Source organism: Tachypleus tridentatus, chromosome 3, assembly GCF_004210375.1.
Source record: "Tachypleus tridentatus isolate NWPU-2018 chromosome 3, ASM421037v1, whole genome shotgun sequence".
NCBI lineage: Eukaryota > Metazoa > Arthropoda > Merostomata > Xiphosura > Limulidae > Tachypleus > Tachypleus tridentatus.
Genome location: NC_134827.1, coordinates 14,797,029 through 14,867,829, shown reverse-complemented (window position 1 = coordinate 14,867,829; position 70,801 = coordinate 14,797,029). Strand labels below are relative to the sequence as shown.

Genomic DNA, 70,801 nt, shown 5'->3' with positions numbered 1-70,801 from the left:
AAAAGGGTTAAGTCACAAAACTGAAAAACAATGTCTCTTGGCTTATCAGACTAAGGTGTGACTTTACCAAGTTTCAAGTCAATCTGCCAAGAAATGAAGGAATGACGGTCGACTGAAAAGTGTTTGGATAATAACCCATTATGTAGCTTTGCGCTAAAACAAAATGAAAAACACTCACACAGTAGTGGGACATGACTGATACCCTCTGTTTTTTATTATCACAGTAACCGTAATAATTAAAGAAACTGCATAGAATTTGGAATAAAAATTTATTGTTTCTATGTTTAAAAAATTAATAAAATATTATTTAATATTTGTATCTTTCTTTAGGCTGTAGAGTTTCGTAAGTTTTGTTTTGTAACAAGCAAACAAAAACAAATAATAAAGTATTTTTCATTGAAATTGTTTAGTTGATCAAAAAGTTACACTTTGTGTAACCAAATAATTGTAATCTCGTGCTTAAGATATCTTTTCAAGAGATTCACTTCTGAATAACTGCTGCAGTCATGGCCACTAGGTCCGAACATTCTTGTTTTGGTTGCATCACAACATCATAGAGTACCTACAGAAGAGGAGGTCTTGGCTGAGAGTTAACATATATTCTTGATGTAATAGACACAGCCACTGGATGGGCCACTGCTGGCAGTTTTTTCTTCTGATCCAATGTCAAGTTCAATATGACTGGCTTAAAAGGTGATTTAATCAGCAGTCCTTTTGTGAATATATAGAGAATAATGTTGTAATGATCAGCAGATGGCATGCGTGATAGCTTTCCCATGTCTCCTTAGACTGTCTGTGTAAGTGACCAAGTTTTCATAGAAACTACGTTGCCAATCCTATGGAACATCGCACAAAGTCGAACCTTTTGTGTAATTTATTATTAGTGACAACTATGTCTAATCATCAAGTTGTCATTTCTCCAAGTGCTCTATGACTTCGAGTTCGGAAATATTCAAGCTTAGCGATAGACATTGTGTCACCTATCACTGAGGACATCACCTGCAGGTTAACCTACTTAATTTGACTACCATTGCAGAATGTTAATGCAAGCAAGTACCCGCTGACATCATCTGTACCACTGGGTAGTTTAGACCACTGTCAGTGATTTATGAAAACCTCTTTCTCTTCTTCAAGTTTGCAGATATGTCTATTCTGACAAGCTGAACAGCGAAACGTTATTATACATATGGGATGTGCCATTGTTGTATTTTGTATTAACTTTAACTACTTGATGCAATTCACAATACTGTATCTATGCCTTTCCAGCTTGGGAGAGTCTTAGTTGTCCCATGAACTTACAGAACTTCAGTGGGATATTGACTGCTCAACGTGGAAGGTCTTCAGTTCTTTCTGGCATACACTTTTCTCCCTATAACTTCACAATGCCTGGGATAATCAACCAATTCCTCAGATGCCAAAAGCCACTACATTTCTTCAAGATATCCAAATTAAGCATTACCTACTTGACTTTTCTGTGCAGCAGCGATGGCTTCTTCTAACCTTCTTTCATCCTCTCTGTATCAAGAACAGATCAAGAATATGAAATAGTTTCCACCATGAGTGATTATAGCCTTTGGTCTAAAAGAAAGCTTCCAGTCCTTGCTACATTGTTATATCGAAACTCCACTTCACTATCAGCTTCATCTTCACAACTATCTTTTCTATAGGGTCTTATAATGACTCCTGTATAAGATCCATTTTTCTTTCTACATAGCCCGACATGGCCAGGCATTTATGGTGCTCTATTCATAATTTGAGGGTTGTGGGTTCGAATCCCTGTAACACCAAAGTGCTTGTCCTTTCAGCCGTGGTGGCTTTATAATGTTATGGTCAATCCTAGTATTTGTTGGTAAAAGAGTAATTGCCGATGGGTGGTGATGAAAGAATAGCCCAAGAGTTGGCAATGGCTGATGATGACTAGCTACCTTTCCACTAGTTTTACATTACTAAATTAGGGACGGCTAGCGCAGATTGACCTCATGTAACCTTGCTCGAAATAAAAAACAAACAAACAAATAAACATTTCCAAATACTGATTTTTGAAATTACCTCTGGATGGCGTACGTTTGTCAAGTAAATGCTAGCCAAATGTTATGTTTTGTTGATATCCAATATGAAAGTTCAGTATGATATTCTATTCACAAGACACAAATATATTTGCATATTACTTTTAAATTCTGCATAAAGACACTGTCTTATATTTTGTTTATAGAGTTTTAACACATGAAATAATTGAAGGTTGTAGGTATTGTTACAGTTAAAACCTATGAACTGAAAATAGAAATTAGTGAACAGAAGTAATAAAATCGTATTTAGATTATACTCTATGAAAAGATATTTCATTGTTATCAAGTTTAAGCCTAAACGTCCATGTACGATTTCAAAAAAATTTCAATGTCCTTGAGGAGCGAAACAATGGCTGTGTTTGGGTGGTATTTTAATTGGATAGTCCATATCTGCTAGTTTTTACTTGTTTTAATAAACTATTACGGTTGAGTGTAAAAATGTATTTCTTGTAAAATGACCAATGGATTTACGAGAAAGATCTAAAACAACAATCACGACGAGAAACTCACTTGAAATAAAAATGTATCTCAGAACGGCTAGTATGGATATTAACACTTTTATTGATAAGGATAGAACAACGTTTCGACCTTCCTAGGTCATTTTCAGGTTGAGAAAGAGAGAGTTTGCAAGTAACCGTTGCGGGACACATGTCTTAGGGAATACTCGTAAAGTATAATTGGGTGCAGGATTGTAGGGGCGTTGCAGGTAGATATTAGGTTGTTAATTGGTATAGGTATAAAGGTGTTCCTTTATAATGGTTTAATTTTGGTTTTAGTTGCTGTATAAGTAGGGCTTCTTTGATTTTGCGTTTGTTTACATTTGTTTCCCTACTTAATATCTGGACGTTTTCTATGGTTATGTTTTGTTTATTTGAGTTGCAGTGTTTAAAAATGTGTGAATGTTTTTTTTTTGTGTTCTTTGAATCTAGCTTCCATTTTTCTGCTTGTTTCTCCAATGTAGAAATCGTGGTAGTTGTTGCATTGTATTTTGTAAATTATGTTGGTGTTGTGTTTGTCAGTGTAGTTTTTACATAGTATGGATTTTAGTTTTGTTCATGGTTTTTGAATACATTTGATGTTTACAAGAATGTTGTGTTTTGTTATAAGTTTTTTTTCCAAATGTTGGTTATTGTTTCACTGATGTCGGGAACATATGGTATGCAGCAGTATAAAGTTTTGTAGTTTGTTGTATCTTGGGATCTATTGTCGTTTGTTTGTTCTTAGTTTAGGTGTGTGTGTGTATATACGGAAGGTCGAAACGCTGTTCTCTACTTATCAATAAAAAGCGCTAATACCCATAACAACCATTCCGAGATACAAAACGACAATCATTTACCACTGCTTGCATTATTAGCAATGGGACAGCCGTTAAAAAAGCGAATAAAGTTTGTTGTTTCTTTCTATTTAAATATTGACAGGTTTCTTAGTAACATTAATAAATCATTAAACTTCTAATAACAACATAGGTATATACTGATTTATTATAAAAAAATAGAGAATACCCCTGCATTTGGAGATATACATTCCGAGACTTATTTTCTCAGGTGTTGTCTCGTACAACGTCATATGGTACTTTGAATTGTCAGAAGCATTTCGATAACAGTGTTTTAAAAGATCAATACTTTACCTTCTTTCACGACAGCCAACAACAAGAAAAGTTACAGAGAACTGCAGGAAAAGGCCTCGTGCGAATTATGCTTTTCCAAGTGGAGTTTGGGAATGACATAACTGATGGATCGACTTCAAAAATACTACAGCCATTCTGAACTGTTAATCTGAGGAAGAGATGGAAACACCGAGTACGGCACGTCTGAAGATATGGATGAATATTATCTGTAATATTATTATAATAAAGTACTTTGAAGTGCTTTGTAAAATTTCTGACTAAATAAGCTGGACGAAGTTCTAATAAGCATAATTATTTGACAATATCATGGTTATGTATTTTATCACGTGATCAAAAATTTCAGTTTATATTTACAAATGTGACTTCTTTGTTAAAGCTACTAAGAAAACTTACGTTAACTGTTTACATAATATAAATATAGCAAAGAGATGAAAATCGCGCTTCTTTGTAAATGTTTTTTTAATGTTATTCCTCTTGTTTACTTTGTTGTGAGTTTCAAATCATATTTATAAAAAAAACTCTTTCTTTTGTCTACCACAAGTTTTTTTTGTTTTTTTTTTAATTTCGCGCAAAGCTGCACAAGGGCTATCGGCGCGAGCCGTCCCTAATTTAGTAGTGTAAGACTAGAGGGAAGGTAGCTAGTCATCACCACCCACCGCCAACTCTTGGGCTACTCTTTTACCAACGAATAGTGGGATTGACCGTAACATTATGAAGCCCCACGGCTGAAAGGGCGAGCATGTTTGATGTATCTGGGATTCAAACTTGCGACCCTCGAACTACGAGTTGAGTGTCTTAACCACCTGGGCATGCCGGGTTTAAAACTCTGGGTACATCAAGTTTGTGTTTCTAACGGAAAATGTTGCCCACTTGAGCCAACCAAAATATATTTCACTATATAACACTGCATTTTTGAGAAGCGTAAACAATAAGGACAAGTGCGTCATTTCCATTCATGTGTTTCTTGACACTTAATTCATTTATCTTATATATAATAAATTTGTGTGACGCCCACAGATGTGTGCAATACTATTCATATGCATATCTAACATATCTGTTTAGATATGTGTATTGCTATGTACAGATATTTCAACATTAAACATTGTCACGCATACCAATTGCTGAAGGCAGACTGCCTCGAGAGGTGTATAGGTTATTCACGTTAGATATATTTAAAAAGCTGAAGAACCGTAAAGTCCTGCCCTCTATGGGCCGTAAAGCTCAACATATGTTTTTCGACATCACGAAATAATTAATAACGGCGGAATTCTGTCAAACTACGTCTTTTTGCGAAAAATTTCTTGAATATGGATAAACATCAACATTGTCCCTAAAGTAAATATCAATCCACACTTGGGCTAATCTAGTCTAAATACAACACGTCACAGTAAAATGTATTTACTGTCCAAGACAAACACCAACGTTTCTTCTGTGCTTGTTATTAAGCACAAAGCAAAATAATAGGCTATCTGAGTTTAGTCCATTGCAAAAACTTATAAAAGTTTTTATTGTTACAAGCTCACGGACCTGGGTATGAGCCACCAATTCCAGGAGTCAAATTTATATAGCATGAAAGCATACCATACATTTTCTACTTCCCCAAAAGGAAGAAATTCTTAAAATGTTTCGTTTATTGTAGATCTCCAGTTTTTGCACAACGTGTGGCCCAGAAAATTTTTGACTTTATCCTAGTTACCTTCGTTCTTTTGTTGTTTTTTACAAATAATATCTGCTCTATAACTGTAAGACTGCAGATGGTTAAAGAATGTATACAACATCAGGTTCCTTTACTGTATCTTCTCTGTATTTAATAAGGTTGATCAGAAATGTGAGCAGTGTTAGTTGCTATAGTCAAATCCAGTATTTCTCGTCAGGTAAAAAACATTAGATTTAATAAAAAGTACTACACAAGAACTGACGAGAAAACATTTTAAGGAAGAAGACCACTTTGTCAATTCACAAAATCCATTAAAGGTAATTTTCCAGTGGCCAGAAAGTAAGTATCTACATTATTTATTTAATTTTTTGATGGCAAATAAAGATTGTTTACATTTCGTGTTACACATCTTATTCAGACTACTTCTTTGCTTAAATTTGGTAAGATTAGTTACATTTGGGGTTGCTTCATAGTTTATCCTGCTATTAGTCCTTTTAAAAGATGTTTCTACCTTATACACTTTCCAAAAAATAGTTTAACCTGAGAATACAACAGAGAAGATAGTAAGAAAACGTTTTAGTTCTATGATTACAGAATATCATTGTGGAGTATATATGAATTACTTAAAATCATTAGTTAACCTTTATCAGTACATCTGAGGTCCGTATGGACGCCGGCGACAAATATTTTTAAATACATTTGATACAGAATAGAATCAAATGTATATGCGATTGAAGGAAAAGTTGTTCACATGATGATGGATCGGTCACTTAAACCATGACAGGTCAAAAGAGATATTTATTTCTACCCAAATCACTATTTAGACCTTATGTGGAAATTGTGTACAGTTTTTACATGTATATTTTTCTATACAAGTAGGTTTTTCGTCACCACTGCGTACAGTTTTTGTTTCCTTATCTCAAAAAAGAATATTGACTTAATAAAAAAGATTCAGGTCAGAACCACTAGGATGATTCTTGGGATGGACAGTTATTTTATCTGTATTGGTGAAAGTATCTTAATTTACTTTCTCTATAGCAAAAAGGGTAATACTTAATTTTCTTAAAACATTTAAGGGTATCCAGAGGATTGATAGGATGAAGGCTTTTAACATTTTTGTCCTATATTCTAAAGATAATGATACAAGATAACACAGTTTAAGATTTGTAAAACACTGGTTAGTATCCAGTAAAGACAGTTTTATGTTACTGATGGTGATTGGTATAAGAGTTGCTTTAGCAATAGTGGAGGCCAACAACTTAAAAGAGTTTAAAAATGGAACTAATAACTGCTTGAAAGATAAAATTTTTGTGTTTTGTTAAGAATGGGTAAGTAAAGAGACAGTCTTGTTGGACTATGTGGTTCAGTTTTATTGTATGTTATGTTATTAATCTAAATTGGCACTTATCCTTTTCACAGCAGCTCCATTCACTGGGTGGACAGAGAGCTAGAATGCTGAAAAGAATTAATTTAAACAATGTGTTTAATCACACAAACCTTAAATGATGTTTTACAATTCTTTTCTTTTGCAGATTATTTGGTTTGTTTTGAATTTTGCACAAAGCTACATGAAGACTATTTGGAAAGACATCACCACTAAACGCCAACTCTTAGGGTACTCTTTTTACCAATGAATAGTGGAGCTGACAGTCACATTATAATGCTTCCTTGGTTGAAGTGGCGAGCATGTTTGATGTGACAGGGATACGAACCTGCAACCCTTGGATTATGAGTTGAGTGCCTGATCTACCTGGCCATGCCTAGCCTTGCAAATTAATGGATCTATATATGTGATTATATAAATATTATTTCAAATTAATTACTTTTAGGTTTACTTTAGAGAAACAGATTATAAATGTGGACTGTTCTAAATGAAATAAGAATTTTTTCAAAACAAAGTATTATTATGCACCTCATTTAAGTATGTATATTAATTTATAAAATTGTTCAGGGCATAGGCTTAAAATTGTGTGAGTGATTTATTAAAATGTCAAGGTTTGACTGTTTGTTTAAAAGTTAACAATGAAGTAAGAATTTTATTGTCACTTTGTGCAAAGCATAATATTAGAGGAAAGTTAACTAGTTATCACCACCCACTGCCAACTCTTGGGATACTTTTTTACTAATAAATAGTGGAATTAAATGCTTTTTATAACATCCTCATGGCTGAAAGGGCAGACATGTTTAGCATAGCAGGGGATTTTAACCCACAACCCTCAGATTGCAAGCCGATTGACTTAACCACCTAATCATTCTGGACCCACTTTAGAGTATAGTAGGGGTGAACAGTAATGGTGCAGTACCATTTTTTAGTGTAAAAATGTTCAAAGTACTACTTTGCTAAATCTCATAATCCACTTGGATAAGTTAACAGTAATGAAATGGTATTGTATATATATAACTTTTGTTGTTGGTAAATAGCTGATATCTAAAAGTGTGTGTTATAACGAATGTGTTTTGTTGTACATAAAAATAAAAATAATTTAGAAATAACTTTATTAAATTGTACCTTAACTTGACTTATCATCAGGGAAATTTGTACAATTTAACAATATTTTAATGTGCAGAGTGTTCTGTAATTTCAGAATAAATATTACTGTTTCATTTAAAATATATATGTATATTTATTTAACAGGTGCATTCATTGCTTTCATTTTTAAAAATTACTGTTAGCATTATGGGTGTTTCAGTTACTATAAAAATGCCCCTTTTTCCCTTCATTCACAAAAAGACATGCACAGTTTAATATACAAATGCATTCATGTTGTGTCATTATGTGACCACAAAAAATCTATAAGAGCAATGTTTGAGGTTCACATGCAGTTTTTGAAACTAGAATTTACACTGTGATTTTGGCTACTCTGTTGGATATAATTATGCACTGTTGGAGAATGCTTCTAGAAAGGGCAGAAAGGCCAGTCTAAAGCCAAGCATTTTGACAGTTTTTTTTTTCTTTGACTTACAAAACATATAAAAATGAACTTACATGATCATATTTTAAATAGGTTAAAGACATGAAAGTCCAGTGGATATAGATAATTAAATAAAAAGCATGTGATTGCGTTGATTTCAGTTTTGTCAGCTATCTTTTTCATGAAAACAATACTGACTTTGAAAGGCATTTGAAAACTCGTAAAATTTTCATTTGTGATTCCTCATGAACTTTAATCCTTCTAGTTCACATTAATAGTATTAAGATATGAAAATTATTTTACAATGGGCTTTTGTGTCCTTTTAATAACTACTGTTTTCACTTTGCAGTGAAGAATGTTGCTCTGAATGAACTTGTATTGTGGCTTCAAAGGTTATCGTTGTTCCAACTGCATTTTAAACAACTTTTTCTCTTTCAAGAATTTCTTTTTTTAAATAATGTTTCATGTGTCTTATGGTATTTCATTATTTAATCATCTTCCTACAGAAATATATTTCTATTAAATGGCTGTGAAATTTTTGTTCAATGGTAAATACATCCTCGGTTGATATTACATAGTCAAATGGTTTGCAGTCTTCCAGGAACCAGATATACAGGTGTTAAACATATCGCCAGTAACACACCAGAATACTTCTATGGTTTCACTCCATTTTATTAGCACATTACAATTTTTGCAAAGTATAACTGTATAATCTACATTATTCCTTACCTAATTCTTAGTGTTATACCAACTTTCTTATTGATGGGTTGGTGTACCCATTAAGTTGCCTTGTAACATATACCTCTTGCCAAAATTCTCTACAACAAATTCTTTCTTAACTAATTCTCATATTTAAATAAAACTTTTTTTTAAATGATTTTTTTTCAAGCATATACAACTTATCTCAAGATGAGCAGTTTCTCTTCTTCTGTTGTATAAGTATTACATTATATTTGCATAGGTTTTGAAATAGTTTTATGATTTACACATAATGTTGTAAAATAAGCTTTTATGCCATGAGTTATTAGTAATATTTTGTGCAGGGCATGCAAGTTTCTATGTTTTTTTGTGTTGTTTTTTTATAGAAACTGACCAATATATTTTGGTGCATCTGTAAAGACTAAAACTTATAAATTGCTCCTAAAATTCAACTAAATACAACACTAGATTAATAAAAAGTTTTCAGAAGAGTATATTTTTTGGTTTTACAGAATAAATTAACTAGTTGTATAATTCCTAGAAGTTTTGTTTTTTCCCTGAAATAAAATTCCAGGATATAACTGAGAACTTTAATTTTTCCAGTAATAATTCGAAACTTCTTTTTAAAATTAAGAGTCATGATGGGATGTGACAATTTTGTTACCAACAGAGACCTAAAGATTAGCACAGGCTAAGACACTAAACAAGTTAGAACATCACTTGCTGTTTCCCATTGAAAATTGAGAAATTACCCAAAAAAATATTGTTCATTTTCTTTTCTGGCCCGAGATCTTTCTAGATTGATAAAGTTAGTAAGCAAAATTTAACTTTCTTTTACATGAAAAAACTTGTGCACAATGAGTATATTTAGCAAAAACAATAATGATACCTTACACTGAAACTTGAAAATAATTGTGTAAAATAGTTATATTTAGCACAGACTTATCTCTATTTCATTACTTTTTACCATATTTTAAGAAATCTCACTATAAAACTATAACATGAAGCCTTTGAAGGTTTAAAACATGTACAGGGTGGCCGTAAGCCCCTACCCATCATATGTTATTATGCTATATTCAATTACGCATCTATTATAAATTTGTTTCTATTTTTTCAGAGAAATATGGCCGATGTAAGCCCATTTACACTTGAAGAACGTGGCGTCGCATAATATTATGCAACAAGAATGAGGGACAGCACACAGATACACTGGATACATAAGATATATGGATGGGTAGGGACTTATGGGCCACCCTGTATCTGTGTGCTGTCCCTCATTTTGTTGCATAATATTATGCGACGCCATGTTCTTCAAGTGTAAATGGGCTTACATCGGCCATATTTCTCTGAAAAAAAAGAAACAAATTTATAATAGATGCGTAATTGAATATAGCATAATAACATATGGATGGGTAGGGACTTACGGGCCACCCTGTACTTTTCTCCTTGCATCACGACGTGTATTATGCCAAAGAATCCAAATTTTACACAAAGTTGATATGAGTTTAATAATTTACTGGTTTTAGCGAAACCATTACATCATAGCTCTCTTAAAACGTTTGTCACTCGAAATTGTTCATAAACATGTGCCAAATCCAGTAATTCGTTTTAGAAAATGAGGCTTACTGGTTTTGTTTTTAACACGAAAACAAAAAGTTCTTTGAAAATTAAAGGAAAACCTTTTCCAAAAAGGAATCAGTATTTGTCATATTGTATATAGTCGTTAGTAATCGAAAATTTGTAACCCTACATATATTATTCAAACAATGAAATATCTGACCGAACCCTCCATAGATCATAATAAAGCATACGAATATTATAACGCAAATTCTTTATGAAGGACAATAATCCAGAGTTTTGGCGACAAAACGTCTTGTTACATAACTTTAATTTCACTTATAATACCAACCTCTGATACAAATAAAACCCGGCGGGTTAAGGTGTTCGACTCGTCATCTGAGGGTCGCGAGTTCGAATCCCCGCTCTTTAAGCCGTGTGAGCGTTATAATGTACGTTGAATCCCCCTATTAGGCATTAAAATAGTAGCGCAACATGTGCAGCGGGTTGCGATAACTCGCAGATTTTCCTAAATTTCGAAAAATTAACTCTTCGTAAGCTTTTCACAACCTTCTCATTAAAAAAACAAACAAACAAATACATAAGTCGTTCTATTTTTCAACATTACTTTTTTATTTCTCTTTTGAATTCAGCTATCGTTCCAAATTAAAGTTGGAACTACAAAAATTCTAATTTTTTGTATACAACAACTTGTAATCGAGTTGTTAATAATCTTTTTCTTATAAGATATTATTTTTGATCAAAACAGCTGGTGTGTTCAAAACAAATAACGATTTATTTATAACTGGTAAAAGAATCGGAGATTTTTCTCAAGAATGCTCTAACCTACATATATGGATAAGAATATGTTTTATTTATATTAAGTTTATCTTGAAGGAATTTATAAACATGGACGTTTATTCTCTACATAAATACTTAGTTGATCGTTTGGAAGAGTCTACTATTATTCTGGGTAGGTAAACTTGTACACGGTGAACACGAAAACTCATTCAATTTAAGCTATTATTTCTGATTTAAGGTTTTGATATTAATTACAATTTTAACGTTTAAAATAATATTATTAACGAAAATAAAATATTCACAGATTTATCATATGTAATTCTACTGTTTCGTGTTTGTAAAAGGACGGTATCGTAAAATTTTATGCTGTTTTTAATCTCATAAACCAAGCGTTGAAATTATTATCATCAAGTTTAGTAAATAAATTAAGTAAAAAACATAGGCCTAATACCCAAATATAAATTCGTATTTGAGTTCCTGATATGTCCTCATTAAAGATTACAATTCCATGTTATAATCACTATATAAAGTCCTCGAATTAGCCGTCTTCAACATAAAAAAAAAAAAAAAAAAACACACAACGTGTGAAGCATTACAGCACTTTTTTGCTGCCTACGTTTTGTCCAGCGGAGGTAGTGGAATCTCGGTTTTCTGTATATTAGGCAGTAAATACATAAGAAAAACTAGATAATGGGATATATATGCTTTTTTTAAATTAGGCATTGAAACCCCATTTAGGGGTGCTCTGTTTTATCGCTGAACCAACAGACGAAAGATTAATGAGAAGTAGCTAAACAAGTTTATAATTTTGTACTTATGTGGCATGGATGTTAATATACAACTTCGTGTTTAGGATAGGTCATCAATAACAATGTCCTTCGTTGACAAAATAGAATATAAAGTGACGATCACAGCCTTTGTAAAATGTAAGAGGAAAAATCAGACACTTCGCTTTACATATCAGCAAATATTGTATTACAGTTTGCATCATGTGTGCTATCTGTTTCTAGACTTGAAACCCAGACATTTGGTTAATTTCATATTTTCTCTATAAGTAATAATCTCTGGCTGTAAAGTTGACTTATCAATAAACCTTACAATATATAAAGATACTAATTTAACCCTCAGCCTGTAAACTGTTGTTTCATTTATAGTTTGTCGTGTGTACGTTACCTTGGATGTAAGAAACTGTTTGAGAACTATCACATTTTGTTTATTAGTCAGTTACAGTACGTGTATATAAAATTTCAGAGCAGTTCCGAAGTTCGCAGCCAGATTTCTTTGATCAGAAAAAGTCAAACTATACATGCGAAATACTGTAGCAATCCTTTCATGTGTGCTCGGTTTTCTGATATTATCCTGAACATGTTCTGTTTCAGTATTTTTTTTATTTAGGTATAGTTTTCTTTCACTTTACTTTTCCACCAATACTCTATTCCAGTGGAATAGTTCTTTCCCAAGTATTCAACCAGCTTATATCCATCATCGCTTTTTTCCGTTAACAAGCTGTATTCTTCATTCTAACTTTACACCGTATCTTGTATTTTTATTTTCGCCAGTGGTAAGTTATTGCTTTTATCTTTCTCCAAAACGTTTAGGATTTCCAGTTATTGCAATGATCAAGTGAAATTAGCAGTAGTATATTAAATTCACAAACAGTAGCTTAAATGGCATAACATAAATAAACTTGGGGATACCGGTGTTCTATTTTATTGGGATATAACATCTTGCTTTCTGAAATATCTGGAAAAACATGCAGTATTCTGAGTATTATCTTAACATTTTTGTTGCCGTCAGTTGTTCAAGTTTAAAGGAAAGCTTGATAAACATCTGGATGATAATGGCCGATTTTGAAGTCTCACGTTGCCTTTACTTTCGACTCGTCATCTGAGGGTCGCGGGTTCAAATCCCAGTCATACCAAACATGCTCGCCTTTTCAGCTGTGGGGGTGTTATAATGTGACGGTGAATCCCATTATTCGTTGGTGAAAGAGAAGCCCAAGAGTTGGCGGTGGGTGATGATGTCTAGTTGCCTTCCCTCTAGTCTTACACTGCTAAATTATGGACGGCTAGCGCAGATAGCCCTCGTATAGCTTTGCGCGAAATTCAAAACAAAGCTTTTACTTTCTTATTGTAAATTTTCAGCAGTTATATCCAATGGACTGTGACCAAATCCAATGATAAGCAGTGTGAAAATACATGTTATGTATTTATTGGTAATTCTAATATATATAAGGAAGTAAGTGTGTTCGTATCTATTTCAAGACAAATAATGAAACATGCACATATACTCTTACTCGTGAATTAGGATATTATAACAAAAACATTAATACCATGGCAGACTATTGCAAGCAATGTATCTCAGAACGACTAGTATGGGTATTAACACTTTTATTGATAGGGAGAGAACAACGTTTCAACCTTCCAAGGTCATCTTCAGCTTAAGAAAGAGATAGTTTGAATGCCACCGTTGACGAACACACGTCTGAGGAACGATAGTATAAACGTATACGGGATTGTAGGGGGCGTTGCAGGTGGATGTTAGATTATTAATTAGTATGGGTATAAAGGTGTCCAGTTTTCATGATTGATATATTACATGTGACTAAAGTAGCATTTCATAATTTTTTAATTAAATATGAATTACGGTGGCCTGCAAAATACTTAAATCTAAAGTTTTTATAAATATAATATTCTGACCTCAATTCATAGGTTACATCTCTTTACATTGTCCATTTCACTTGAGAAAAGAAGGGCAGCTTTCACTTCAACAAATGTTACAAAGGACTGAAGGGGAAAAAATTCATAAATTTTTAAAGAGTGAAAAGGAGCTAGTCAGCCCATGAAGGAAGATCCATCTGCTCATCCAAGTACTCATGCTTATATCGAATCTTTTTCCTGAACTTAGTTAACTAGGTTTTCTGCCTCCACCACCTTCAAAGGCAGTTCATTCAAAAAATCAGTCAGCACGTTTGAAAAATAATACTGTATAAACTCCAGATGACTCATATGCTGCCAAAAGTCACATTTATTATCCCTTGTCCTATTATTTTGGAAGCTAAACAGAAAAACGTTTGACGGATCTATACTGTCAATACTCTTAAACACTTTAACCAAATCTCCTCTTACCCTTCTCCTGTCCAGAAAAACCAAGTTTAGAGATTTTAGTTTCTCCTCAAAGGACAATACCACCATCCCAGTAGCTCTTTGAACCTTCTCCAACAGTTCAATGTCCTTCTTGAGGAAGGGAATCCAATGTATATTTCTATACATGCTATTTAAAATGCTATTGCTTGCTACAATACACTGTTTAAATACTTAAGTGAATTTTTTAGCACAGCACCAAAATTTTGTAACTGTGATTCTATTAGATCTAACCCCATTTATTACTACTCTCTGATTTGTACTCTTCAACCAACTTTCTATCAATTTGATAATATTTCCCACATTCACAGATTTAATTTTTAAACAAGTCTTTTGTGATGCATCTTATCAAATGCTTTTTGAAATCAGGGCAAACCAAATCCACTGTATCTCCTTCATCAATCAACACCCTCAAAGAATGTCAGAAGATTTATTAAACAAGACTTACCATTGGTGAAACCATGCTAGCTCTTAAATACTATATCAAACTGCTTTAAGTGACTGGAATGCATCTTAAATCATACTCCCCCAAACCTTTTCAACCGCTGATGCAAGACTAACTTGCTTATAATTGTCTGGACAATGCTTACCCCCTCCTTTAAATATTGGACTAACATTAGCCTGAAATTTGAAATCAAGGTAATATTCTTCTTCAATTCTATATTTAATAAAATTCCAAACCAAAAAGTGCAATGGTCACTTGTACTTGAATGATCAGCAACCACAACTCTATCATATTCACATCATTTGCTAATTTTAAATCTAATGTAATTTTCTCTCTTATATGTTCCATCACCAATTGGTGGATAATAGTATCATGAATAATTTCCAAAAACCTATCCTCTTCACTGTCAGACTCAAAATTTTCCCAATCAACACCTCTTAAATTAAAATCTCCAACAATGATATCTTTTTCTGCTACTGTATTATCTCTCTATACAGTTTCTCATTAACTTCCACATTTTAGTCTGATGGTCTATAATAAAACCCAGTTACAAGAATTTTTTCCTTTACATCAAAGACTAACCCAAACCAACTCAACCTCGGTGCTACTTTCTTTAATATGCCCTAATTCAAGAGAATACAATTCACTCCTCACATATAAAGGTCTTTCTCGCCATTTTTTCAATATTTTTTCTCTAGTAAATAATCTGTAGCCTGGTAATTCATTAAAAAAAATAAAATTAATTCATCCAATTTGTTTAAATCCAAACAAGTTTCAGTGACACCCATAATATCAAAATCCTCAGTTTCCACAACTGCTTTAAACTCATCAATTTCATTTTTAATAATAATATTACAAGATTTTTATAAGATTTAATCACTGTCAGCACTTCAAGTAATTTACATTTGTACTTTTCCACCTCTACAACTTTACCCCCCTAAAAAAAAAGTTATAGAAGTTTTAAGTTCAAACTATTTAATAATTATTAATTAATTATAATTAATAAAATGACAGCTGTTAGACTTTCTGACCCATTTTTGGTTGTGCAATAGGCAGTGAACACAAACCTGAGAATTTGGTTGGTTTTAGGTGTTTATTAATACATAAAAATGTGTCTATCTGCACCTCTGATGACTGGAGAGTTGCTAATGTTATTTCAGGTTTTAAAGAGGCTGAGAGGATATGATAAACTAGTCAGTCTTACTTCTGTAGTGGGAATAATTCAAAAGCATGCAACATGAGAGAGTTTGCATGATTTACCTGGTGAAAATGTATGTTATAAAAAAAAATTATTTTCCAAAGGAAACACTGTACAACGTCACTGTTGGCCTTTGGCAGAGTTCAAAATGAAACCAACTTCACTGGGTGTTGTTGGAACAAAATGTGGGTTTTGGCATAGTTTGTTCTGAATTTCACAAAGCTACACAAGGGCTATCTGCACTAGCCGTCCCTAATTTTGCAGCGTAAGACTAGAGTGAAGGCAACTAGACATCATCACCCACCATCAACTCTTGGGCTACTCTTTTATCAATGAATAGTGGGATTGACCATTAAATTATAATGCCCCTAAGGCTGAAAGGGCGAGCATGTTTGGTGTGACAGGGATTTGAACTTGCAACTTTGTTTGCTGCTAAGTTCAAAGCTACACAATGGGCTAACTGTGCTCTGCCAAAATTGAGCACTGAAACTCAACTTTTAGCATTATAAGACCTAAAAACTCATTAGTGAGTTATCTGGAAAGAGGAGGGCAAGTCAGTGATAAGTAGAAATACAATTTTATAATTTCAGCATTATCAAAGGTGTGGTTTGCAGGCATATCACGATTTCGACTTGATTTTATTAATATGGATTAAAAAGTTTTCCTTTAATCTGTTTCTATGTACTACTGAACAAAAAGTGCTCTGGAAAACTTTTGAATTAATTATTTTTGTTCAACTTAACTTTATTTCATTGTTGTTTTTTAAAAGGTGACATCTAATTTACTCAAAGGTATGTTGCTGTAACTTTATGGAAGAAAAGTCATCAACAGCAGTCCTTCACTGGCTAAGTAGATATCTATATTTTTATATTATAAGAGAACAACTACACATTTTCCATATAAATAAAGAGTGTACTTGTACAGTCTATTTGTGTCTTAGCTTGAAACTTGATCATTTGGTTAAAATGTGTTTATGACAGAATTGTATATTTTTAGAATCACATCACTCATTGTTTGTATTTATGTTATTAAATTACTGTTCTGTGTTACATGATATTTCTATAGCCTTAAAATCAAAGTTTATTCATGTTAAAGTCATTAAATACAGTGGAATTTCAAGATACTAAAAACACATTAAGTCACACTTCTGGGCCCACTATACTGATTTTTGAAATGTGGTGGCAAGACACTATATATCATTTTAAAATTATGCATCAGTGTATTGGACACATATATACTGATGAAACAAATACTAAGCCAAAATAATAAGTTATTCTTGAGCGTTTCTGGCCAGAAAAACTACATGAAAATATACTACTTTCAGTCTTAAAATAAAGTTGTATGTTTGAGTCTTTTTTTGTTGTTGTTGTCAGTTTTCTCTGCTCCTGTATCAAGTCTGAAATGAGTATTTCTATGCAGTGCACACTGAATAATTATTACTGCTTCTTCTTTCTTATTGGAGATTTATCACAATCAGAACTATCATCTTTTTGAACTGGACGATGACGACGTGACTGAGATACAGTTGCTACTGAAGAAAACTGTTGAGCTCTTAGACGTGCTCGACGAGCTCCTATGTTTTCTTCTTCTTCATCATTAATGTCACCTTCTTCAAAGGTTGAATCCTGAAAAAAACAACAAAAGAACAAGTTTACTGTTATGTTCTTTCCTAACAAATTTTCTTCTCATTGTTTTAAGCCTTTTCAGACTGGAGAGTGTTACTGCTATCTCTTGATATTTTTCCTTCTTTGAACATTTTTTTAATTATTTAAAAACATATACTTAAATCTATAGTGCATTAGACCAAATTTTCATACCTGAAAACCTTATCATATGTCATAACAAAGACTCTCGACTATATAAAGCAATGTAACATATCCTTACCTGGTTGGAATACTTATACTTCTCTTGAAACTGTTTTATTTTTCTGTAAAAATAAACCCAAAAAACAATACAAAATTAAATGTTAATTTTAGATATAGATATTATAAAACATGTGTGCATATGTGTGTATTTTAGAATAAAATCAATGACGGAAAATAGTCCATTAAGTCTACAAATAATTACTGAGGTTTTGTTCCAAACCAACCCATTATCGATCTACTGGAAAAATTCACCAGCAAGATATCACACGCTGCATTTCTTTCATACACTAGATATAATCCAAAAGAAAAAAAAAACCTATTCAAAGTGTTCTCACTTCTGTTACCTGTTTGGACAGAATATATGTTCTTTCAATCACAGTATCTTTCCTCTTTTGAAATAAAGCATGAATCTAAGTCCAAAGTCTAAAACAATCATGAGTAGAACTTACTTTCATAAATCACCTAATTTGTAGAGAGATTAACCTTCCATTGTTAGTATTATTATTGTTTATCTTACAAAAAAAAATCAATAATTTGAAAACAAGTTCACTATTTATTTTTTTTCCAAAATAATGGTCAAATGGAACTAAATTACACATATTAAAAAGTTGAAGGGTTACAAAAAGTATTACAGATAAAATTCAAAGCTTCGAAGATAAAGTACTTGTTATGTTCTTTCCTAGTGTTACAGACAAAATTTGCATAATTATGCTAGCTTTTTATCTACTTGTCCATAATTATACTTAGATGTCTTTTTTTCAAAGATTTACAGTTATAAAACACCTTCCAAAAAAGCAAGTTACATACACACCCACACTTTACAGTTTTAATTACAAGTGTAAAAAAATGTTAAAAGATTATAACAATGCTGGAGATGCCAAATCAAAGTATGTCTTTAAGTTACATTTTTTAACATGTGAAAAATTTATTGAAAGCTGTATGAGTGCAGACTGAACACAATTTTTACTCTCAAGAAAGTTAACTTTGAAACTGAGACCACAAGCAAAACTCCCAACTTAAAACAATGCAATCAAGTTTCCTGATAACAACAACAAACATAAATGATGGATGAAGCAACATAAAAAATATAAACAACTAAATCAATAAATGTAAAAGTGATAACCAATATATTTAAAATTGTTTAAGGAAGAAAGAAAGACTACAGGAAAAATCTCTCGTACACAAAACCTATGAATCAAATAATGTTTTAATAACAATAGTTTTTGTATTACTTATACCCTTCTTAACTTCAATTCTGTAACTTTTACGATATTAGTTTCAGTTTCTAATAGAATGTGACTAATTTTATGGAATCATCTCATAATCAGTAGTGAAATATAGCACTCCATTTCAGTTTCATCACTGTTACTTTAAACATTAGTTTCTGACTTCATGAAAACTGTTAAACATCAACAGATGTGCTCCTTATTTTAAAGTTGTTCAGGTGGTAAGCCTAGTTATTAACCTATATGTGATAATCAATGGGTCATTTTGTATCTCTGGTACATTGTAGTGAAATAGAAAAAATGCAATACAGTAATTGTAGATTATTTAAGTAGAATTTGTTTGTGTTGGATACTCGCACAAAGATACAATTATACTAGAGGAAAGTAACTAGTCAACAGCTTCTACTGCCAACTCACAAGCTAGTCTAACTGAGATGTAGGATCTGCCATCACTCCCATATTGCGCCCACAACCAAATGAAGTATAATTCTTTAACAACAGTGCATGAGATATGGACATTTTTATTTAAAATTTCAGAATACTAATCATTATGCCACATCCAAACCAAGTTCAATAGTAATAAGAGAAAATACATATGTAGTTTCTATTTAAAGAAAAACTACTCAAGTTACTCACTCATTTATTTCTTCATAAATATCACCAGACACAATGTTTAATGTCTGGACACTTTCAATGCTTTGTGCTTCCTTCATCTTTGTATAGTGTTCATGAATGGCCTGAAGTTGCTGACAATGATGGAAATAAAGACGTTGAGTTATAAAAATAAACCAGTGAAAAATTTAATAAGATATCTTAACATTGAGTTAAAACATTTAAAAACCTGAAGTTCATTTTTCTTTTTATTTTATCACATTTATCTATGTTCAGTATACTTTTAAATGATGCCAGCTGATACTCCATAACTGTGTAGCTAAAGACAACAGCAGCAGCAACAATTGGGGATTTATGTTTTCTAACAATACACTAATTTAAAACATCAAACATTATCCTAGAGATGTATAAAAAAAGAAAAGAAAGAATTTAACTATGAATTCTACTTAACTACTGGGAAAATAATGATTAAAATTTAAACAATATCGTCACCTCAAGAATATGTTATTTTATCAAGTGAAATTTAATTCAAAACATAATTTTCTTACTAATGTTTTACATATATAGTAATAAAACAGTCTGTGTGTGTGTCAGTACCATAGCTCCCAGAGGAAATAACCTAAAGACCTGAAATGTGCACACAATTACTAAAGGAACTCTGAGTGTGCATCTAAGTATAATTTTTACCTGAAAAACATTTGGCCTATTATTTTGACCTATAGTCCTTAACCATAAAAAGAGAGAAGTATATGGTGGTATCTGTTACTTGGTACAACAAACTGTAAGAGAATAGGTATTTAATAATAATAATTTTGTAAGAACTTGTTTAAAAAAACATATTTTGTCATACAAGTTATTATCTGTGCAGCACAAAAACAAATTTGACCTTACTTCAAAAAATTGAAAGAGATATGAATGATGTAAAACTTTCTTCAATCATTTTTTAAAAAATTATTTCTGAACAAGAAGAGTAGCCATGATTTTAATCAGAAAGTAATAGGAAAAAGAAACAGCACCTACTAAGTAAGAACATCAAAAACTGTAAGCAGTATTTTCCATTATGCTTAAATAGCCCTTAATAAACATTGTTTAAGACTCATAAGTAACTTAATATCTAGAATAATGCATGGACTTTTCTCTATGTTGAAATACTTTTATTTATGAGTTTTTGGCCCTTTCACTGGAGCATTCATCAAATAACAATGTACCAAGAGATAAAAATTTGTTAATTGTGGAATTCTGTTTTAAGATAGTTATTTAGGCAACAGTCATTACACTAACTGACATCTGATACTAAAGTTATGAAATACATAGAATTACAATGAATATAAATCAATTGTATCAATATAATAAACATAAGAAAAATATATGTTTTATGTTCTATTGAGCAAGTTATTTTTCCACTTTTACTGAGAACTCTGAATACTCCTTTCCTTTGTATCTACCTCTTCAATAATTTCACTGTATAGGTCTAAACCCAACTGACTGAAGTGCTGTAATTTGCATCTCTGATCACACAGTATTAAATTAGCACATAAAAGAAACACTCCAATAAAGTGCTATCAACCTTTCTATAATTTTTAATGAAGAATGGAAAAGTTTATAATTGAAAGTAGTAAAAACAATTTTTTTTGGCTTTTGTCAAATTAAATAAAACAATAAAAAAGGTTGCTTTTGTAGGCTGTTTATATTTTTCAAGAAAAATAATGCACCAATACCATATTCATGGATTATGAATAATAATAGAAATAATTCACCTCTACAGCAATACTTATAAAAAATACAGAATTTTATTATCACTGCTTAAGGTATTTAGAAAAGCTCTCAAAAAGCCAGGTGATGTAATAATGTAATGCCTTCTCAACTTCATTAATCACTTTTAAATTTAAATGAAGGGGTTACAATATATCCAACCCAAATCTGAAGTAAAAATTTCACATCAAACCTTTTGGGTAGAGCCATTTTGTGTTGACCTTGTGAAGAATGTTTTTCTATTTTTCTTATAGTATTATTTCACAGCAAGCATTGCCAAAAACAATTATTAAAACTTTTGAAATTTAACTACTATAATAAACCTTTACAGAAAATGACAAAAAGTAAATAAAAAATTTAACTTTCAGTTATTACAAAATCATTTACTTTTACAAACTTTATACATCATCTATGTCTAATTACAAAACTTGGAATTTTTGTAGGCATTTTAACTGATTCAAACAAAGGGTTTAGAAATTATTATTTGTTTACAATCTGATCTGAATAAACTGATCATAGCTGATTCTCTCTCAGAACCAAGATTTTAATGAAAACAAATCTTTCTAATTTGGGGGGTTAGAGCTTAAATAAAATATTGAAAAATACATTCTAATTACTATAAAAAAATAGAATTTATGACATATCAAATAATAATAATATTAATTAGCATTGCATCAGAAAAGTCAAAATATTTTGCATAACATAAAATCCCATCTTGGTAAAAAATGGTGATTAAAATAGCTTACAGAAATCACTTTAAAACACTATGTGTAGATGTATAACAAACTCAATGCTCAAATTTTTGACACAGTATTTTGAAGGGAAAAAACATACTTCCAAATGTCCACAATTTTTTAATTCATGTAGAGGCATCATAACATCATCCAAACGACTTGTCTCCTGCACTTCTGAAATTCCGTTTAGTCTTAGGGAAGACTTAGGGCCCATCTAAAATGAGAGAAAAAACACAAACATTATTTTCCATTACACACAAAACATCATACAAGGGTTAACCAAGAAAATACTGTAGGCAAAACTGTCTTTACTGAGTTATAATATAGCAAGAATTTATTATTTTGTCTTAAGTCTTGCATAAAATTTCCAAGTGAACCTTATCAATATTTAGGGTCAGTTACAATTCTTATTGCTTGTTTCTCAAATGTAAGAACATCACAGAATACTAAGTATATTCAAAGTGAGAACTATAATATACAAAATGTTCAGTTAAATAGAGTATGAAACTCAGATTAGCACATTTATTTCTGCTAATTTCTTTGTTTGTATTGTCAAGTTAAAACAAGGATAAAATACTTTTTCATATTTTTATGGATTTATACAAAAATTTGGTTGTTACAAAAAAAAATTCACTGCATAAAACTCAATATTTATAGAAAAATAGTGCAAACTTTTAAAATCAAATACTCAGCTGTCTGTATTTTAAAAAAAATTATAACTTACACTGCACAGATAAAGAGTATAGAAATAATTACAAATCACACAAGAAACTTGCACAACTGATGGCTGCCACTAATTTTGTATATGTGTTTTGTGGACTAATTATGCAAAATGCAAATTAAAAAAACAACAACATCAATCTTTATTACATACCAAAGGTATTTTACAAAGAAAATATATCAGTGACATATCCCAGTTGCATAATTACATGCTTACCTCAATCCCACCATCAAATTCTGTGGGATAGACTACAGCTGTGGCATGAAGGCAATATATTAATGGAGTATGGACCAGTATAAAGTGAGTTCATATCTAATCTAGTGACCAGATACTGGCTGCAGGAGGAGAGTGTTATATTATGTACTACTGGCCCACATGTAATACATGCACTTCTCAACTACACTGAACAGACTAGTTGCAGGAGGACAGCAGTTTTGTTGAATGTACTCATCACAACTCTGCTCAAATATATATGTAAAAACGGCTCGTTTGGGTTGAGAAAATATTTTACATAGAGGAGCGAACAACGTTTCGACCTTCTTCGGTCATCATCAGGTTCACAAAAAAAGAAAGAGGAAGCTGACAACCCCTTTCAAACATGTGGTCAGCTTCTGGTCAGTTACCTCTTTCTTTCTTTGTGAACCTGACAATGACCAAAGAAGGTCGAAACGTTGTTCGCTCCTCTACGTAAAATATTTTCTCAACCCAAACGAGCCGTTTTTACATATATATTTCTCTACAAGTGGGTTTTCTCGGCATCACTGATTACAATTCTGCTCAACAGGCAGAGGATATAAATGAAGGGTGCAACAGGTATGAGAGACGTATATGATTTGTGACCTGCAACACATTAATAGAGTCATCATCATATTGGGACTTCTTTTTTTAAATCACCTCTGTTTGAGTTCAAGTGCTGATAAGTCTCCATGATCTACTACTCTAGCAGCTAAGAACTGTTAAATGGCCAGGGTCTCCCTAGCTAAACCTGATAAACATGGGAGGTAGAATTATTGTACAGTAGGCCTGGAGAAAGTGCCTGGATCATCTTCAGTCCTAAAGTCTAGAAAGATATTTTACTGGAAACAGTAAAATGGGTAACAGAGAAAGGAAAGGCAAAAAAAAAAAACTAAACTGGAAAGATAACAAGAACAGAAGGCATATAACATCATTCAAGTTACCAGGGAGAAAGAAATTCCACTGAAGACAATTAGGCAAAAATATTGAAGTAACACTAAAAATGGATACACAAGCAAAAGGAAAGCATAAAGTAAAGAGCACAACCACACTCACTGGGTCTCCAAAGCAAGGTGACAAAGGATAGAGAGAGAAAACAGAAGTGGAACAGGTCAAACAAAGAAGGGAATGAATTTAACATCTACAGAGGACTATCCAAAGCATAAAAAAATGCCTCCAATAAAAATGTGAAGTTGGGAGAGGGTTTACAAAATATCAGAGCAAAAACGAATAAAATATGAAAATTGGGAATCAGCAAGTAAAGTAGAAGGTAGGGGACATACTCCTCAAGTTGACCAGATAGATATCAATGAAAGGAAATATGAGAAAAGGAAAGAAAGTGTACAAAAGAAGTGAGAAACATGATGGGATGAGATATTTGGGTATAAGAAAGGAAACTATAAATTCTAAAGACAAGATAAACTCAAGAAATGTGCACCAAGGAGTGATAAATTGAAAGTTAATAAAGATCATTTAAATGATATGAAGTTTGGTGGAAGTTGCCTCAAGGATAGTTTCATGCAAATCTCTGGCAGACTTATGAGAAAATATAATGAAAGCTACTTGCAAAAGTGGGGAATTTATTGCTGTAATTTGTACTATAGGAGCAGCAATGGCCTCCATCAAAAGCAATAAACTGCAAAGAGAGTCCATTAGCTGTTGGATCAGGTAAGAGATACATTTGTGCTTATAAAATTTGAGACATTTTGTTTTACTGAAGGTTTATCAGACTAAGTTGAAAAGTTTCTCATTCTTACATTTTAGTTACATCGGTTAAAAAAATACATAACAATTAATGTATACGTTAAATAAATGTATGCATAAAAATAACAATTTATATTACATATTTCATAAACAAGTTTGCATTCAAATAAAAACTGAAAACCTTCCATGAGTCTCACCAATTTAGGTGTCAAAAAAAAACAAAAAACAACCAGAAATGTGCATTTTAGAACACACAATATGTATCATTCATTAGATAAAATATCACAAAAGTATGATAATTATTCCAGCTTTCTACATAAGCAACAAACTGATTAAATAATTCCTTATGAACTCAATGTAACAAAATGCTATTGCAATCAACCAAACAATTCCAATGAATAACAATGGTGTAAAAACTCAAGGAGTATTCCTAAGCCCTAAGTAGAGGAGAATCTGCTTTTTATAAACACCTCTGTCAGCAAGGTAAAAAAGCTAACTAGCAAACAGTCTGGAAAGTTGTAAAGGGTAGGGGTTTCTTTGATGGATTTGACAAACTTACTGACTTCTCAGCAGATCAAAGTTAAAAGGTTCAAATGTTAAATTCTGTCTTGTAATTATAAATAGCTGGCATTTCTAATTCATAATAGACAATAGAAACCTATTATTGAAATTATAAGTTTTGAATGAACATTGTAAAATGTTGTGACATGCACAAAAGGACCAGGCCTGAATATGAAGGGTTACCTGAAGAAAACCTCATGCCCAAGAATTCTATTCACCTTGTTTGATTATTTGAGAATCATATGCAACAAATTTCAGTGTGCAATGACTTTATTAACAAATGTCAGGTTCTCAGTTACTACTCAATAAAAAGTGCACCAATTGAATATATCATACGATCATATGAGAAAATAACAGTACCTGAAAGACGTTATGGACAAAATCTCAGAGTTACTTACATTGAAATATTTTAATATAACTAAGCAAACTGATGACAAGAAAGAGCACTAACCTAGCATATAGAAAATTAACTTACAGCTTATATTACAAGTCACTTTCTTATACTATTTCATATACTAAGCTAACAGTGTATTCAATAAGAATAAAATATACCATGGTTGGAGTGGCTACAAAGTGAAAAGCATTCATAAGCTGCAGACGATGAACGATAAAACAGATATCCAAGTGATGTTCACGAGTTGCAATACTGAAGATGTCTCGTAACTGTTTCCATTGCTCCAATGTGATTCTAATCTATAAGATCAATAAAATTCAATATTTCTCAAGAAGACCAACAACCTTATGATTTGAAAATTCTAATAATTATTTCTACTAATTTATTTCCATTAGAATTTTTAGTTTTAATAAATAAAATATTACAATCTAGCTTTTAGTAGAAGTATGAAGTAACATAAACAATTTGTCATCACCAAATGTGACATCGAAGAATAATGAATTGATGAAACAGACTGAGATGAAGAACCCTAGATGAAGATGTTAGATGGCAGATTCAAGTTTTTCTATGCTAGCCTTAAAATGCACAATAGTTAAACACATACGATAAAATGCAGATTGTATAACTATATCCAAACTATCTGGAACTTGTCGTAAAGAGAATGGACTACGACAAAAAGTATTACATTAATACACATAGCTTGCCATTAAATTTACCTTAACAGGTGGATTTAATGATTGTTTTACATAAAAACCATATAACAAGTAAAGGCCAGTCACTTGTTCCTGGAAGCTGTAGTTTATTGTCCATAAATTCATAGCAATCGTGAAGCACTCACGTGTGAACTGAAAAAAAAAAAGGTACATATATAGTTTTACCAGACACTAAGTAGTGCCTTATTTAAAGAGCGAAACCACAGTAAATCAGAAACATACTAATCTTTAGACATTCTAGAAGTTACGAATGCCAAAATGTTCAAAGAATAAACACGTTATTATGTCTTCAAATGGTGTTCTTCTTAACTGAACATAAATTATTGATGAAATAAAAAGATCATTCCTAGTTTTGTATTCAATGAACTGGAAAAATATTAAAATGAAAGAAAACAACTAAACACGATCATTTGGTTATTCCTTGTTATGCTAAGAATATCTAGAAATCTACTTTAAATTTTTGTTTTGTATGCAAGATGAAAATATAAACAAAATATTTAAAAAACATTATGTAGTCAGTGTTCTTTTTCAGGTTATATCATACTGCAGCTGAAATTATTCTCTGCATGTTTTTGAACATAAATTTCAGAAAATATTGTAAAACAGACCCAGCTGCCAAAAAAGTAAAATAAAGTGAAATTTATTTTATAAGAAATCTACAGACTAATATTAAGCATATATGTTAAGATGTTTGCGATAATGTTAAAATCATAGCATACAAGTCAAGATCATTGACTTCATATATATCATTTGTTTATGAAGTAATTATATATACCTTTTATTTATAACCAAATATTTATAAAATATTTTTAGTTTTATCAATAATTCAGTGCTAACAAATATACCATCTTTGAAAAGTAACTTTCCACAATGAGAGTTATCTACAAACATTAAAAAGTTTCATTTGTGCTGAACTAAATTTACCACTGACCAACAAATGGACAATTGAATTTACTTACATTTAATATCTACTTTTATATATATATATGCTGCAAAAAAGTTACAATCACACACACTCAATATTACTTACCATTAACAGTTCCCTTTCATTATCTTTCAACCTTAAAAAAATTAGAAAGTTAAATTAAAATAAAGTAAATGATAAACAAATATTAACCAATCTTTTTTTAATTTTCTGGATTATTGTTTTTGCAGTATATTCCTTTTTCTAATGTGTATGATTATTTTTATTTGTTTTTTCTACATTTATATAATACAGTTATAATTTTACAATTAAAATATTTTTTGTTCTTTGTTTTATTTTTCATTTTTTAACTTTGTACTAAAATGTGATGAGCAATTTATTTTATTATGTTAGCACATATTTTCTATGATCTAACAACTTGGTTTTGAATTTTTAAAAATCAAGCTGTCAATTTCTTCCAAGGTTTTCTATACTTAGTTCATTATTTTTCAAATATATCATTGATAATTTACCTTTATTTGACAACTGTTAATCAATAAATGCTCCACTCAGTTGTTAACCCATAGTCACTTATCTTTTTATATATTTTTTTTTACATTGTTAAAATGTATTATTAATACCTAAAAGATTTCTAAAAGTAAAAATATTTTTTCTCAACTGTAACAATGGTGTTATTATTTACTACAAAAACATTTTGTTAAATTTTGTCTCATTTAAGTGTTGCATTTATAACTACTGTGCAATGAATTCTTAATTCAACCCTATGGGATCAGCTTAGCCAATTTGACTGACATGGTTACTACCATATTAATACAAAATTATACATAATCTTACAAGAATATTGAAGAAAATTTCATTTCTTTCCAAATTTTTGCAAATTCCTCATATCGAATGCTTTTTTTCTCCACAAACTTTTTCATTAATGCATCAACATCTGTTTGAACACCAGCTGCAAAGTTTTTCCCCTGACTTGGCATTATGACAACTGCAAGATATCAAAGAAAGGTAGAAAATTAAAAACAGTTTGCAAAACAGAATTCAAATATTTTTTTTTGGAAAGAGATGGACCATTTTTATTTGTTTATTTTATTAATAAACATAAAATCTAAAATTTCAATTATATTTCTTGAACTTTATCTAAGAAATTAAAAAAACTGGTAAATTTCATACTAAAATTTATAATAGAAAATTAGGTGGGTAAAAAATCTAATTAAAGAATCACATTGATCATTCAGCAATATTACAGTAACATTTTGTTGATAAAACAACAAGTGAGACTAGTGTCCTGTACCTCTAGTTTATTCATGTTTTGTCTCCAGGACAATGTTAACTGTAATGTAGCTGATAATGTTCTTGTGCAGAAATAAGCATTTTTTTTTGTGATAATAATCAATTGTTCTCATTAAGCAAAAGCACAACATTTTAACTACCATTCACCAAGTTCATCATGGTGATGAAAGTTAAGAAAAATATGTTTGAAACTATGTCAGCATGATTATTTTGAGCATGTGCTGTTAAAGTGCATAAGTTGATCTGACTATTTGCACAAACAACACTAGTATATATGCCAAAGGCACCAAACATTTACGACAGTTTGCAAACAGTAATGTGGAGTTAACTTTTGAAGACATACAAGAACAACTACACCATTTAATTCATGAGTCAGTAGACACAATCTTTGTCATAATAACACTTAATATTATTTCAGTAACGTACTAAATAACCTGCTTGTAATAAGCTTTCTAATGTACGTTATCTGTTTATGATAAATTATAAAGTGGTAAACATTTAACAACATAATATCCATCTTAGAATCTACACAACTCTTTTACATAAGCAGTACTTGAAGTCATTATGTTTACATATAAGACTGTTTAACTAATAGTCACATTGATGACAGTATTTGGTTAATATTCAGTTATCAGTTATGTTTAACCAATCACAAAACATACTTTTATTACCAATTCCCATGATATCGCTACGTAATACAACTGTAAAAAGTTAATAACTGAATTAATAACAAAAACATTAAAATGGTCTTTTACATTGTAAATTATGTATTAACAAATCACTCAAAAGTTTTAAGTTTTAAACATTCTTTTTTCTGTTGTACTCTCTGTAATGTATTAACAAAAACATTGTATGGATTTCAAAATGACAATCTTAAACACCAAAACCCCATCTCCTCCCTCATCCTTGTCCTCTTTAACAAAAATATGTCATGAAATTGCAACCTATTTCAATATACTATAACCCTCTCAAACCTGAAAAAATTCCAGCAAGTTTCTCCAAATCCTGTAAACTCAACATTTTTAAGTATGATTAGTTATATAATTCTGAAGCCCAATACTGAAGAAATTTTTAATTTATAAATAAACTTTCTTATATCTTGAATGTAATAACAGTAGACTTGTATTATGTCTAATATTCTCTTAAATGTTTTTACTTTAGATAAAATATTAATCTTAAATTCTGATGCATAGGTTTATTTTTTCTGCATATTTGAGAATTTTATGGTGCAATTTCAAATTGCTAGACGCACAAAAATGGGAAGTTGTGCTATATAGAGAAAGCATTGGCAATTGCACAAAGAAATCACAGACATTTAATATTTAACTTTTACGTTTAACCCTTTTAAGTTCTCTTAATTGTTAACAATCTACTAAAGTATTTATTTAGATAATAGAACCAAATTTCTACATAGTGCTCCGAGTTAATAGTTAGGTTTAAGTATACAAAGTAATTCATATAAAATGAGATAATTACCTGGTTTAACTTTCAGCTTTAAAGTTTAACTTATTAATATATCATCTTCAGTGTTTGAACTTGTGAATATTTCATTCAGTCTTTTCTCAAAAAATTAAACATACATAAAATCACAAATAAATTATCAACTTGTTGATCTAGATATGGTTTGTTCTTTCTGAAATTGTATATGTCATATACATTTAAAACGCACAACCTCAAAAAGAATAATATTGAAGATTAACTTAACTTACAACTAAAAAAAAAACATTATACATATAATAAAATAATACCGACTGCACCTCCATACTAATTTTACTGGTTATCGCCACCTGCAACTAAATTAAATGTGAAAGAACACACGCTAATAAAACATTTCGAGACAAGATTATAGTTTTTAGTTTGGCGTTATTTTTTAACAACCGGTTCACAAGAAAATTCACCAATAATAGTCTGACTTTAAAAATGTAGTTTACTGAGCTTTAAAAAAATTTCTCGTTTAAGAATAAAGATATTTAACAGCGTTGTGTATGGAAAAGGTTTTGGTGTTCTGGTTGATTTAAGTCTCCTTTGGGGTATCATGTTCTGTTTTGGACTCCTTAACATTGAATTGCTGAAAACAGTTCAAATGAGGTCTACTAAAATGATATCTCACGTAGAAAATTTGTCACACGAAGGAAGATTGAAATCTCTGAAATTATTTTCTTTTGAAAAAGAACAAGAGTTGGAGTGGATCTTTTTGAAGTGTTTAAGACTGAAAATAGATTTTAGAGTGTTGATTTATTATCGTTTTCTGTATTTAATGGTGAGAGTGGCAGGACTAGAAGACAAAAATATGAATTTTGGCAAAGTAGAAATCATCTTCAGCTGAGAGTTAATGTTTCTAATAGAATAGTTGATCTTTTGAATGAAGTGCTTTATAATTAAGACGTGGTTGATGCAGTAGATTTCAGGGTTTATAAGGGAAAGTGTGATAATTATTTAAATAATAAAAACTCGCTTCAAGCGTTTAAATTTTTATATAGTTTAATGGATGGGAAGCCTTAAATGGACTAATAGGTTCCATATTGTTCTAAATTTTATATCATGTTATGTTAAAATAATAATTTTTTTCTCAGTGTAAATCAGTTGTGCACTTGCCAAGTCATCAAACTGTTAACTTTGCTTATATAAGCACACACATATACATACCGTTTTGATAATCGGTTTTTTGTATCTATATGGACATGCATGTTGGTTATAAGGATATAAGAAACTTAAGAAATGGAGAGGTGGGCTGTGAAAGTCAATACAAAAAGTATGGAAAGCCCAGAACCTAGCTGTCTCATCAAGTAAAAAAAAAAAGTATAGTTGGGTCCTGTAATTGATATTTCGAACTTCGAAGAAGCAAGCGAGTTTGCATTTGGCGGGCTGGCTGTTGAAACTATGATGCGAAAGATATAGATTTTTGCAAAGGGAAAATCAAGCACTTTATTTTATTATGATATGGCTGAAAAGTCTCACACAGGACTAGCTCCGGGTAATCAAAAACAAGAATTATATAATCGTTAAAGGTATGAATTTAGAATTTTTTGGTAATGATGAGATCTGGTGCAGTGCACTCTTTGTATCTTTTCTTCCTTTAGTGGCAGTACTGCTGAGTTTGCAAATTTACAAATCAGCATATACTAATGATTTAGAGGCAAACCATCCACAACACTATAATTTTCTTCGATTTCTAAGATCAGTAAAGCGCTACGTATCCATACCATATGTTAAGCAGAAGAAACAACGAAAAACGTTTAATCAATTGTCAATATAGCACTGCACAACAACTTTTCTTTTTTTAAATTTTGCTTAAAGCTACTCGAAGAATGTTTGCGCTAGCTGTCTCTAATTTTAAGAAGATACTCTGTAGGTGCACAATATGTTTAACTTGACTGTTTTATAGAGATGTTTGTTTGTTTTGAATTTCGCACAAAGCTACTCGAGGGCTATATGTGCTAGTCGTCCCTAATTTAGCAGTGTAAGACTAGAGAGAAGGCAGCTAGTCATCACCACCCACCGCCAACTCTTGGACTACTCTTTTACCAACGAATAGTGGAATTGACCGTCACATTATAACGCCTCCACGACTGAAAAGGCGAGCATGTTTGGTGCGACGGGGTTGCGAACCCGCGACCCTCAGATTACGAGTCGTACGCCTTAACTCACCTGGCCATGCCGGGCCTTATAGAGATGTCGGGAAATTTTGACATGTCAGAGGCAGGCATGTAGTTGGAAGCACACATTGATAAGCCATTTCTAACAGATCAGCAAATTCAATCAAATGCATTATTGCTTCTTAACGTACATAATACGATGGGTAAACTTCCAACTGGGCCCACAGTAACTATAAAATTTCCATACATTTAAGAACTAAACACATAATTATGAACGTTTTGAACTCAAAATAACATATAATATCTTGTTAACCATCTAACACCTTTTGGTCATGGAGATCGTCTGCAAAAAGTGATGAGAATTTTGACACAGGGCTTATGTTTGTAGCCTAGGGCGACATTACTTCAATCATATGGTACATAAAAAAATTACTAACTTCATTCTTTATAGTAGTCTACAATCTACACAAATATTATAGGCTAAATAATACAGCACCATAAATCATTTTCCGAAAGTTGATGAAACCATGAGGATATATGTATGTTTTCTTACGAATCGGCTGTTGATTATTTACTTTGGCTCAGATAACAATGCTAGGTGATAGAAAAATATTCAGTTATTTGATATAATAGAAATAATAGCCGTGATTTTCAAGTATTCGCTCATTTTTCACTAAATTCGCTTATGAATTTTTCTGTCTCAACAATAAGTCGTGCGAATTTAGCAAATTATAATCAGAAATGTGGAGGAATGAACAGTTTGTATTGCTTATTCCTTCAAATTTCTGACTATAATTTGAAAGAACAAAATATACACATAAAAATGAAATAATTTACTTCTGGTGTTAAACGACAAGAGTTAGAAAGGGCTTACTTCTTTTTGTGTTTTGATCTCTTGTTATGGAGAGTTTTTTAAACATGTATTCTTTTTTGAGGTAGGATGTTATACCGCTTTTTTTATTTATACCTAAAATTAAATGTTATGATGTAATAGCGTTATAGGATAAGAAAAACAAGTAACCGTTTAGGGCAGAAGAGCTGCAAAATGGAAGTAACGTCATTGTAAGTTTGTAATATAAGATCTTAAAATTCTGCTTTATAACTTACGTAAGTTTTTTTTAGAATTACCAGCAATATGGAGCTTGACCACAGCATTAAAGATGTTCATCAAGTTGTTGCTACTTGTTATATTTTACAGTGGTACAGCTGAGATGAAATGTTTGGTTTCCCCTCCTATAAAGCAAGTGCGCAGAATAAAAATATTTCAAGACATATAGCTAGAAACTTCTAAAAACAAATCTGAAAGAAAGGTAAAAATCCTGAGCAAACAAACTCACATGGCTCGGTCAGGTGTGACTAAGCGGTTAGAGTGCTTGGGTTGTGAATCTGATGGTTTTTGTTTTGCGTCCCATCTTTAAAAATGTACTTTATGCTTTTGGTTCGTGTGTTGCGCTATATAAGCAACAGTCAAATCCCATTACTTGGTCAGAAAGAAGAAAATCCTGTCGATCCATCTTAAATGACTCTCATGTTTCAATATCTAGCTGCATATGAAGTTCGTATCTGGGATATGCTAAGAATTAGCATTTCCTACAAACAGCAGATTTCAATACTCGTGGTAAGCACAGCACAGACAGCCCTTTGTGTAGTATTGTGCTTACCAACAAACGAGTACACAAACAAAACTGATTTACGAAACGAACTACCTTCGCCAAAATTGCAATATAAGTATATAACTTTTGCAAGTCATTATATTTAGGTATTTAGCAAAGTTGAAAGTGTACAATAAACATTTATATATTGTATTTGATTGGAATGCTTTCATAATTTGAGAAAGTTCATTTTTAATTTATGTTTTTAAGAACACGCTCTTAAGCGTAATCTGAGCTGGTGCTGGTTGTTGCTTATTTTTGTAAGTATATTATTTTATTTGTATTGTTGTAAGTGAATGTTTTTTTTTTTGTATAGTTGCTAATGAATGTTGCTTTTTTTGCATAAAACTGGTGTTTAAGTTACATTTTTGGGTCACTTAATGTATATTTTAATATATTGTGAAAATTCCTTAAATATATTTTCTTATACTAATAAAATATATTATGTTATTTTTTATTTTGATAAACTACCATAATACGGAAAGTTAAATTTTGAAATATAGTATTATAAGTTTTAAAAACTGTTGCATAAATCTTCTGATTTTTATTTTCGCCCTCTATTGTTTCTCTAAAATTAGAACAGCGGGAAATTTAATAACAACAGGAGTAACCCTGGTATGTTTGAGTGAGATTTTTTTAAAGTAAATTCTCGTGTAATTAAAAGAATGCAGTTTTATTGTTAATTGAGATTAATGCGTTCAGTTACTTTAGGTACACATTAATTTGATTTAGGTCATTGGTTAGAAGTGTAATTAACCTAATCACTATTTTTAAATTGAAACTAACTCGCCAATACAAGTAATACTCCTCCCATCTCAACAATTTTAGAATAAATTTGTTCATAGCAGCAGAAAATAATGTTTTTAAAATTCTGCTTCATAACTTGTGTAATTTTCTTTTAGGGAATTACAAGCAATATGGAGCTTGACCATGGCATTAAAGATGTTCATCAAGTTGTTGCTACATTTTTGAAGACTTTGGAGTGTGTAATTTGGTGAGTTGAGAATGTTAAGTTGTTAATTCTTGAACAACTATTCATAACTTAAACGTTGCTTTATTGGTTTTCTCACATGTAGACATTAAGGTATCTTGAGTTTTTTACCAATTTTGAAACATACACAAAAAGGTAGAGGTTAGAGGGGGCTCAACCTCAGGGCCATTTGATAATTTTATTTTATGTAAAATTACACGGGATGTAGGGCCTACAAAAATGATTAGCTCTTGAGGCTACACAACCTTAAATCTGCCACAGTGTACCATAGTTGAAAAAGTAGTTAAAAGAAAATGAAGTTGTTAAAGAAAGAAAACTTTGTAAACTTGATATAAAGCTGTAAAACAGAAATGAAGTGCTATTGTCATCAATTTGCTTTTGAGTAGATTGATAATAAAACATTAAAACTAAGTTAAGTTTAAAAAGCCAAACAAATTTAAAGAGATGCATGTTTTTCTTATAGCAAACCCATATCATGCTATCTGCTATGTTCAGCAAGGGTAATCGAACCCCTGATTTTAGAGTTGTAAGTGTGAAGACTTAACTCTGTCCCAATGGGGAACTTGAAAAGACATATCTAAAAATCTAAAATAAATGAAATAAAAATTAAGAAAAAATATTAATAGAATTATTGAAAGACAGTAAAGAAATTAATTTTGTATTATTTTTAATGTTTTAATTGTTACTATATTTACTCTAGCTTTTCCTAACATGGTTTCTATCAGGATATATTATTTCTGTTTTATTTTGTTTTGTAAAATCGTAGTTCTTGCAGATAAACATTATATTTACTCAATAAAAATCTAATATCTTTCATTTGATTTTAATTTATGAACAAATTATTTTACTTGTATGAATGATTCCATTGTTTAAATGATATGTAAGGTTTTATTATGGTAAATGCAATATTTTTTCTTCATTGTTTTATTAATATACTAGTACTTGATATTTTGGAAAGCAAGCTTTCTAAAATAAATTAAAACCAGTTATAACATTTTCTATAGGGACAAGCATGTTTAGAAACAAAATGTTGTGTTATCAGAATGTATATATAATTTTATTCCAGCACAAGTTTTCAGAGGCTGGAATTATTTGATATTGTGCAATTATTTTTTAAGGTGTCATTTCTTTATCACTGTAATTCTCAAATTTTGTTTCATAATATTGTGTGAAGGTCTTTATGTTTTTTATCAATGTTAGACTTTTTATGTACAATGATTGGGCAAAATGTGATTTTATAATAAACATGAAACATGAATCTATATTTTTCTTTTATAACATGTTACAGTTTAGATCTGTTGCAAGACCCAGTGTCAACCAACTGTCACCATCAGTTCTGCAGGTAACAAGTACTTGTTTCTAGTTGTTATCTATGCCTTTTCCTAAAGAGATTGCTTTATTAAATGAAAGTATTGAGTATGGAATATGGATATAAATCTTGAAAATTTTGTAGAGAAAACAATGGAATTTTAATGGAAAATGTGTGTGCAAGTCAGGAAACTGTTTATTATTACTTAAAATCTTGGGTATACTTCCTCATGGATTGTATGGTGTTTCACATTTTTCCAATTGCTTTTGAAATATATAATTACTTTGAGCTCCAGTGCATAAATATTGTCTGATATCCCTAATTCTGAGTGATGGAGTGATGATGCCAATGAACAGTCCAATTCCAGTCTTTTCTGAAAGCTTTTTATTGTAAAACCTATTTTTTTATATGCATGTGTTTTTTTTCCAAAACTATTTTAAGTTGTGTGTATAATTCTTCAGGTGATTTAGTATATCTGTTTAAAATTGCATTTTTTTATTTCAGCTTGGTCTTCTTTCTTATGCATGAAGTTCTTTATATTGTATACAAAAGTTGAGACTATGTTAGGAAGTAGGCTTTTTACATTTTTAGGATAATTTTAAAAAAAAAATTGACTTCGACATATTCACCAACCAATAGGTTCAAATCTTTGCTACTTTGGTCTAGAGAATTTTTGCTTACAGATGGTGTATTCTTCAGAAATGAATGTTTTATTGCCATTATCCTTCAGGTTTTTAAGGTTTTGAAGTTATTACAAGTACTTTGTTGTCACACTATTTCAAATTCCACTTAAGGTTACACAGTTTTCTTTATAGTTCTTTTAAGATAACCTTTGGTTTTATGAGAAGTTTAAATGTCTCCAGTTTTAGATTTGGCTATTTTGACGACAATTTCTTCAGGTATTTCTAAAGGCTTGTAGAAGTTAGAATTTGTTAAACTAAATGGGGGGGACAAAAATATTGAGACAAATGCACTTGTTCTACAATTATTTTCAGTTATTTTGTAAAATTCTGGTATACTGAAACATTCTAATGTAGGTTGTCATTTTTTTATTTCCTAACATACACACATATATTAAAATTCTGCTGTAAAAACATTGTTAGCCTCATATAAAGCATCTTGTGCTGGTTTAAGTCAAAATTTTAAAACAGATTATCAGAGTCAGTTTAAATAACATGAAGTGTCAAATAACTCATTTGAAATTTCTTACATTTAGATCTGATTCATCACTTATGTTTCTTAAGAGGTCAGACAAGATAACATGGTTGATATTCTTGAATTGTGGAACCACTAGTTTGACATTAGAGTATAGGCTATTTCAAATTCTTGATTCAGGCTTGTTTTTCTAATAGTTGTAAACTTCTGTTATATTTGTTTGAAGTGGGAAACTGTGTTTATCTAAGGTCATTGAAGGTGTTTTATAGATGATTTTAAAGATGTAGGAAAGCTTTATTAAAGTGAAGGGCTGGAAATTTTGGGAAGATGGTGGCCTAGATAGTTCTAAGTGCTTTTCTTGTTTAAACAGTTATTTAAATTTAGAAATTCAGTGCTGAGGATATGATTAAACATTATGGTAATCTGTCTATGTGTTATTACTTTGTAACAATTATTTTAGTCATTTCACTAGGAACTTCAAATTATAATGTGTAGGAAAAATTTTCATGTCTGTGACAAAGATCACTGTCCATCCAGCTTACTATTTTTGTAGTATTGTTTTACCAAAATAAAATGCTTTACCCAAATTATTGCTCAATTAACATAATTTTTTAATATTTTTTTTTAGAAAGTGTATCTTAAAAGTCCTTCAGACCAAATTTCAAGCTCCTTGTCCTTTGTGTAAAGCTCCTATGACAAAAAGGTAAGTTTGAGGAAAGTCAGTTTATTTTAAAATTGTTCATTCATATATATTGTGAATTTTCAAATATTTTTAAGGTCATTGTGTGGTATAAACGTATTCAGCAAATTTTATTGTAAAGTCCAGTTCTTTTTTTTAAACTTTTCACTCAATTTTGAAAAAGTCACCTAACATCTCTCCTCTTCAGATGATTTATGGATCAGGATAGTTTTAACATAATGTTTCTTTGCCCCTTGGCCTTAATATGATGCATATTTTAATCTTAAATGAGTTAAGTCTTATTTTTCAAAAGTGCATCTGATTTACTGCTTTAATGCTGAACTTAAAGTAACAAAAAGTTATTTAACTTTAGAAACATTATTATTATTATTATGTGGCATTTCACTTTAGAGCTTACTAATTTCTTTTATTACAAGTATATTGACAACTGACAGCACGGTGATTGGGGCTTTTTGAATTGAAATAACTAACATTCTAGATATATTTAAGGTGTTTAGCATATAATACGTGTATTACATGGCAATATCTTGTAAGTATATTGTGGTGATGTATCTTACTATAACATCATTTATAGGGAATTTACCTGATATAAGCTTTTGTAGAGAAAAAACTATCCAGGAACTCAGAGAAATACAATTTTTCTTTTTTAATCCCTCTTTAGTTTTTCATAGGAAACTTGTAATAACAGAGGTAATATTATAGCTTATAATAATCATTACCTTTACAGAAGCCTAAGAGAAAAAACTCAGTTAGGAGAAGTAATAGGAGCTGTAAAAGAATTAGCCTCAGCTGTGAAAAATGATACGGGCATAGAAGGTGAGATGAACTTGTGTAAAGAATGGTTACAAAATATTGGACCAAGGTTTAATGATTGTCAGGTCTATACCAAGTTTTAATGATTGTCAGGTCTGTGTTATTTGAAACAAAAGACCATGTAGTAGGTTCTTTTACATTTGTATCAAAAATATATTAACAACTAGAGACTTTTTATGCTATGTACATATAATACAAAAGTAATTAGTTAATTTGATGCAAGAAAAATACTTAAAATATACTTCAAGACAAGTATTGCAGCATTTGATCCTAAATGTTTTTTATTCTGATCCAAATTGAGCAGCTGTATACATTGAAGCATGAAACTTACACTTGAAAATTCTATACTCTCAATGAACGTTCAGGATTCCATATGAAATGTGCATTCCATCTGTATTTTATACTTTTTTTTAATATGTATACACACATTAGCTGACACATCTATTAACCCTTTCATACAGGGTATCTTTCACTGCAAACGACAGTTGTAGTCTAAAATTCAAAATTTTAAAATATTTTATAACAATTAATATAGTGTAAAATCAAGCTGGTAATCCATATTTTAATTGTATGTAAGTTTTAAGTTCTTGTTTTTACAAGACAATAATAAAAAAACAACAAAATTTCCCATAGTGTAACACATTTAACACATTTTCTCCACACATCTTTCTAACTTATTTCGTTCACCACTCCTCCAAAAATGGAAAAAAAAATTAAACAAATTATTTTGTATAAAACCATCACTGCTCAGGCAAACCACAATTTTTAAAGTTTTCAATTTTGTCTGGTTACAGAGCTATAAAATAGAAACTCAGGCCCTTCCTACCACACCCACCTGTCACTCTCTCTTTCAGGATTTGTTAATAGTTTTCTCTTATGTTTAGTTATGTATTACCTATAACCAATAGAAGCTCAAGTTTTCACCTATTGAATTTATGTATTCTGAATAGATAATCATAAATTTCATATGGAGTGCAACCTTTGTTCCCATGGGAAAGTTAACGACTATTTTGAATGAATATGTAATGCTCTTGTTGCATTGTTAGAAAGCCATGAGATCTTTGGGAGTTAGGGGAAATTGTTTACTTTACAAATGTTATTTGTTTGTTATTTGGTGAATTATTTAATTAACTAAGAGTAATTTTGTGCATTGCTAACATTAATATAAAAAAGTAGAGTTAATTGTGATTGAGAATTGACAGCATGGAGAAAGAAGGTTTGGTAAGTATTTCATTTCTTGTTTTTCGTGTTTATTCTTTATTCTTATAATACAGGTATTTGCAATGTAAAATAGGAATCTTTTTAGGTTAGTTAAGATTAGATTAGGTAAAATAGATAATATAATACAAATGTTGTATGAGGCATGGACACAAGTTACTTAGGATAAATGAATATAGTTTCGTGTTACAATTTGATGTCACTCTAGAAAAAAAGAGTAATTTAGATTTATTTCAATATTTTTTTTATTTTATGGTGTTTACAAGGTTGGTCAAATTTACTGATGCCATATAGAGATATCTCAGAGAAAATAGCAGGTAAAATATAAGGTTTTAGTGAAAAGGTTTGAAATGTATTTAAGAGGTTTTAAGGATAACTAAAAGGGAATTTGAGATGAGGAAAAGTATTTTTAATTTTAACATGAAAATTACTTTGCACGTGAACTATTCGAAACAAATACTCAATATTTTGTTGTATAAAACTTCAGTTTTTTTAAACATAGTTCATAATAAAATATGTGAAAACCTTGTGTTAACTGGAAAACTACTAAATTTTGTGAAGATAAACATGCTGTATTGAAAGTAGTGATATTAAATCTATTAAGACTTTAACAGATTTGTTCCCAACGCATATTTGTGGAAGTTTGCTTTGGCATAACTCAAATTTTTGCCGGATTTAAGGTTATTAACTATAATACAGATTTTGTTAGTTTCATAAAATGAATGACATGGGTCTCTATGAAAGTCCATTTACTTCCAGAAACATGTCACTTGTATTGTTATTCTTTTAACAAGAGCTATATTTTATTTTTGTTATAAATAATCCAGTTGAAAAATTAAAAATACAAAAATTATTTTCAACAAGGATTTACAATTCAAATGTTTTTGTTGCAATATATATATATCACTTTTCCATTATGTAATACATGTGTATGCAACTAAGTGTTTTACTGCCCAAACACTATTTTAAGACTATAACAAAAGCTTAAGAATAAGCCTCACAAGCCACGTTTTACAATTTAAAGTTCCTGTTGATTCATGCTTAGGTTTCAGTTTCTTAACAAGGATGATTTAATATTCAAATGTATGTTTTTAAATAATAGAAATATACTAAGTCTATATTCTCTATTGATTAACGAATGGCAAACAAAACAATACTGGTAGTTTTGCACACCATGAAAATCACATAAAACAGTTATTAATTATAAGCATTTCTCAAACATTTCTGAGAAAATGAAGCCTATATCCTGCAATAAAAAAATATTCATGTAACAGTGTGCAATAACTAGTGTATTTAATAGTTTATTAGATTTTTCTCAATAGCAGTTTGATTTAATCTTACTCTTTCTAGTGTTTAATGTAGTGTTTGTAACACTTTTAAATATTCTTTTGAAATTATAAATATTGTTTTACATTGTCAGCTTAACATGTATATTTAGGATTAACCTGTTATCCTTAGCTAATTAGCTGAATATCATGAGGTAATATTAAAATTCCAGTATTGGTGAAGGCATTGCTAATGGTAAGGATGGTAACTGATGATTCAATACCAGTTAATATTTGTAGGGTTTTTTCTTCTTTGCATTATTAATCTATAAGCAGTATTAGTAATAACCTTGTTATGTTTAATTGTTTAATGTTTCTTTTATTCCTTTTTAATTCTGGCCAATATAATTAATTTTATTTTTCTCTCGTGAGTTTGTAGCTTAATTTTTGGAGATAGAGTTGAAAATGTTTTTGCTAATTACCCCTCAATATTTCATTTCATATATCTATTTTAATCAAACAGTAACACCACCACGTGATCCATTACCATCCACTAGCTCACCAGAGGGGAGGAGTAGGATGCAGCTCTTCCATATTGCTCATCCAAGTCCAATAAAACCTACTGTTATGAAAAGACAATTATGTGAGGTAGGAGCTTTTGTGTAAAGTTTGGTTAATTTCTTGTACCACAAGCTATATTAATTTATTTAAGTTTCATTACTTAGTCATAAAGCTTTCCAGTACACAAGATATTTCTGATTGTACTTATTGAAACCATTGTGTATTGAAAATTAAAAAGTTTTGTAATGTGTTTGTGACTAGCAGGATAAGTTTTTAACTTTGAAAGTAACAAAAATTAAAATTTGCAGAACACCAGTTAAATAAATTTGTTTTTTATACTTCGCAAGTAATTGACATAAAATTATGAGAAATATTAATAATCTGAAAGTTTGAAAGACATTTTCTAGTATAAATTTTGTGGTAGAACTTTTCTTTAGAGCCAGTAGATTAATAAACTTGTGTTCATGACTGAAAGTTTTAATTGTTCAGTAGAGTAAGTAAGTTTCATATTAAGTTTTTGTAATTTACTCTCCTTATAATTTCAAAGATAAAGAACTACTTGCATAAAGTTTGGTTCTGCGTGTATGTGCATGCATCCATCCATCCATCTGTATATGTACACTGGTGGCCAAAATCTTAAGGCCAATGAACATAAAGAAAAAATTTGCATTTTGCATTGTTAGACTCAACCACTTATTTGAGTAGAGCTTCAAAAGATGAAAGTAAGAAGAGGGAAAATAAAAATAAAAAACTGTTTTAGCATTAAATAGGGAAAATGTGAACACTATGAAATTAGCCTAAATACCAGCTGTTCAAAAGTTCAAGACCATACCAAAAGAAGTCCTAAACACTAGGAAATGCCCAACAAGAGGTTTCAGTAGTGAGTTGCATGGCTGTCATTGCAGATAACTTCAAACATTTGCTTTGGCATGGTTGAGAGCAGCATTTGTAGAAGGCTGGCTGGAATGTTATTCCAAATGGTGAAGATGGCTTCACGAAGATCATGCACTGTTTGGAATTTATGTCTATTTCTACAGACTTTCCTTGCCATCCACCCTCAAACATTTTCAGTGGGGGTTCAGTTTGGGTGAACATGCTGGATGGTCCAAAAGAATCACATTATTCATCATGAAAAAGTCCTTTGTCAGCGGGCATTCTGGATTGCAGCGTTGTCCTACTGAAAGATCCAGTCATTTCCAAACAAGCAAGGGCCTTCAGTCAATAAGTATGCTCTCTCCAACATGACAATGTAGTCAGCTGCTGTTTGGCACCCCTGTATAACCTGAAGCTCCATTGTTCCTTGGAAGGAGAAAGCACCCCAGATCATGATGGAACCTCCTCCACTGTGTCGTGTAGAAAATGTCTCCGGTGGGATATCCTTATCGTGCCAGTAACATTGAAAGCCACCTGGACCATCCAGGTTAATTTTTTCTCATCAGAGAATAAAACCTTCCACTTTTCTACGTCTCATTTTTGGTGCTTCTCAGCAAAATTTAACCGAGCTGTTTTGTGGTGTGGAAAGAGGCGTGACCTTTGAAGACGTTTACAGTTTTTGAAATCTTTATCTCATAGATGCTGTCTTATTGTTCTTGAGCTGCATTCTGCATCCATAAGGGCCTTAATCTGGTTTGATGATCAGGTGGTGTCTTGCCGGACAACCTGTCGAATCCTCCTGCTCAATGCTGGCGAAATTTTCTTGGGTTGACCACTTGAAATTCCTCATCCTTAAGGGTCTTTTAAGAAATTTGCAATAGCTGTTCTACTATGCCCAATCTCACTGGCGATGGCACGTTGAGAGAGACCTTGCTTTTACAGCTCAACCATTCTGCCACATTCAAACTTTGTCAACATTTTAGCCTTTGCCATGTTTTTACCCAGTGTAACACAGGAGATGTCAGTGGGAGATGTTGACAACACTAATGCTTGAACACGAATGACTAAATTTCGTTACGTTTTTACTGATTAATGCTTCATTTCAGTATGGTCTTAAACTTTTGACCAGCTAGTATTTAGGCTAATTTCATAGTGTTCACATTTTCCCTATTAAATGCTAAAAAGGTTTTTATTTCCCTTTTCTTTTTTTCGAAAAAAATCTTTTGAAGCTCTACTCACATAAGTGGTTGAGTCTAACAATGCAAAATGCAAATTTTTTTTTTTTAAGTTCATTGGCCTTAAGATTTTGGCCAGCAGTGTATGTAAAGCAAATGTTGTGTTTGTCACAGTAGCCAGTAGTGTATGTGAAGCAAATGTTGTGTTTGTCACAGTAGCCAGTAGTGTATGTAAAGCAAATGTTGTGTTTGTCACAGTAGCCAGTAGTGTATGTAAAGCAAATGTTGTGTTTGTCACAGTAGCCAGTAGTGTATGTAAAGCAAATGTTGTGTTTGTCACAGTAGCCAGTAGTGTATATAAAGCAAATGTGGTGTTTGTCACAGTAGCCAGTAGTGTATGTGAAGCAAATGTTGTGTTTGTCACAGTAGCCAGTAGTGTATGTAAAACAAATGTTGTGTTTGTCACAGTAGCCAGTAGTGTATGTAAAGCAAATGTTGTGTTTGTCACAGTAGCCAGTAGTGTATGTAAAGCAAATGTTGTGTTTGTCACAGTAGCCAGTAGTGTATATAAAGCAAATGTGGTGTTTGTCACAGTAGCCAGTAGTGTATGTAAAGCAAATGTGGTGTTTGTCACAGTAGCCAGTAGTGTATATAAAGCAAATGTTGTGTTTGTCACAGTAGCCAGTAGTGTATATAAAGCAAATGTGGTGTTTGTCACAGTAGCCAGTAGTGTATATAAAGCAAATGTTGTGTTTGTCACAGTAGCCAGTAGTGTATATAAAACAAATGTGGTGTTTGTCACAGTAGCCAGTAGTGTATGTAAAGCAAATATGGTGTTTGTCACAGTAGCCAGTAGTGTATATAAAGCAAATGTGGTGTTTGTCACAGTAGCCAGTAGTGTATATAAAGCAAATGTTGTGTTTGTCACAGTAGCCAGTAGTGTATGTAAAGCAAATGTTGTGTTTGTCACAGTAGCCAGTAGTGTATATAAAGCAAATGTTGTGTTTGTCACAGTAGCCAGTAGTGTATATAAAGCAAATGTGGTGTTTGTCACAGTAGCCAGTAGTGTATATAAAGCAAATGTGGTGTTTGTCACAGTAGCCAGTAGTGTATATAAAGCAAATGTGGTGTTTGTCACAGTAGCCAGTAGTGTATGTAAAGCAAATGTGGTGTTTGTCACAGTAGCCAGTAGTGTATATAAAGCAAATGTGGTGTTTGTCACAGTAGCCAGTAGTGTATGTAAAGCAAATGTGGTGTTTGTCACAAATTATTTCAAGCCTGGTTTTTCTGCAATATGTGCATAATTATTGTAATTACTATCTTTTAACCTTCAAAAAATTAGACTAACAAATTAAGTAAAACTTACATTTGTAATAAAATTAATGAAGGTATCTGTGAATGTACTGCTTGTAGAAATACTTATGGCAATGAAACAGAATACTTAAACTTGCAAGCATGCTTCTGGTTAGTTTATGGGGTTTAATGCTGAAAAATAAATCATTTTCTGTTAAATTACTTTAATTTTCTTAGTCTGTTTTAAGTTTCATTCTTTGGAGAAAAAAAAAAGCCTTACTGTTTGTAAAGCCTAATTGATGTTAATGGTTTGTTTTCATAGCGTATGTACATAACTTATGTTTTATTCAAAATTGGTTGGATTACCTGAATCATAATATGTTTTTCAAAAATACACAAGTATGCCTGTATAAACACATTCATTGAAGTGAAAGTAAAAATTAAAATATTGTTTAAAACTTGTAATTCTTTCACTGCTCTTTGTAGTCAACATCAACTGAAGCCAGGGAGCAAAGTAGGTGTACGAGACAGCGGAGAAAGAGGCAAAGGTTAATTAATGTCATGATTCATGAAGATAAAGGTAATTGGGTATTATACCTGGTAAAACAAAGTTGTTTGTTGATGACACAAAGCTGTTTGGGTGTGGACACTGGGTATCAAAACTAGGTATTTAACATAAGCTCTCAGACTAACCTCTGAGCCACCAGAGGGTAACAAAATAGCACATGGTAAGGATATCTTGAGATATCTCCACATTTTATCTGTCATGATAATAGACTGGTAGTGTGTGTACAGATGCTGGATTGATTATGAAATGGTACAGTAATGTAGGAAACAAGTTCAAAAGAAGTAGTGGTGTGTTTGTAGGTTCACAACAGTAAACAGGATAAGGTTTTACTGGATTGTTGAGCTATGATATGAAGATATGAATCAATGTAATGGATGATGGAGGAATACATTACATAGAAGGGTTTCTTTGGGGTAGAAAGGAGTCAATAACTTCAGTAATGAGACACAAGTAGAAATAAGGTATAGTGAATATTCATAAATGTGGAATTCTTGTTTGTATATTGTGATAACATTCTTATGAAGCATAATCCATTTACTATAAAACATTTATTGGTGATAATATATTGTTAATTTTTTTGAAAAAATGTATGTTTATTATATATTTTCCTAACTGATGTTAATGTTGTTTCATAGGAAATACCAAAATAAAAAAGATTGTACTTTAAGTTTAGTAATGGTGAATTAAGTCGTTAAGGTAATAATTAATGGTTTCACACATCTTGCCAATATTAGTTCATAATTTTGTAATAATACTTGATAACTGATAATTTGTTTCTGTAAATTATTTTAATTTTTAATTTTTTTTTTACCCTAGACACAATTGAAGATACTATGGCCCATCCTACTTGGTCGACAAACATTAACATCCAGTAAGTGAGTATTTTAAGTAGCTAAAACTTTCTTTTGTAGAAGTGGAAATTAAAAGAAATAAGAAAATGTCTTGTGAGTATGTAATAAATTAGGTGTTAACTTACCATTGTTTCATTTACTATGTAAGTCATTCAGAGGTAATATGAATGAAATAAAAACCCTAGAACCCAAGTGCTTTCAAAAGGTGTTCACCTTCAGGGGCAAAATTAGAATATTATGCAGGCAATATGAAGTAACCATTTGCCCAATTGCTAATTTTTGTTTCAGATGTGTGTAGGCCTTTACATTGATAGTTCAGTGGATCAGTAGTTTGGCATTTGTTCTAGTTCATTGTATTTATTCTGTGTGGCAAAGCTAAACTGAATCATGATCACTCGTGTTATACACACATGCATAATTAGGGTGTTTGAACATATAGTAATACCCAATTTAGCACTTGAGAAGGGTTCCTGAGAACAAGGTTCTAAAGGAATCAACTCTAAACACGGTCATACTAATTTTTCTTATAAGGAGATGTGTAATTGTTTCTTACCTGCAAATGATGTACAACTGTTTTATTTAGGTATTAGTAAATTTAATGTAAATTACTCACTGAAATTTTGTCATTGTTGGGAAAAAGAATTTTTTTATTATTCTTTTATCTTGTTTGGCTACAGAGCCATCAAATAGAAAATTGGACTCCTCTTGCCATTTCCACGTGCCATCTTGTTTTTGAGGATTTATCAGTACATGTAGTTATCTCATATGGTAACAATATATTAGTTATAAAAAATACAGGAATGTTTTTGTCTGTCAAATGATGTATTATATGATGTTTTCTGTATTGAGATTTGTAGATATTTTTTCCCACAGGAATGACACTGTTCAGATGGATTACATTTTATCTCTCATGAAAACAAAAATCTCTCAAGGAGATGAGCTCTATAATGAATCACCATGAAGTGGGGTGGCACTAAGTGGGGTATTACTATACTTTTTATGTTTTACACACATATTTTCTTGTTACTTGTTGCTGAAAGTAATATCTCACAGTACAGCAATAAGTCTATGCACTTTCTATATTACAATCTGACACAGTGGACACAGCAGATATCTTAATGTTGCTCTGCTCTTGAACAACAATAAAAATTATCCGAAATTAACATAAATATTATTTTGAGATCAAATTTTATGGGATACAAGATTTCATTGTGTAAAACTTTAACATGTAGAGGATAAACTGTTTGAACTGATTTATAGTATCATTACATTTATGGTGTGTGTGAAATTAAACATCAGAAGCAAAAGCTGTTATATCATAGTTTAAGTCATAATTAAAGTTAGTTCAGCAAAACCTTAATTTAAAAAAAAATATAGGAAGTTTAAGGTAGGGTATCTTTAACTAAAAGTGTGTGGACTAGAAGATGTTGATATGAAATCCATGTAATCACCAATAGTTATGATAATTATTATTTAAAAACAACTCAAGTGTCTTTCATTTTCACTGTGAAAGCTTGAATTGGTAAAATGTATCTTACTAGCAGTTAGCTAGTACACTAACCCTAAACATCAGTCACTAGAGCAATTGAGAGATCCTAAATTTGATATAGGGCTAAGAAGATGCAAAATATTAACTTACCACACTATAACAAGGAGTCGAGTATTAACTTACTGAAATAGTAATTACCTTCACAAAGAAGTTCAGGAAGGAAAAAAGTTTGATTATAGTTTCAGTAGTGTCAGACAAAGTTCAGCCTCACTGACTTCCTGTGGATCACCACTTTTCCAGTGTACTTAGAATAAGGAACGAACTTTGGATTTTTCAGTCAATGATTGTTATATGTAACTTTTGAATAGCAGAAATCCAAATATTAAAATTGAAAGTAACACAAAATAGATTGAAGACAATTCTATAGCAGTATTTTACCAATATTTGTGTATCTTAAACTAATCATTAATACATATTTATAGGGATGTTTGCAAAATGATATTTAATAGGTTTATAATGTAATTTAGATTAAACCAAAAACATTGAAAGTGTAGCAAAGCAACCATAGATATTTTCTACATTAGAAACAAGATTTATATATTGAGGATACATTGGAAGTATATCTTCAGATTAATAGTATTATTCAGTGAATGGTACTGTTGTGTTACAAAATTGAAATTGTAAATGCAAAAACTCGATTGATTTGTACACAATAAGTAATACTTCCATATTTTGTAACTGTGAGTCACAAAGGCTTCAAATTTGGTAAAAATGACCAAATTCTGAACAAAAAAGATAAGCACATTTGCCATGTACATTCCATTTTTGCAGTTATTTTAATAATCTAAGAACAGAGCACATTTGGGATAAACAGATTTCTCAAATATAGTACTTTTTGGGTTTCTAAATTTAATTTTTATGGCTGCAAGTTAATAAAATATTAATAAACTAAAAACAAACTTAGTATTAGTTAATAATAAGACTGCTGATTCACTGAAATTATGTTCATATTTATATCAAATTCTACTTGGTCATGTCAGGTTCAGAACCTGACAGGTTGCATTACATATAAATTCTCAACAAGTGGGTTTCTCGTCATCACTGATTATATCAAATTCTACTTGAACCACAGGTTGCATTACATGCCTGTTGTGTGTCAAAAGTGTTTTTTTTATAATTTAATTTTACCATATATATATATATATTCAGGTTTTTATTGCATTAATCATTCTATTTATACTAGTTATGCTAATGCTCTTCACCAGGTGTTAATTTTGACTGACCAATGGCCTTTTTGAAATATGTTTACCTTTAAGCTATTTATTTGCATCATAATTAGTTCATAAGCAAATAATTTTACTTAAATTGCTTTCTTTTTTTATATGCATATCAGGAGTGACTTTCCTGTGACAAGGAGAAAACACAAAACAATGACTAGAAGCTGTGTAAGAACCAAAGGAAGGAGTAATGATGAGGAAGCAGACAATGATAAAAATACAGTAAAAACAGAAAGTAATGTTAGAGTTTCAAGAGATGCAGGTGTGACCTTAGAACAACAACTACACCCGAACAATGAAGAGCACTGTGAATCAAAAAATTCAGCTTCCCGACAAAAATCTAATAATGATAAAACCTCAGATATCTCACAGGAGTTACTGAAATCTCATCTACAGAACTCTGATTTTGTTCCTTGTGATCTGGAAACTCATAAAAATACATGTTTGAAGCCTGACTTAATCACTAATGTTGCTATGTCTTCTGATAAAAAAACTAAAACAAAGCAAACAAAAATACAAACTTTCATATCCAGTAATTATAAAGATAAGGAAAATATATCAGGCTTAACTTCTAATGTGACAAAATACAGTGAAGATGTTCTTGTGTTTCCAGCAGAAGTCGAAGAAACTGTTACTAAAAACATAGATACTGTTCAGAGAAATTACATAAGCACTTCTGAAGAGCAACCAACAAGGGATATTTCTAGTAAAATTCAAAAAACATTTGATTTGGATGATAGATTAAACAATATTCAGGTTCGCAGAAACTTTTCTTTTAGAAAAGACTATACTAGGCATAAAAAGGACCATACCATTTGCAAAAAACACAAAAAAGATAAACATTTTGATTCAAATCAGAAAGTAGAAGAATGGTTAGTCCAGTGTCTCAATTCTTTTGCACCAGTGGAAGAACAGGAAAAAAAGCCTGCAGATATCCTGGAGTCGGTTGATTTGAAGATTTTAAATGACAGAAATGCATCCATTGACGATGGACTCACAGAAAGTTGTGCTGCCTGGAAGAATTCTGAGAGTTTGAACAAATCAAATACAATTACAACCTTTTGTTGTCCACAAAGAAGTATAAATCTGGGAGAAACTAAGGAGGTTCATGAAGAAACCTCAATTCAGTCATTGAAGAAAAGAAGGTTAGAATACTTCTGTGATGTGAATGATTTAAAATGCCAGTCTTCTACTGCCACTGTTAATCTAAAAGAAGTAACTGAAAATAATCCAACTGTGACAGAAAATAAAGAAAATAACTGTATGAGTGCTACAAAGAAAGTATTATGGCAAAGAAAAAAAGAAATCAAGTCTCCTCTTGCTGAGAGAAATAAAGACGACAACATTTATATGAATGCTGACAAGCAAGAGTTAAAAGTCATGTCCATGCATGTAAATGAACTACTGTGTGAACAACCCATTGAGAAAAAAAATTTTGATGATGGGAATAAAGATATATTTAATCCCATGAGGAACAAAGATGCTTTTTGTGCAGAGAATGATGACTATAACACACTTGATGATTATTACTTCTTTTGTACTCCAGCTTTTACTTTACCTGTTGAGTGTCATGAAGTGAACCAAAGAAACAGACTTAGGGTGCCTATGGAAGGTGTAGACGACTTGGCTATTAGTAGAAAAGATGAAATGGAATTAGAACAAACATCTGAAGAAAAATTTGAAGACATTACCACAAACGATAAAAAATTGGAAATAAAAACTGGCACAGATGAAGAGAACAAGATTGAAAATCATGAGAACAGTGTATTGTTACATGACCATCTTTCGGGAATTCCTTGTGAAATTCAGCAAAACACTGATAAATCAGAAAATGGTGTGAGTATTATAAGAAAACAAAATAGTTCTCAGCAAGAAATTTTTGAAACTTTGGAGCAACAGGAAACAAAACTTCAAAAAAACAGCACTCAAGAACACTTTGAAACTACTTCAGTCTCAGATGAAACAGACAACACTGTTCCTGTAGAGCTTTACCCTGTGACTTCTGACGAAACTGATGCTTTTTCTGTGGTATCCAATCCATATGATAAAAACTACTTTCCAGATGAAACTAGAAACTTGGAGACCAAGGTAAAAGATAAGGATGACTTCTCTTTGCAAGAAAGAGCAGTGGATGCAAATTCTTTCAGTAAGGTTGGTGAAAACAATCATGAAAGTAATTTTAATCCATCTTGCCAAAAAGACAATGCTAGAAAAAGTGAAGTACTTCAGAAAATCTGTTCAAGAAATACAGGACAACATGATGATGCATTTACAATAAAACAAGGAACTAAAGAGCAAGTGATGCTAGGGAATCTTAATACTTCTCAAAACTTTATGGAAACAACCGACAGCTTGGCTGCTTCAAGAACACCACCACAAGCAGCAGCATCCTTCAGATTAGTTTCTTTACTGAATCAAGAAGAAAGTAGAAAAGTTCATTCAAAACCTAGTGCTGCCCAAGTCTCTGTAATTTCTGAAAGTAATTTAGAAAAAAGAACGAGAAGTAGCGAGTCAGGTTTATCTTAATAGCACTAATGAATTAACCGTGAGTAATCCTCCAAAGTCCTTTACTAAAATTGATACAAGCATTGATAGTTCAATGATACTGCCTGGCAGTTTCTTGGATACTGAGGAAATTTCTCTGAAGGATATTGAGAAATGTATGAAAAAACCTGTAAGAAAGACTTTTACCATTCATGTGGATACTCAAGACTGGGAGCAGTTGAACAGTAAGAGTATGAATACGTTAGAAATGTTTAATGAGCTTTGTTCTGAAGCTGTCTCTATGGATGATTGTAAAGGTAAAGATTCTAAGGAAGAAATAGCCTATGATTTTTCCTGTTCTCAGGAGAAGGAAGAAATGTGTAAAGAACATAATGTACACTATGAAACACACATAACAAACAAATGTGAAGAACAATAAGTCTTCTTGTGCTTTGGAAGTTGAGGGTTCTTCTATAGATACTAAGAAACTAAAACCATCTTGCAATGTAGAAATAAGTTCATATAACAATTTTAAAACATGTCATTCATCTCCCAAAATTATTCCACACTGTTCTCAAAGTGAAGAAAATAACAAAAACTTTTCACTTAACAAAAGTACAGAACTTGAAAAGATTTCAAAAGAAAAGTCATCTTGTGTACTCAAAAAAACTTCATCAAGTTGTGAAAAGAGCAATGATGTTGTGTCACAATTTAGACAAAATGATTCAGTGACACCATCTTTAGATTTAAATTCTCAGCAGTTTGTTGCAACAGGTCTGATTCCTAATTTTAACAAGAGTTACATCAAACGGTGGGAGATATTGCTAGAAACAATAACAAATGGTAGTACAAGTAAAACTATCAAGCTGTCTGATTCCACTGTAAAATTGGAAGTAAATATTGAAAAAGAAACCCTTGTTCTTTCAATTTCTTCTACTTCTGACAAAGAAAAAAAGGATGCCACCACTCAGATAGGTAGTGATTTATGCATGAAAGCTAATCACAAAAGCATTCAGACAGATCATTCATTGTTTACTGAAAGTAGAGAAAAGGAACAATGTTATGATGATCTGAAGAATGAGGATACAAAACAGGTAACTTGTGTTGATAGAAATAACACAAACAATTTGAACCAGTTAATTCAAAAAGATTTTGTGACACCTTCCACAGAAAAGGGTATCAAGCCTAGTCCAGTTCTAAATCAGAATGCAGCTACTTTTGATGAACACAATTTTAGAGTTGATTCTAATGAAAATGTTAAACTTAATTCTAATAAAAACTCGATGGTGCATATAAAACCAGATATTCCCAGTAACTCAAGACAAGAAATATTTCAACCTGTGGTTACCTATGAGTGCACTCCTAATGGTGTGTCTGATTTGGCTATTCGTGATGAGAAAATAGATGTTTATGAAGCTATTAGTCAAGAAGCCAAATCAGCTTCCAATTTAAATAAAAGGGATCATGTTATAAACACTGGCATTGTAGAGGTTGCAAAAACTGATTTTAATAGTAGTGATATGAAGATATTTGAGAAGAATCTTTCTAATACTACAACTTTTAAGAAGTTGTTTACAGAAGATACAAAAAGAGACTGCAGCTCTGATGATAAGAAAGAAAAATCATACTTAAACTCTGAAAAAGGCGATTTTACTCTAGAAATTATCAGCCCATCTGTACCAGATTATGAGAACAGTAATTCACAATCTGTTTTGTTTGACAAGCTGGTTTCAGCATATAAAATTTCTTCATCTGATGCTGATGCATTGTTTGCAGCTGAACTCATTGATCCTCTGGAGACTTTGACCACAAGACAACAGTCATTAGGAACTCCATCTTCTACATCTCGAAAATTGAAGCCAATCAAAGAGTCTAATGATAGAAGTGGGCAAGATGTACCAATAACAGAAAACTTAAACAACTGTAACTTAACGTTTTGTGATGAAACAAGAGCTTTGGTTAATACAGAATTGTCCAAATCTACTAATAAGAGTGTTAAGGAAAAAACAATTAACCAACAGAAAATGTCACTTTGTGACGATGACAAAACAAAGGTATGTCATAAGATTCTTAGGAGAAAGAAATTTCATAGAATTAGACAGATTTCTAATTCATCAAATAGTTCAGATGAAGAATTGCTTCCCACGAAAGAAAACTTGAAACATACAGCTGTGATCAGCAATGTAGAAAAACAGTTACCACAGTTGTCAAGCAAGATATTAAAGGAAGAAGATTGGTCAAATAAGTCATCAACACAGCTTTGTAAACAGGATAATCAACTGCAAAGACTGGATCAGTACATTGAAAAATGTCCCAAGTTTCCTGCTGAAAATAGTAATGTGAAAGAAAGATTCCAATGGGGATCTGATGAAATATCTATTCCAAAAGAACAAACGTGTAAGTTATTCCAGGAACACAGTATGAAAGATATGTGTGAAGAAGAACGCCAGAAACCTAATTTATTAGAAGGGATTTCCCAGTTTACAAGAGAGAAATCAAACGCTATAGATCCACCACAGAGGTCAGCTCAAAATCCGGAAGAACAGTTTTACTTCACAGAGCAGCTGCATAATACAAAAGTATTGGTTCTGCCACCAGACAAAACAGAGAATTTGAAAGAAATCCATTCTTTACAGTGCTCTGAAGAACTCATGAAAAACCCTTTTACTTTGAATACTGACACTGACAATAAAGACCTATTTGAACAGTCTGTGAATCATTTAGTGGTTTGTGAAAACAAAGTGCCTACAAACTTTGATAAGTCTTGCAGACAAGTGGAAAGTCTGGATAATTCCTTTTCAGAACCTGACCATCAAACCCACGATATTTCAGATAGACAGAAGGAACCTCTGGACAGCAAGTCTGTGTTAATGAAAGGTTTAAAAAAAAGCCAAGTGTCTTCGTGGAACAGTAACGAATTTCAAGTCCTTGAAAAGTCTTTGCAGCAGGATACTCATTCAAGTGATATTTTACCCCACATTCAAGTTTCATGCCAAAAGGATGTTCCTCATAGGCAAATACCTACTTTTACATGTAAGTATAGTTTTAAAAATAGTTTGAATCGTTTTATTTAGTACAGACTTGCTGTTTCAAATGTTATTTCTCTCATCAGTCGTATACTAATGTTACTTATTTGGGTAGGCTACAACATTTTTCACTATTCAAAATGTCTGTTTGCCTCATCATTGTTGCAACATCTTTGTAAACTGAGTTATGTCTAGGAATTAATATTAATGCTTATTAAATAAGTAGAAAATTTCCATTGGAAACCTTCTAAACAGTGTATTTCATCAAGCAAAAAACAATGTACTCAAATATGCTAGTTAATATTCAACCTGTATACAGTCCAGTTCAAAGTAGATTTAGTTCATTGTGTAAACTGCTGCTGTTACATTACATTTGAGATGCAACAGTATCTAATTACTCTTAAGTCCTGACATTTTAACATTTTTGAATGTCATGCCACCATTTAAAAGTTAAATGTCTAAAGACACTTGGCCAGCAGTGTATCAAATTATTATTGGTATGGAATGCAAAAAGAACTGTTATGAATTACTATTTGTGAGACAAGAATAAATATCATATGCAGAATACATGTATAGGTAAGAGACCAGTATTATTTTCTTAGTAGACTGCTAACTAAACATAATTATACATTGAATTGATACTTAATTATAACATGTTGTACACAATTGAAAAACTGCAGTTGATTTCTATGTCTGAAACAGGCTGATCAGTTGTTGAGTCATCTAAATTCAGTGGCAAAATCATTTCATGGTTATTTTGTGAGACAATAAATAGAAGCAGGAATTTCTGCAACTTGAAGGAAAGAAACAATTGTTTGTACCCATTTGGCAAAAGCAATGTTACTAAAGGCCATCTTGGACTGGGTGTTGATAGATATTTGTCTCAAAAGATCAATTTCCAAATTGTGGGTGGGTTTACGAGAAGATTATTACAACAAGGCTTACTTTTGTTGTACATCAAAATGATTTGTAAGGCACCCTTTGAATATGCTGGTTGCTATGTTACTTTTATTGCTATGTTGTTTTGAGTGCTATCTGAGGTTGACTCCAAATAGTATTGCACAGGAAAATATTTCAGGAAGTGCCTTGCAGTATTGAAACTCATAAACAGTGGCTATTTGCCTTTAAGGAAGAAAAACACTTTGCCTGTGACTTGCCAAGGAAGAAATAGCTGATTCCTGGATCTGTCTCATTCAGTAGTTTTCTACACAAGTAGGAAAGTATGGTCATATTATGGTACTTAGAACACAAACTGTGGACAGCATATAAAGCTGGACAAGTAATTCAGTTAATAAATTACTTTTAAGTTTAAAATTTTAAGTTTAATGTTTCATGGTATAATCAATTAATTAAAATTGTGGTAAAATCAATTAAGGACATGAAAATAGTCAACTGATTTTAAATTTGGAATTCTTATTGTGTTTTTTCTTCATCTTTCCAAAAACACAAGTGATCAAAATATTACCATTATGATTTCTCATTATTTTCAATTCAAGGTTAAGCATAATTTATTAGTTTCACAACTGAAAAAATAATTAAGTAATTAAAAGTAATTTTGATTATTTCAACTACCTGGTGGGAGAATAATTGATTAGTTGAATGCAAATGATTAATGAGTCTGATTAATCGATTTATCAAATTTCACTGATTATCCAGCTCTTGTAAGTTACTGGAAATGAAGATGGTTTGAGTCAGTTTTTACTTTTTATTTTCATGAAGGTAGAATTGAAATATGAAGTTAACTATTTGACTATTAGAAGAATGTATAAGATAATTAATATCTAGTGTAGTTAATGTTGTTACTAGTAAAATCCACTTCACTCTGATATTTCAAGATAACAATGCAACAATCCACCATACTTATTTAAGCTTTTGCTACTATACATGAACAAACAGTAGATATATTCTTCTTAGAATGAGCCACAAATGAATGAGAGAGAACTTTGACTATGCTGAGATCAAGCTATTACTGTGGCAAAAAAGTGGGTTTAGCCTAGTTTATAGGGTGAAATTTTGATTAAGTGGCAAGTTAACATATACATGTAAATGTCTGTGATTATCTTTCAGCTATTTAAGTAACTAAAAGTGGAAATATTATGTAGCATGTATAGATTATGTTGAATTTTAAGAATGCATTCCATAGTTATTTCTAAGGTGGTTTGTTTCCACTGTTTGCATATTTTTATTCCTTTTATGTTTTTTTTCTGATTCCATTTCTCATATCTTTTCATTTAACCTTGGCATTTTAATTCACAAAGAAAACAAATCAAAAGCATTACCAAAAAATATGTTCAAATATTTGTAAGTTTTGTGAATTATTGAAAAGCAGTTTATTGCTCAAACATCAGTTAAAAAGAAAATCCACAGATCTTATTTGATTGGCATGACAACTGTATTTTGAGAGAGAGTTTTTAAGTGATGCTTTTTGTACCTGTATAAAATCTTTAAAAGGTTTTGTTCAATTTCATTTTCATATGGCATAAAATATTTTAATTTTAAGTAAACATAAAAGCATTAGCTTTAATATTTACACTTGAATTGATTTAATTATTTAAAAAATTTGGAACTTGTATTAAAATTAGCCTGTTCTGTGATAATGGCTTTCCTGTTAAAAAAAAAACAACAAACAACTTTTATTGTTCACTCAAAGTGTGGAAAAATGACAAATAAATTTGTTTTCAGAGAAGAAAAATCTTAATAATCAAAAGGTTTTGTCCTGAGATTTTAAAGCTGAAAAGTAATAACAATTTATTCAGGATATACAAGGTGAGACAAAATGTGCTATACTGGGATGTTGAGTGGGCAAAAATTACTACACAATTAATATAGTATTATTCAGTTGGTACTAACAAAATAACAAAGATAATTGAAACTAATTCAGTTTCTGTTTTCTTGAGAGTAAAACATTACAAGTTAATCTATTTTATAAATTACACAACTGTATAGTCAAATTTTGCCTCACCTTCTGTGTATTGTTCTGCTTCATTATTGATTTTAACTTAACAGAGCCATATTAAGTTACATCTTCTTTAATTTTGTTAATAACAGAGTTAATACTAATCCTTAAAAAGTTTGTCATAGTTATAAGGTATGTAATATTAATATAGTAAATTGAATATAATCTTTTCTAGCACAAGAAACTTGCAGGTCAGGTGCAACTTCGAATGACATAACATCAAGTGCTTGGTCAAGTCAAGGGGAATCTTTAAGTGGGGTTTGTGCATTTTAATCATAAATTGAAAGCTAATTTTAAAATTTTTACACTTTTTTGCTACTCTCCAGACTCTTATTTAAAAACTTATATTAATTTGTTTGTCCACCTGTGTATATAAGTCTTAAATGCTTTCACTAATATATATAAATATATATATAAATATATTGGTGTTTAATATAAATTAGTGAAAGCCTATACTATTTTCTTTGAGGAAAATATTTTCTATAACACTAATTAAGTGAAATTTAAAACAGTTAATATGTTGAAAATTATGTACTTGTGTGACTTTTGAACTTAAGGACATTTTGGACTTAAGGACTCATAAAAATAATAGTAAAGGAAAACATTTATTATGCACTTGTTTACGCTAAGCTCCTTTAACATGTTATTTTTATTTATTTAATGATACTATTGCATATTTCTGTCCTTCTTCATAAGTGAATATGTTCATGAAGGTAATTTAAATAGTTAAAATAAGTTATTTTGTTCTGGGCATAACATTTAATAAGATTGGTGAACTTAGTTTCTGAACTTCCAATGATTTTAATGTATGCTTAGAACCTGAGAGAATATTAAACCTACACTGTTATGAATGTCTTTACTGGTTAGGTTTAGTGTGTGAAAGTTTTGAATTCTTGAATATTGGTTGGACAATCTAATTTGTTGCTCTCACCGTTAATTGTATCCTTCCAGTATGTTTTGTACAAGTTATTTTGTTTACAAAAATATTTATTTCAGGACCCAGACCTAATTAGAAAGGAGATAGAGGAAATGAAACAAAGAATCTTACAAATGGAGGCATTAATTAATGGATCTAGACCAGCATGTATTTCAAAAGATATTGTGCTTGGTAAGTATAACAAAATTCAAATACAAGGGTACAAAACATATTTATTAAATGTTTCATAATAACAAGGATTACAATATCAGAAACCTGTAAAAATAAAAACAAATATAACACAGGCCTGTGATGGTCTTATTGTCTTAATCTCTACATGTTCTAAAGTATGCTGTGTTAAAAAACTATTTGTAGAGTTTTTTCCACAGAATGTCATGTACATTTATACAAGTGAATCATTTTAGTTGAAATCAGGTCACGTTTCATTGTGTTTAAAATGTGGAAAACCACTGCCTATAGATTTCACTCGATCAGTCATGATGCATCTTGTGAATTTTCTACAAACCACGAGAAACGTACCACTCGTACATAAACAGTTATCAGGTCACATGATGTGTCATTTCTATACAGTATTTGTTTGTGTGTGCACTTTGACATTATTTTTTTCTTTTCAATATTAATTTGTCACTATGGCAATAACAGGTTGTATAAATGACCCAAATATATTCTGTTATATTTTTGGGAAATTAGTTGTAAAGAAACAAAGACAAAATATTGCAGAATTTGTCAAACACAAGTGTATAACATATTTTAGAGTATAACTTGGAGACCAAAAGACCAAATCATGTGTTTTATATGGTTTGCACCATTTGTGTCAAAGAGTTGAGACAATAGACTAAACATAAGAAGTCTTTGCATTTTGGAATTCTAATGGTTTGGCATGAGCCTAGAAACATGGAGATAACTGCTGTTTTTTTGCTCTTTTAACATTCAAAATAAAAATGACATTTCTTATCAAAATCTTCAATCCACTATAAAACTTGTTGCTCATGGAATTGATGTACCAACTCCACCAGAGACTCTTGATATAGTTTCATCTGATGCCAATGGAAATGATTATTTTCATCCAAAAACGTCTAGAGAACAGAATCTTTTCACACAAGGTGAACCTAAAGATTTGGTCTTTCCAAAAGGTTCTTCAGAGATTTGGGGTTCATACTTTGAGCTAAGAACTTGCATTTTCCAGGAATGTCTCCAGTTTTTCTGGATACCAGGCCACGTTGGTATTCGTGGGAACGAGCTTGCAGACACGGCAGCTAAATCTTTCTGCTCAGGCACTATCACCACTGTGCCTATTCTGTACATGGACTATGGTCCTGTATTCAAACCACCTGTAAAACCACATTTTACTTTCTTGCCATTGTTACAACTCTCAGCGACGACACTATATTAAACATGGTCTGTCACAAAGTTTGTCCGTAACCTTGGACATTGTTATTGGTGACGGTGACACTGTCCACCTTGATAAAGTTTTTAATTTTTTAATGGCAATTAATCTTTTTAATCTAATTTAAGTGTTGGATATTTATTCATTACACAGTTTTAATTGTGGTTCCTTTTTCAAAGTTTCAATCTCTCTAATTCAATTTGAAATTGGAAAATGGCCAAACATTAAATAACCGACACCAGGACTGGAAAGGCCAACTTCAGGTGATTAACGCTGCTGTTTGAACTACCTGTTAGTTGTCCTGGCGAGTTGTTATTCCAATTTTGCTGCATGTCTTTTAAAATTTTATTACTTTACCCTTTGGTACTGGCCATAATGACACATAACCCAGAACCAGGACAAGAAAGACCAACTTCAGGTGACTGACGGTAGTGCTGGTACTTGCCTGTTAGTCTTCCTGGTGGGTTATGATCATTACCATTCTGATACAGGAAGTCTTTTACAACTTTATAGACTAGATGTCAACATCAGTTTTATGCAATTTTCTGTTTTTAATTGCTGTTTTGTTTTTACCTTCGTTTACTTTTACAAATTTTACTACATTTACTTTACTTTTACTTTTTACTGGACATTTGGCTACTCATTATTACGATTTTGCTATGTCTTTTAAAACTTTTATAATTTTACATTTTGATACTGGCTGCTATGACACATAACCCAGAATCAGGACTGGAAAGGCCAACTTCAGGTGACTGACGGTGGTTCTTGTACTTACCTGTTAGTCTTCCTGGCAGGTTATGATCATTATCATTTTGTTAGAGAAAGTCCTTTACAACTTCTCTTACTCTGCATTCTCTCTTAACATTGTAGACTAGGTGTCAACATTGGTTTTATACTTTTTCTGTTTTTTCAATGATGTTTTGTTTTACCTTCATTTCCTTTTCTGTATTTTACTACATTTAATTTGTTTTTACCTTTTTTACTGGACGTTTGGCACAGATAGCCTAGCTGCTTTGTGCCATAAAACACTAAATCAATCAATCAACCAGGAATGTCATTTTACTGGTATTGAAATTGTGAGAAAGTGGTTATACCATACTTTTTGCAAGACAGTTCACTGGTTTATTGTAATAATATTACTGAATTAATACCAATGCTAGGAGCTGTAGTCTATGAACCAAGTGAGTGGTGATTGTTCATTAATTCCTCTAAAAGAAGTCTATAAGGTGTTCTCTGTCACAGTGGTAACATACATGCATCTGTTTTTATTGCTCATTCAATTCACTTGAAGGAAATGTACAAAAATCTCTTAACTTCTTTGTAGGCAAATGCAAAGAACATGGCTGAGTACTTTGTAAAAATTTAAAGGTCCTTTGCATGTTGCTGGGTCAACAATCTAATTATACAAAGTTTCCTTTGTTTTTGTGTAAATGGGACAGCAAAACATGAAATCAACACTGAACATAGAAGCAATGACCACACAGAGTCAACCTGATACCAGGGTCAAAAAATGTTGATAGAAAGAAAGTCCTATTACCTTCACTTCATAAAACTAGGCTTGATGGAACAGTTTGTAAACACCTTAAACAAATATGTCAACTGTTTAAAGTATTTATATTGGTAATTCCCAGTTCTTTCACAAGCAAAACTCATTAGGAAATTGATTTTGGATGAACAGTTTGAAAGGACTGAGGAGAGTTGAAATCAAAGCGTGAATTGCCTTTAAAGATGTTATTGACAAATTTTTATGAAACAACAAGGACCCAGATTAGGAAAATATTGTCCATAACATGGTTGATAAATTCCAAGAGTTGGGTTGTAATATGAGCTTGAAATTTTATTTCTCACACTCATTGACTATTTCCCTGAAAATCTTGCTTCTGTTTGTGAAGAAAGGTTTCATTGAGACATTAAGGAAGTGGAAAGGGAGGTATCGGGGAAGGTGAGACATCAATATTATGGCTGTTTACTGCTGGTCGTTGAAGTGGGATGTTTTAGATGCAATACATAAAAGAAAGACCACAATGCATAGTTTTGAGACTAAGACAAATTTCATGAAGACAAAATCAGGATGTATGACAATGTATGTTCATTTGACATTGATGTTTTTCCATTTTCTCCAGTTTGATTGTATTTGTATTAAGTATAATAAATAAAATATTTGTTGTGGTAAATAAAATAATTTCGTCTTGGATTTTTTTCTGTCTGATTTGTTAAAAAATCCTTATATCATACAAAATAATGAATATTATTTTCGAAATCTGCGTAGCTAATGTTGTGGAAAACCCATTATTAGAACCAAAACTTTTATGAAGTGTAAAATCATAACAGATACACAAGTCTAAATATAACTCTCAGTATAATTAAATTAGAATAATTTTGAATTGTGTGAAGATTATGTGGTTTTGAGAGAGAGGAGAAACTTTATTATGGTTCTTGTAAGAGAAGTTCAGTCTTAGCCTCAGCAGTAACAATTCTAAACTTTGGTATACTGATTTAATATCTTATTTTGGCTGATACTCTCAGATATTCATGTACCCCCTATTTTAAAGTGGCAATCTAGTTTAGCACACTTAAAGCTCTACAGTTTCTACATGTGTATAAATAAATAACCCATGAACAACTGATAATTAGAAGACAGCCTTTACTATTGATAAATTCTTTAGTTTAAGGGAAGGTTTAAAGATAACTTTTAAAGTTGACTTCTTGATACATAATCTTTATGAATTAAAATTGTCCTAACTTGTTTTTTATTTATATTTATCTTTGTTTATCTGTTATTGTAATAATATTTTACTTTTCTATGTATTATTGACAATATTTTTATTTCAAAATGTTTAATAAAATTTGTACTCTTATATTTGTACTTTGGAGGTGACTACAAAAATAGGACACACGTTGAGATTGGGGATACATCGTAATGTGGGGCCTACTTTAGACACCTAGTGTACATTTCATAATTTCACATTATAACTTGTACCCTGGGATCTTTTCAATTAGTGCACTGTTTTTGTTTATTTTTGTTTTGGCTTGTTTTTTAAGTTATAACAAACTAATATAATAAATCAGAGGCTTGGATTTGCTATTTTTAGTACAGTCCATCCTTGTAATTTTTTTACTTTATCAAAATTTATTAATTTTAACTAAAATGTGTGTGTGTATGATAGCCAAATGTCTGGCTCTCTGTTACACTTTATCTCGTGAATGGTTAATTATAGAAAAAAATATATATAATGCTTCTTTTCAAACATACATTACAAGAAGAATTATTCAATTTTTGCAAGTTCTAAAATTTATATTGATATCAACATTGATCAATCAATCTTCCTTTGCATTGAATGGTCATTTTGAGAAAAGAAACAACTTAAGAATAAAAATTTCTTTTTTATAGGGAATTTAACAAAAATACAAAGGGGGGGCTTCATCTGTCAACTGACCCAAAGAAAATATTTCTAAGATACACACACACACATCTTGGAAATATACATCTGTTTGGTTTATATATATATAATATATTTCATGTTTCTATACTCATGTATAGTTTTATTGTACCATGTTAAATTTATTTGAACGTTTCCTCTTTGACACTTCTTACAGGAATGACAACTGTCAAAATCTCTTAACTTTGGCAGCAGTCTTTTCTTTTTTTTTTTTTTTTTTTGTACTATGCAAAATGACAAGGGACTGTGGCATCCAGCAAACAAAAATGAACTACTTTGTGAATCTGAGTGCTCTGTTGTGTTTTCTTCCAGCAAAAAATACAAGTTTTTGATTGCTTTTAGAATATCAATGTTTTCATTACTTGTTAGTATTTTAAAAGGATATCCTTTCTCATATTGATCTTTCCTTTTTTCTGGGGTAAAATGTTGGGTTTAATATTACTAAGGATATTTGGAAGAAAAGAGAAGAGATGCACAAGTTTAGATGCTTTGAGTCATTTCAAACTTAATAATTAATTTTACTAGCTATTAACAACATAGGAAATTTTTAATAAGTAATCTGAATGTGATTTTTCAACTAATACTATTGGACTTTAATATTTTATTTATTTTACAAATCCATTGTAGCAAAACTAATGAGTATTGAACATTATTTATGAATTGAGAGATTTTGTTTTAGGGGACAAGGATTTGGTTAACAACAGTCATCAGAAAACTTTACTACCTGTGCAGAATGTAACCCTGGAACAAGAAAATTCTTACAATGATTGTATGTTGAGAAGGAAAATGAGCAGCTGGGGCTTTAAAAATGATGAAGATAGTGGAGAAGAGAGTGACGACTTATTTAATACAGTATCGCCAACACCACCTAAACGTCCAGATAATCGTTCGAGCTTGTTAGTGTCTTTTTCTTCAGCCATGAAGAGAAATAAAACGTGTCACACCTGAATGTTGTTGCATGTTGAAGCATTTGTTTCATATATTGCAGGCTCATTGCTTTATAGGTGCTCACCAGTTACTAAGTTTCTTTATTAGTATACACATTGTTTTGTTAGAAATACCAGAGGCGTGTAGTGTCCATTTCATCAAAAACATTCAGAGTTTATTAATTTATGTGTGGGCACACATGTTCAGTAATGATACTGTAAACTCGGAGAACTATCTTTGATGTTTTAAGAAATATAACAACCTTGCAGGTCGCTTGTGCTTCTAAATTGTGTACTGAGTTATTACCATTTCTAGTGCTTTATTATGGTTACATTGTGTAAGGACATTAATATCAGATTTAACAAAATTAATGCACAGTACCGTGGTAACGTATAAACTAAAATATAAAAAAAGCAGTTTTGTATATTTGTGTTGTGTTCATATGTAATATAAATCAGTTCATCTAAAGGTAAAGGTAAGTGAATCATATGAAAGATAAGTCTGTAATATAGTGTATTATGAACTTTATTTCTCTTAAAATAATAATGTTATCATTAAAGCAAATACAAGATTTTTCAAGGCGCTTTTTCTTTTCAGAAATATTCAGTTCCAGAACGTGCACCATAAACTTGTATCAAAAGTTATTAATTTGGAAAGAAATGTGGTAAATATATAAATACATCTTAATGGTGATATAGTGGTAAAGTAGTGAAATGTGTATTTAGTACGTCGAGGATGATAAATTGGTATATGTTTTTGAAACTTCTAAATCTGAGATGTGTAGTATGTCTATACGAAGTGTTCAGCTAGCCTTTCACTTGAGTGAAACTTCCACTCTTAATTTGTGTACATATATTTTCATTAATTTCTCTATGAGCATCTTTGGAAATATATTTGTATTTGACATTTTGTCGCAAATTAAAAAGTTTCGAAAGCTTAACCACAATAGTGATTCTTGTATTAATAAAACATAATCAAAAACTTAGAAAGGAACAGACAGTAACTAAAATTTGGTAAACCCTACTAATTATGAGTAATTATGAGCAAAATACCATGCATGATCATATATAACTTTATAATCCCGAGTGCCATTTTTGTTAAATTCACTCACTATTCTTGGAATGATTTACAGGTGGCGTCACCAAACTGATACAGTTTGGAAATAAATTATTTTGTAATAAGGCCCGTCATGGCCATGTGTTAGGGTGTGGATTCAGATCCCTGTTACATCAATCATGCTCACTCTTTTTGTGTAGTAATGTTATATTGTTACGGTCAATCTTACTATTTGTTAGTAAAAGAAGAGCCCAAGAGCTGGCGGTGGGTGGTGATTAACTAGCTGCCTTCCCTCTAATCCTTCGACTCGTAATCCCATGGTCGTGGGTTCGAAACTCCGTCAGACCAAACATGCTCGTCCTTTCAGCCGTGGGAGCGTTATAATGTGACGGTCAATCCTACTTTTCATTGGTAAAAGAGTAGCCCAAGAGTTGGCGGTGGGTGGTGATGACTAGCTGCCTTCCATCTAGTCTTACACTGCTAAATTAGGGACGACTAGCGCATATAGTCTTCCTGTAGCTTTGCACAAAATTCAAAAAATAAACAATTTTGTAGTACATTAGTGGTTAAAGACTTAAAAGTAGCCAAAATGGTGATTAATACCGCTATCGAATGTGGACAGAGGTTATGTTTGTGTGTTTGTCAGCAAGATTTCTTGATAATGGCTGAATGGAAATTGGATAAAAGTTGGCATACATTTAGACTATAACACAACTTTAAAGTGATTAAAGGAGGATGAAGGTCACGAAAAAAAAACATCTAATAATATGGGGACCTATTTTTCACAATATTTTTGCTCAATAACTCGGTTCAGAATGGTCAGATTTTGATGAAACTTGGTGGACATCCACAATATCTTATTTCCCATTGTTCTGGTGAACGTGAGCTGTGTCAGTTGATAACGACTAACATATGGGCAGATTTTCGTGTTTTTTGAGGGCCGAATGTTATTAACGCTGCGTGGTGGAGGTTTGGATCAACTGAACGCTTCTTATTTCTTTACGTTTCAAGGTGCATTTCAAATGTTGTAATACGTGTCCACTTGGTGATGCAATTTATTTTTTGTTTCACAAATTTAGCGTAAAGCTACACCGAGTGCTATTAGACAGTAGCTTTCTCTAATTTTAAACCAATAGACTAGAGGAAAGGATAGCTAGTAAACAGCATTCGTAGTTTACTCTTGCCTAACTGAATAGTGAGATTTGATTCGTATTCTTATAATGTCTATAGAGAACCCTCGACCACGTGAAGCCCAGTTGGTGCGAAAAATGTTTAAGTTGCCAACGAAGTCAAGTGTTCATACTGGATCAGTAAATTCTAAAGATATACTAAACGTGTTATTTATTAAGCTTGAGACTAAAAAGCTATGTGATAATTTGATTTAATAGCATTTTTTTCTGAAATCCACAAAAGAAAGACTGCAAAAATTGTAAAAACTACTGTTGTAAACTAAGAGGCAATGTAGCCAAACAAGTTACTGCTTCATAATTTCAGACTTTTAATATAATAGCCAACAGATTAATCCAGATATTCAAATTGCCTAATTAGATCCATGAAAAATTGAAAATAAAATTTTAAGAATTTAGAGAGGTGTTAAATGATCGGAGAATTCCGAAAACCGTTTGGAATTGCAATAAATACTTTGATAATCATTTTTCTTTTTCGTATTTAAGTATAAAATAGAAGGATGAAGAGTTGTAGATTAATCTTATTGTGAAGAGAATGTAATAAAAAAACCTAAATTGTGCAAGGTTGCAGTTGATGTATAACTCAGAAACTGGGAAAAAATAAAACATTCCAGTAACTGTGACAAGTAATGTTTGGAAACAGAAATCGATAATCACTGGAGCTAGACGCAAAATGGAATTGCTACAGTTATCAACGTTCTGGTTATGCAAGACTCGAATGTGGCAGAAACTATAGGAACAAAGATCATACGCTTTGAAAACTGATTAATGTCGTTGTCTGCAAAAGATGGAAGAAATGTTTAATTTAAATGTGTAACGTTTTGTAATTTATCTGGGATGAGTCTCCGATTTATTAAGTTACACATTACGATCAAAGCTATTATACTTGCCAACAAGATTGATACACACAATTTTCCTTCTTAATGCATATATTTTAATATAAAAGCAATATAATTTATAATAACGGTTATTGGAAATAATCATTTTTATACAAAGGTTTTACAAACTTACAAATAATATTGAGTCTTTAATCTGGTCTGGAACTGATTATTTTATCGACGGCTCATAATGAGCGAATTATTCTGAGTTTATCTCTGTGCTATTCATTTAATCTATAAACGTTCCAAGTCAAATATTTGTAGTTTTTCGATTGATAAGCTTTTATCACCATTATAGCTTCCGAGGTTTATAGAATACCGTCTGTAGCAAATCAACAGTATAAACTGTCTTTTCACATTGCGTTTATTTTTTATAAGTTTGAGAGAAGATTTTCCAGAAATTTTAGCTAAGGCAACAATACTGGTATTTACATTGTTGATTCTTACACTCGAGAATCTTCTACAAATTTAATGAATAGGGATTTCGCAATACACTTTAACTGTATAAGTTAATTACATTTCTAAATATATATTTAACTGAAAGAAATATTAATATTAAAATAAATATATAATAGTAAATCGGTTACAGACCCAATTGAGATTTCAGTGTTTGTCGCATTTTTCCGTGTTTATTTTTATAATATTTACTGAAACATTAACTTGTTACGATAGCATATACAATTCTAAGATCGCATTAGGCACATGTGGTATATATTCACTTATATGTAATCTTTACAACTGAGACGAATATTTTAAAATATGATTTAATTAATGGAACATAAGGTTGCAGTGACTGCTATATATATGTATATACACTGCTGGCCAAAATCTTAAGGCCAATGAACATAAAGACAAAATATGCATTTTGCGTTGTTAGACTCAACCACTAATGTAAGTAGAGTACATATATATGTATATATTTGTTGGTTGCGAACGTATAAGTTTCATATACTTAAGTTACTTAATAAACTCAACAAAAGGTGTCTTTATATTTCAGCCTCCCTGTGGAACAGCGGTGTGTCTCTGCACTCACACCGCTATAATCAGTGTTTCGATACCCGTGGTTGGCGGAGCACAGATAGACCATTGTATAACTTTGTGCTTAATTTCAAACAAACAAATGTATTTCAATTTGAAATGCACGCCTTGTTTTGTTTTTTTATTATTGGCACTAGCTCCACTTTGTAAATCTAGGTGCCAATAAATTTGGATTATGCTATTTTGATGAAATTGATTATTTCCAGCATCAACTTTGTAATATTATACATATCCCGATGGTGGATTTTTTTTTTTGTCTTTGGGACTGTAAACGTATCTGAACGTATTGTCTTCACGCCCTCGAATTTTAATATTGCTTTATGAGCTTTGTTTTCTATCTTCTCTCCTTCATTGTCTGGTTTGGCAACACCAAAAAACGAAAGGTTCACCTTCTATTAGGTGCTTGGCATGACCTAGTACTGAGAGTGTAGGATTGTAAATTTTGTGTCGCGTAGTCGCTAAATCGCACTCTGCACTTTCTGGTCGTGAATGTTTTATGATAGTAACGGCTAAATACCATTGTTCAATTAGGTTGGAAGCCGAAGAGTTATTGAGAATGTTGTTATTTAACTGTTTATTTTTCAGTCTAAAAGGATAAAATTAGGGACAACAAGCGCATATAGTCCTTGTGTAACTTTGTGTGAAAATCCAAAACAAACAAACAAACACTTTCCATAATGGTATGTTCATAGTTAGACGAGAGTAGCGCTCTCACATTTTGAAATGTAGTTCACTACTACATGATGTTTTTACTTAGAGCTAACTAAACTCTCTGCTCTTCATTCTGTAACCACATAGTATCAGTATGTTATAACACAATCTTGCCAGGTTTGACATCATGTTATCTCTTGATCTCATCAATGTATGTTAGATTTGCAGAAGCAAACTCGTAAGCAGTGTCAACGGTATTCAACAAATGAATGTCATGGTGTGTGTAAATTTACCAGGCCCGTCATGGCCAGGTGGGTTAAGGCGTTCGACTCGTAATCTGAGGGTCGCGGATTCGAATCCCCGTCGCATCAAATATGCTCTCCCTTTCAGGCGTGGGGGCGTTATAATGTGACGGTCAATCCCACTATTCCTTGGTAAAAGAGTAGCCCAAGAGTCGGCGGTGGGTGGTGATGACTAGCTGCCTTCCCTCTCGTCCTTCACTACTACATTAGGGAGACTTCACATGACAAATTTTAGATATCATTCTACTAGGCTACGAAAACAGAAGTAAAGTAATAATGACACAGATTAGTTAGAAATCTAGAATTACATCACCTTTAGGCACGATATTTACTGGAATTGTTGAAACTGCGGTAATTATCTAATTATATTAGTTAAAAAAACTAAATGCAATGAAAACTTCAGAATAGTCCATCAAATGTGCTGACTGTCATTAGGTGTGTAGCCATTGTTATTGTACCACAGTTTCATTAGTTTCTCTTATCGCGTGTGTGTTTGTGTTTTCTTATAGTAAAGCCACATCGGGCTATCTGCTCAGCCCACCGAGTGGAATCGAACCCCTGATTTTAGCGTTGTAAATCCGGAGACATACCGCTGTACTGGCGGGGGCTTCTCTTATCGCCTTATCAAATTTATGTAATTTTGTAGAAAAAAAAATCTTTGTACCAATTATGGAATTGAAAATTCTACAGGATGTTATTACGTTTTTCTTTCATATGTTATTCTTAGGAATTGTTTGACGCTCTAATGAACCTAAGCCTCATAATATGGTGACCATTCTTAGTTTTATTTTACGTAAGATGAAGCTCTTATTATATATATAGTATCAACTCACACTAACAGTTCCATAAGGTATAATATAGTCATTATTTAAGTTATATTACTTTTTACTGATTATTTTAATTATCATAT

General features: G+C 31.4%; 3 protein-coding genes across 5 annotated transcripts; 2 read left to right on the top strand and 1 right to left on the bottom strand.

The window, feature by feature from the left end:
* Window positions 1–17,161: 17,161 nt before the first annotated feature.
* On the bottom strand, window positions 17,162–30,725 carry LOC143246399 (snRNA-activating protein complex subunit 1-like). 3 transcript variants are annotated; one of them, XM_076493032.1, is made up of 9 exons: window positions 30,594–30,725; window positions 28,381–28,531; window positions 27,652–27,682; window positions 26,625–26,753; window positions 26,067–26,207; window positions 22,395–22,508; window positions 19,833–19,942; window positions 17,990–18,032; window positions 17,162–17,730 (listed from the first exon to the last, which is right to left on the bottom strand). In XM_076493032.1, the coding sequence occupies exons 2-9, from the start codon at window positions 28,521–28,523 to the stop codon at window positions 17,542–17,544; spliced, it is 900 nt and encodes a 299-aa protein (XP_076349147.1). In that variant the 5' UTR covers window positions 28,524–28,531; window positions 30,594–30,725; the 3' UTR covers window positions 17,162–17,541. The 3 variants fall into 3 exon arrangements, with proteins under 3 accessions (XP_076349147.1, XP_076349146.1, XP_076349145.1); XM_076493031.1 differs by having other exon boundaries at window positions 30,585–30,698; XM_076493030.1 differs by having other exon boundaries at window positions 30,313–30,626.
* A 3,894-nt stretch (window positions 30,726–34,619) lies between these two features.
* On the top strand, window positions 34,620–52,148 carry LOC143246396 (uncharacterized). Its single transcript, XM_076493026.1, has 9 exons — window positions 34,620–34,699; window positions 34,987–35,078; window positions 36,364–36,417; window positions 38,168–38,242; window positions 38,967–39,055; window positions 42,059–42,183; window positions 45,924–46,017; window positions 46,822–46,876; window positions 49,739–52,148. Exons 2-9 carry the CDS (start codon window positions 35,002–35,004, stop codon window positions 52,146–52,148), a joined length of 2,979 nt encoding a protein of 992 aa, XP_076349141.1. The 5' UTR covers window positions 34,620–34,699; window positions 34,987–35,001.
* A 947-nt stretch (window positions 52,149–53,095) lies between these two features.
* On the top strand, window positions 53,096–65,719 carry LOC143246397 (uncharacterized). Its single transcript, XM_076493027.1, has 4 exons — window positions 53,096–55,139; window positions 58,264–58,346; window positions 59,085–59,196; window positions 64,532–65,719. Exons 1-4 carry the CDS (start codon window positions 53,096–53,098, stop codon window positions 64,798–64,800), a joined length of 2,508 nt encoding a protein of 835 aa, XP_076349142.1. The 3' UTR covers window positions 64,801–65,719.
* The last annotated feature ends 5,082 nt before the right edge of the window (window positions 65,720–70,801 follow it).

Excerpts from the sequence above, each read along its gene's own strand:
- LOC143246397 (XM_076493027.1), top strand. The coding sequence starts at position 53,096 with ATGAAAGCTAATCACAAAAGCATTCAGACAGATCATTCATTGTTTACT. Across the intron at positions 55,140-58,263 it reads GCAAATACCTACTTTTACAT|CACAAGAAACTTGCAGGTCA; the intron begins GTAAGTATAGTT and ends AATCTTTTCTAG. Across the intron at positions 59,197-64,531 it reads TTCAAAAGATATTGTGCTTG|GGGACAAGGATTTGGTTAAC; the intron begins GTAAGTATAACA and ends ATTTTGTTTTAG.
- LOC143246396 (XM_076493026.1), top strand. The coding sequence starts at position 35,002 with ATGGAGCTTGACCATGGCATTAAAGATGTTCATCAAGTTGTTGCTACA. Across the intron at positions 38,243-38,966 it reads AAAGCTCCTATGACAAAAAG|AAGCCTAAGAGAAAAAACTC; the intron begins GTAAGTTTGAGG and ends TTACCTTTACAG. Across the intron at positions 46,877-49,738 it reads TCGACAAACATTAACATCCA|GAGTGACTTTCCTGTGACAA; the intron begins GTAAGTGAGTAT and ends TATGCATATCAG.
- LOC143246399 (XM_076493032.1), bottom strand. The coding sequence starts at position 28,523 with ATGCCAAGTCAGGGGAAAAACTTTGCAGCTGGTGTTCAAACAGATGTT. Across the intron at positions 22,509-26,066 it reads TTGTAGCCACTCCAACCATG|ATGGGCCCTAAGTCTTCCCT; the intron begins GTATATTTTATT and ends CTCTCATTTTAG. Across the intron at positions 17,731-17,989 it reads AGTATAAGTATTCCAACCAG|GATTCAACCTTTGAAGAAGG; the intron begins GTAAGGATATGT and ends TGTTTTTTTCAG.